Consider the following 72,089-nt stretch of genomic DNA (forward strand, 5'->3'; position numbering starts at 1 on the left):
TCCTGCCCGTGCTCCTGCCTGTGCTCCTGACTGTGCTCCTGCCCGTGCTCCTGCCTGTGCTCCTGACTGTGCTCCTGCCCGTGTTCCTGCCTGTGCTCCTGACTGTGCTCCTGCCCGTGCTCCTGCCTGTGCTCCTGCCTGTGCTCCTGCCCGTGCTCCTGACTGTGCTCCTGCCCGTGCTCCTGACTGTGCTCCTGCATGTGCTCCTGCCTGTGTGTGTGCTGTAATTGTCTCTGAGTAGTGAGGTATGTAAAGATTCTAGGTTTTAGTTTTGTATTGACTGGGAGGTTGTATAAAACTAACCAGCGTGCCATGAGCCTGAGCCTCTCCAGTCCTCTCTATGCAAGCGTGACAAGACCTTGCCATAACCAACACACAAAGCGTTGTGTTGTGTGTTGTGTGTGTTGTGTGTGTTGTGTGTGGTGTGTGGTGTGTGTGTGTTATGTGTGGTTGGGAAGGGAATCTCCTCACGAAAGGCATCTCATCGGTACGAATGGTTTTCATTAACTTAAAAGGGAGTTTGAAAAGACCTGTTAAGACATTCTGATATTTTTACAGGTCTAGTTAATTGAGCAGTAAAAAAGAAAAAGTTATTGTTTGTATTTTTCCAGAATCGGTCGTGTGTTTTGTTCTGTTTTTTCAGTTTTAATAGATTTCCACTGCTAACAAGCGACTCCCTCTTTTCTCGTAAGTCAGTAATTAGTTATTATTATTTATAGCTTCGTTATAGACAACACACAACCAAATAACACAGGATCCTGCTATCGTTGATCACTCACAGTTCACAGTGTTTTGTCCACATTAACATTTGTAAAAATCCCTCTTCATGTTCAAATTAGCCCCTCTAGTTTATAAGAATTCCTGCTTCAGGTCGACAAGCACTTTGGTACCAAATTAGCTATGACGCAATTTATTTACAAGGGTTTTTGGATTAAAAGGCTATTTGTAAGGTGACCCAATACATGCTAATGATCTATAAATGCATCTTATAACGTATAACAACACTGAACAACATGAGAAAGACTGGAATGAGGAGTTGTCATTTACTGGGAGAAGGACCATGTTCCCTTGTGTCGAATAGTAGAACTGCATCCTGGACTGTTGGGTTAGAGCATACAGTAAGGGGATCCTGTCTGTCTGCCTGCCTGCCTGCCTGCCTGCCTGCCTGTCTGTCTGCCAGCCAGCCAGTCGACCAGCCAGCCAGCCAGTCAGCCAGCCAGCCAGCCAGCCAATTGAAGGGGCTTTATTGGCATTGGAAACATATGTTAACGTTGCCAAAGCAAGATAAATAGATAATAAACAAAAGTGAAATAAACAATAAAATGTAGAGTAAATATTACACCAAAAGAATAAAGACATTTCAAATGTCATATTGCTATATACAGTGTTGTAATGATGTGCAAATAGAGTACAAAAGGGCAAAATAAACATAAATATAGGTTGTATTTACAATTGTGTTTGTTCTTCACTGGGTGCCATTTTCTTGTGGTAACAGGTCACAAATCTCTCTCTCTCTCTCTCTCTCTCCCTCCCTCCCCCTCTCTCTCTCACTCTGCATTTCTTCTCCTCTCCTCTCTCCCCTCCTGTCTTCTCTCTCCTCCTCTTCTCTCCCCTCCTCTCCTCTCTCCTCCCCTCCTCTCCTCTCTCCTCTCCTCCTCCCCTCTTCTCTCTCCTCCTCTCCTTTCCTCTCTCCTCTCCTCTCTCCTCTCCTTTCTCCCCTCCTCTCTTCTCTCTCCTCCTCTCTCCTCTCTCCTCCTCTCCTCTCTCCTCTCCTCTCTCCTCTCCTCCTCTCTCTCCTCTCCTCCTCTCTCTCCTCTTCTCTCTCCTCCTCTCTTCTCTCTCCTCCTCTCCTCTCTCCTCTCCTTTCCTCTCTTCTCTTCTCTTCTCCTCTACCCTCGTCTCTTCTTCCGTTCAGGTTCCTGTCAACCACAATAGAACATGTTTAATAAAACATTTATCCACTTGGCAGTCCTGGATTTTCACAGGCAGCTTATTGAGGTACACAGCTCAGAGGGACACAGTTCAGAGTGATGCCAGATTTCACAAACCAATAATATTGTTGGAAAGAAAGAAAGGGTTGGTTCAGAGCCAGGGTCAGGCTGAGAGGCTGGTGGGAGTTGGGAAGGATCCTGTAACAAGGCATTCATATATAACAATTTCTAAGCTATTTCTGGTGGTGAAGTGAAATGCATTTACATCACATGCTATTTATATATACTGTACATGCTACTGCATATTATACATTAAGAGGATTTTGAGAAACATTGTGATCAGTGTGATTGGTACTGGGTTGTGTACAGTCAGGTGAGGCTGTTCCTGTGAGACTGTTTCTGTGAGACTGTTTCTCTGAGGCTGTTCCTGTGAGGCTGTTTCTGTGAGACTGTTCCTGTGAGACTGTTCCTGTGAGGCTGTTTCTGTGAGGCTGTTTCTGTGAGGCTGTTCCTGTGAGACTGTTCCTGTGAGGCTGTTCCATCTAACTTTATAATAAGGTATCCTTGGTAAAGGGTCTATAAAGTGCTTGTAATGATTTTATTCATGGTTGTTTAAGCATTTGCAAATCCATTATAAACCATTTATAAACTGTTATAACACATTGGTCAAGATAATGTGAAAGCTGGTCAGTTCTTGTCAAATAGTGAGCCAGTTTTGTTGCCTTTCAACCTGGAATTAAAATAGATGTTTAGGGGGTTTGTATAATTCTGATTTACACAACATGCCTACCACTTTGAAGATGTTAAATATTTTTGGGGGGTGAAATAAACAAGAAATATTTTTCGCCGAAGTCGGTCCCTCTCTGTTCGGGTGGCGTTTTGGCGGTCGACGTCACCAGCCTTCTAGCCATCGCCGATCTACTTTTCATTTTCCATTTGTTTTGTCTTTGTCTTACACACCTGGTTTCAATTCCCCAATTACTTGTTCATTATTTAACCCTCTGTTCCCCCATGTTTGTTTGTGAGTGAGTGTTTTTATGTAATACAGTCTGTTTATGTGGGCTCGCTTATTTTGTATTGTCTTTGTCTGTTTTGAGTAAAATATGTTTATTTACTCATATCTACTGTCCTGCGCCAGACTCCTCTACACCAGCTACACACAGACTACATTACAAAATAAGACAACAAACAAAAGAAAAACTCGAGCTTGCATAACTATTCACCTCAAATCTTTAAAGACCCACCTTTTGCAGCAATTACAGCTGCAAGTCTCTTGGGGTATGTCTCTATAAGCTTGGCACATCTAGCCACTGGGATTTTTGCCCATTCTTCAAGGCAAAACTGCTCCAGCTCCTTCAAGTTGGATGGGTTCTGCTGGTGTACAGCAATCTTTAACTCATACCACAGATTTTCAATTGGATTGAGGTCTGGGCTTTGACTAGGCCATTCCAAGACATTTAAATGTTTCCCCTAAACCACTCGAGTGTTGCTTTAGTAGTATGCTTAAGGTCATTGTCCTGCTGGAAGGTGAACCTCTGTCCCAGTCTCAAATCTCTGGAAGACTGAAAGAGGTTTCCCTCAACAATTTTCCTTGTATTTAGCGCCATCCATCATTGGTTCAATTCTGACCAGTTTCCCAGTCCCTGCTGATGAAAAACATCCCCACAGCATGATGCTGCCACCACCATGCTTCACTGTGGATGCTGTGGGAATGTTCTCGGGGTGATGAGAGGTGTTAGCAATCACCAAATATTTTTGAATATTTTTGTCTTTAAGCAATGGCTTTTTTTCTGGCCACTCTCCCATAAAGCCCAGCTCTGTGGAGTGTACAGCTTAAAGTGGTCCTATGGACACATACTCCAATCTCCGCTGTGGAGCTTTGCAGCTCCTTCAGGGTGATCTTTCGTCTCTTTGTTGCCTCTCTGATTAATGCCCTACTTGCCTGGTCCGTGAGTTTTGGTGCGAGGTCGGTTTGTTTTAGGTGCCATATTCTTTCCATTTTTTAATAATGTATTTAAAACCTGTTATGGCAAGGTGATCCCCATTCAGCTGAAAAGGTGGCGCAGGGAATTCAAAAATATTCTTTTGAAATATTTAACTTTCACACATTAACAAGTCCAATACAGCAAACGAAAGATACACATCTTGTTCATCTACCCATCGTGTCCAATTTTTAAAATGTTTTACAGCGAAAACACAACATATATTTATGTTAGACCACCACCAAATAAAAAATAAAAAACAGCCATTTTTTCCCAGCCAAAGATGGAGTCACAAAAGCAGGATTAGAGATAAAATGAATCACTAACCTTTTGAAAATCTTCATCAGATGACACTCATATGACATGTTACACAATACATTTATGTTTTGTTCGATAATATGCATATTTAAATCCACAAATCTCGGTTTACATTGACGCCATGTTCAGAAATGCCTCCAAAATATCCAGAGGAATTATAGAAAGCTACGCCAGATAACAGAAATACTCATCATAAACTTTGACTAAAGATACATGTTCTACATATAATTAAAGATACACTGGTTCTTAATGCAACCCCTGTGTCAGATTTTTTTTTTAAACGTTACAAAAAAAGCCTACCATGCAATAATCTGAGAAGGCGCTCAGACGTAAATATATTTCTCCGCCATGTTGGAGTCAACAGAAATACGATATTACATAATTAATATTCCCTTACCTTTGATGATCTTTCATCAGAACGCAGTGCAAGGAGTCCTAGTTCCACAATAAATTGTTGTTTTGTTCCATAATGTCCAATACTAGTGTCCAATTAGCTCCATTTGCCAGCACTTTCAGCTCACGTGCCCAAAAGCTGACGCTGGTCCAGGACAACTCGGACGAAAACTTCAAAAATATATATTCCAGGTCGAATAAACTGGTCAAACTAAGTAGAGAATCAATCTTCAGGATGTTATTTTCATAAATATCCAATAACGTTCCAACCGGATCATACGTTTTCATCTGCAGCCAAATGGAACGACGGTGACACCCACAGACAAATGCGCCACAGGGAAATGGCATTCTGTCGGGACAGTGACTATTTCCCCTCCCAGGCAGGCAGACAGACAGACAGACAGACAGACAGTTTTAGAAACTTCAGAGTGTTTTCTAACAAGTTTTAATGGGATGTTCAAAGTTTGGTATATTTTTTTTATAACCAAGCCGTTATCTGTACTTCTACACAACTTTGTCCCTGACCTGTTTGGAGAGCTCCTTGGTCTTCGTGGTGCCACTTGCTTAGTGATGTTGCAGACTCAGGGGCCTTTCTCAGGCGCCTTTCAGAATATACTGAGATCATGTGACTTAGGTTCCACACAGGTGGACTTTATTTAACTAATTATGTGACTTCTGAAGGTAATTGGTTGCACCAGATCTTATTTAGGGGCTTCATAGCAAAGGGGGTGAATACATATGCACACACTGTCACGCCCTGGCCTTAGTTAGCTTTGTTTTCTTTATTATTTTGGTTAGGTCAGGGTGTGACATGGGGGATTTATGTGTTTAGTCTGGTCTAGGGGCTTTGTATGTTTATGGGGCTGTTTCCTTTCTAGGTAGTTTTGTATGTCTATGTTTGCCTAGATTGGTTCTCAATTAGAGGCAGCTGTCTATCGTTGTCTCTGATTGGGAACCATATTTAGGCAGCCATATTCTGTGGGTACTTTGTGGGTGGTTGTCTTCTGTCTTTGTGTCATTGCACCAGATAGGACTGTTTCGGTTTTCACTTTTGTTGTTTTGTATTTTGTAATGTTCTCGTTTATCGTCGATATTAAAGATGTGGAACACTAACCACGCTGCATTTTGGTCCTCCTCTCCTTCAGCGGAAGAAAACCGTTACATGCACCACTTTTCCGTTTTAAATAATACAATTTTGTTTTTTATTTCACTTAAAAAATTTGGACTATTTTATGTATGTTCATTACTTGAAATCCAAATAAAAAATCTATTTAAATTACAGGTTGTAATTCAACAAAATAGGAAAAATGCCAAGGGGGAGGAATACTTTCGCAAGGCACTGTACATCACAAGGAAGAGAAGAAAGATTTTACTTTATTTTGATGGATATAAAGTTTTTCTCAAAAATAATGTTTACGACAACAAGCAACCCTGTGTTTACACACTTGGATATCGACTTTGCCACAGCATTCTATTGTGGCACAAACAATGCCAGAAGGTTGGGATTTCGTTGACCACCACAGAGGAGCTCACTCTCCCTGCCTGTCTCATTACAATACGATCAGCTGCCAACTATGATCAGCTAGGGGGAATGCCATTTTTATAATTATATAAAATATGTGCAACTAATTTCCCACCAACATGTTTCTGTGCCAGTGCACCACACAATCAATAAACAAATCATATCGACTTCGGGAACATCAATATCATGGTTTGCATTTTTCAACACCAGAATAAATAGACTATGTCAATCTCAACAAACAGAAAATCCCTCCCTACGTTGTATGTCTATTGAAGGCTTGGCTTGACAATCTCCGAGTGTTATTAAACTGTTTGGTGTTTTGTAAGAGATGAATATTATTCAAACATCTTCATGAGAACAATATGCCATTTCAGTTTCCTTTAGGAACATTTGGCGCCAGACAACATGACAGGGAAGATTTTAATTTACCGTAACACCTGCATTCATACACAACCTGGCGCAGACAGCGGCATCAAGAAATGAGGGATAATGGCCAAATGAGCCACATTTACATGTCCTTAAAAACAGCCTAGAACAAATGACAAAAACACTATTCCTTGTGTTTCAATGTGTAGCACATTTTATTGCCTATTTTTCTATTGGTTTTTAGGCTATCCTCTCTGTCTGAAGATGAGAAATAGGAATCATCGGACCAACACACAGCGTGGTAAGTGTTCATTGTAAATTTAATGAAATAAACTGAACACTGAATGAGAAAAACCAACAAAGAGAGTGAACGACACGAAACAGTCCTGTAAGGTGAAAAACAACTACCCACCAACACAGGTGGGAACAGGCTACCTAAGTATGGTTCTCAATCAGAGACAACGATTGACAGCTGCCTCTGATTGGGAACCATACAAGGCCAAACATATAGAAGTACAAAACCTAGAAAAAAACATAGAATGCCCACCCCGACTCACGCCCTGACCAAACCAAAAAGGAGACATAAAAAAGGAACTAAGGTCAGGACGTGATAGTACCCCCTCCCAAAGGTGCGGACTCCGGCTGCAAAACCTGAACCTATAGGGGAGGGTCTGGGTGGGTATTTCACCGTGGTGGTGGCTCTGGTGCGGGACGTAGACCCCACTCCAACTTAATCTTGGCCACTGAGGCAGCACCTCTGGAGTGGCGACCCTCGCCGCCGACCCCGAACTGGGGATCCTTACCGCTGGCCTCGAATAGGAAGGAGACTCAGTGAAGGGCGACTCTGGCGGCTCCGGAGTGATGGGCGGATCTGGCGGCTCCGGACTGACGGGCGGCTCTGGCGGCTCCAGACAGACGGGCGGCTCTGGCGGCTCTGGACAGACGGGCGGCTCTGGCGGCTCCGGACAGACGGGCGGCTCTGGCGGCTCCGGACAGACGGCGGCTCTGGCGGCTCGGAGGGAGACTTGGTTCTAGGAGCAGGCACAGGACTCACCAGGCTGGGGGGACATACAGGCAGCCTCCTCCTTGGCCGAGGCACCGGATGCACTGGGCCGAGGAGACGCACTGGGGACCAGATGCGCCGAGCCGGCTTCATCCCTCCTCGCTCGATGCCCACTCTAGCCTGGCCGATTCAAGGAGCTGTGATTTAGTGCACTGGGCTATGTGTGTGCACTGGGGACACTATGCTTCGCGCCCTGACCAAACCAAAAAGAGACATAGAAAAGGAACTAAGGTCAGGACATGACAACTTGCCTAAAACGATAATTGTCCATCTCACGGTTCAGCTGTCAGGGATTTTAGCACTAAACGTATCAGGGCATTGCATGCATAGGCCTATAGACGTAGATGTCCACAGTATGATATTATAATTTTAATAAACACACACACACACACACACACATACAGTTGAAGTCGGAAGTTTACATACACCTTAGCCAAATACATTTAAAACTCAGTTTTTCACAATTCCTGACATTTAATCCAAGTAAAGATTTCCTGTCTTAGGTCAGTTAGGAACACCACTTTATTTTAAGAATGTGAAATGTCAGAATAATAGTAGGGAAAATGATTTTTATCACATTTATCACATTTATCACATTCCCAGTGGGTCAGAAGTTTACATACACTCAATGAGTATTTGATAGCATTGCCATTAAATTGTTTAACTTGGGTCAAACGTTTTGGGTAGCTTTCCACAAGCTTCCCACAATAAGTTGTGTGAATTTTGGCCCATTCCTCCTGACAGAGCTGGTGTAACTGAGTATTTGAAATGTACAAATGTATTTGTTTTCAATAAAACATTAGAGACAAATTATAGTTTACATGTTGTAAAACATTCTAGGCCAACCACGTCTGTTTTGCTCCGTAATTGTGCACGTTGCAGTTTTGTTGCTAAACAACCAACCTGTCTATAGCCTCGGTATTTAAGGGACGAGGGGCTCTATGCGTTCTCTGGAAAATAATGTAACTCTGTGGAAGTTTTGTTCCACGTCAATCATTATTTTCCCAAAAACGCATAGCCCCTCGTTGATTATCCCTTACTTATTAATGATTTATAATGCATTTATAAATGCTTAAATAATCACTTAAACCTTTACAGACTCTTTACAAATGGTACCTTACTGTAAAGTGTTAACCTTACTGCTTAGGTGAAGCTGCTCAGAGGCAAATAGTTGTGAGGAATGCTTCTGTCCAATGGAAGAGAACCACGCCACAAGAAGTTCAATGTTTCATCAGGTACAGGGGCTTCAGACTCTTATAAACTCTTATGTACGGGAGCTTCAGACTCTGATAAACTCTTATGTACGGGAGCTTCAGACTCTGATAAACTCTTATGTACGGGAGCTTCAGACTCTGATAAACTCTTATGTACGGGAGCTTCAGACTCTTATAAACTCTTATGTACGGGAGATTCAGACTCTTATAAACTCTTATGTACGGGAGCTTCAGACTCTTATAAACTCTTATGTACGGGAGATTCAGACTCTTATAAAGTCTTATGTACGGGAGATTCAGACTCTTATAAACTCTTATGTACGGGAGATTCAGACTCTTATCAAGTCTTATGTACGGGAGATTCAGACTCTTATAAACTCTTATGTACGGGAGATTCAGACTCTTATAAAGTCTTATGTACGGGAGCTTCAGACTCTTATAAACTCTTATGTACAGGAGATTCAGACTCTTATAAAGTCTTATGTACGGGAGATTCAGGATCTTATATACGGGAGATTCAGACTCTTATAAAGTCTTATGTACGGGAGCTTCAGACTCTTATAAACTCTTATGTACAGGAGATTCAGACTCTTATAAAGTCTTATGTACGGGAGATTCAGACTCTTATAAAGTCTTATGTACGGGAGCTTCAGACTCTTATAAACTCTTATGTACGGGAGCTTCAGACTCTTATATACGGGAGCTTCAGACTCTTATAAACTCTTATAGATAAGAGTCTGGATCTCCTATAATCTCTTATATACAGGAGCTTCACTTTTAATATTCAATGATATGGATCTGAAAAAAAGTTATCGTAATGCCTCAATCCAACAATACAGATAATAATATTGATCCATTTTATGATACATATGCGTGACTACTACAGTAACAGAGGAAATCGTATTTTTCATGTTTATAAATGTACACGTCTTCAGAAAACAGACAACACTGTGGGAGGCCACAACCTGAAGTCCTGTATCAGTCCCACCATGTCTCCCTTGTGTTAGAGGTCGTGTTCTGACTACCTGGTTAAGCAAAAGGTTAAAAAAAATAAAACATTTGTCCCAAGCGAAGGTTGAACACAAGAAGACCTCGGTGACCCCCAGTACAACCTCCGACCTCTGGGTAGGGGGAGGGGTAAGGTGAGAGGGGGGCCAGGGCAGTCAGGTCAGGGGAAGGTGTTGAAACCAGTCTTAATGTGCAGGGGGATGCCCTCGGCCTCTCGGAACTCGGCTGCGATGTCATCGAACGTGCGTCCCTTGGTCTCAGGTAGGCGTCTCCAAGTGAAGCTGAAGGCTGCCAGAGCCATGGTCATAAAGAGGAGGTACACATAAGGACCACACAGTTTCTACAGAGAGAGAGAGAGAGACACACACACACACACACACACACACACACACACACACACACACACACACACACACACACACACACACACACACACAGGAGCAGAGAGTTAATTAACACAACTGGAAATTGCAGTACATTTCATTGATTCATTTTAGAAGATAGTCCTATCTATGATATCAAACCAGCCATACTGTCATGTACTATTGGTGCCATTATGTAATGTACTATTGGTGCCATAACGTTACGTCTCATTGGTGCCATTATGTCATGTACCCTTGGTGCCATTATGTCATGTACTATTGGTGCCATAACGTTAAGTCCCATTGGTGCCATTATGTCATGTACTACTGGTGCCATTATGTCATGTACTATTGGTGCCATTATGTCATGTACTATTGGTGCCATTATGTCATGTACTATTGGTGCCATAATGTTAAGTCCCATTGGTGCCATAACGTTACGTCTCATTGGTGCCATTATGTCATGTACTATTGGTGCCATTATGTCATGTACCCTTGGTGCCATTATGTCATGTACCATTGGTGCCATTATGTCATGTACTATTGGTGCCATTATGTCATGTACCATTGGTGCCATAATGTTAAGTCCCATTGGTGCCATTATGTCATGTACCATTGGTGCCATAATGTTAAGTCCCATTGGTGCCATTATGTTATGTACCATTGGTGCCATAATGTTAAGTCCCATTGGTGCCATAATGTTAAGTCCCATTGGTGCCATTTTGTCATGTACCATTGGTGCCATAATGTTAAGTCCCATTGGTGCCATAATGTTAAGTCCCATTGGTGCCATAATGTTGTGTACCATTGGTGTTGTATTACAGCTATCCTATGACACAGACTTACCAGTAGTGGAGGGAAGAGCAGGGCCAGCATGAACTTCCCTCCCCAGTTGAGCATGCTGGTGAAGGCCATGGCGATTGGTCTGGCTGGCTGGTCAAACAGCTCTGCAGCGATGAACCAGGAAATAGGACCAGGTCCCACCTCATAGGCTGAGATCAGGAAGAACACGACCAACACCTGCAGGCTACGCAGCTCTGGGACAAGGAACTACAGGGCAGATCAATCAATCAGTCAATCAATCTTATATTGGTCAGGGAGGATGGGTGAGCGTAATCCCAGACAGTCTAGCACTCCAAAGGTTGCCTGTTCAAGTGAGAACGGGACAAGTGTAGCATTTTAGCTAACCCTTATTCTAAACTTAAGCCAATTCTCTTAACCTTTGTTGATAGTTCCCCTAACTGACAATATAAATGCTTCCTGTAATTCTTCTTTGTTGTTACTGCCTAACAAGCAACCTGGTCTCAGATTAAGATGTGCAATACTATTCACGGGTTGCATGTCTCATCACAATATTGTTTTGAACTGAGCATTCTACTCAATGCATCGTCAATGAGCGCTGATGAAAATGTTATCCAACATCCATTGCAATGGCTTGGAAGTATAATGACATTAAAAAAAGGAGGCAAATGATTAGTAGGAAAACCTTTTGTCATCATTTGGATGTCACCAGATTGACTTTACATATAGTATAACGTTAGCGAGCAAGCTAAGATTGAGGGGAGGTCACAAGATTGACTTTACATGTAGTATAACGTTAGCTAGCAAGCTAAGATTGAGGGGAGGTCACAAGATTGACTTTACATGTAATATAACGTTAGCTAGCAAGCTAAGATTGAGGGGAGGTCACAAGATTGACTTTACATGTAATATAACGTTAGCTAGCAAGCTAAGATTGAGGGGAGGTCACCAGATTGACTTTACATATAGTATAACGTTAGCTAGAAAGTACAAAAAATCTTGTATTTCCAGGCACTATAGTTGTTATTTTGACTGAACAGTAGTTATCCTCCGTCCAGAATGACTGGGCTCATCCACCCCCTTTAAGGCACCACTATGGCTGCGCTAACATAGGGCGGCTTGAGAACCTTAAAAACAATGGCATGACGCGACTGAGTGACGGAGCTGCAACATATATTACACCCTCCAAGACGTATGGTAAATTATATCCTCCAAGACGTATGGTAAATTATATCCTCCAAGACGTATGGTAAATTACATCCTCCAAGACGTATGGTAAATTATATCCTCCAAGACGTATGGTAAATTACATCCTCCAAGACGTATGGTAAATTATATCCTCCAAGACGTATGGTAAATTACATCATCCAAGACGTATGGTAAATTACATCCTCCAAGACGTATGGTAAATTACATCATCCAAGACGTATGGTAAATTACATCCTCCAAGACGTATGGTAAATTACATCATCCAAGACGTATGGTAAATTACATCATCCAAGACGTATGGTAAATTACATCCTCCAAGACGTATGGTAAATTACATCATCCAAGACGTATGGTAGATTACATCATCCAAGACGTATGGTAAATTACACCCTCCAATTTGTACGATAAAATGATATCCTCTGACTGTAACGTTCGTCGTCGGTGGAAGAAGGTGAGGACCAAAGCGCCAAAGGTAAGGGTTCATATTTTTATGAACACTGAAACAAAACAATAAACAACCAACGAACAGTCCTGTAAGGTGCAACACAACACTAAACAGAAAACAAACACCCACATCCAAAATGGGGAAAACAGGCTACCTAAGTATGATTCTCGATCATAGACAACTAACGACACCTGCCTCTGATTGAGAACCATACCAAGCCAAACGCAAACACAACATAGAAAACGTAACATAGACAACCCACTCAACTCACGCCCTGACCATACTAAAACAAAGACATAACAAAAGAACTAAGGTCAGAACGTGACACCGAGAAGTATGATAAATGACATCACCCAAGACGTATGATATTGTACAACCAGGTAAAACGCACAGTATGATACTATACCGCCTCTAATTCATATGTTATTGAATGACAGCTGTTCCATTCATAATGTAACTTAACGTAACATATCATACTAAATGGAATGTCATATATTTACATACAGAATAATACGAATTGTCCTTAGACCATGTTGAATAACAGCATCGTAGTGTATTACACCTACAGGTAGACAGAGAGTCACCAACAAGGTACGCTGAGATAGACAATACTCACATGGTAAATACTCAGATGGACAACACTCAGGTGGACAATTGTATAATATAATTGACTGATCATTTAGGGTTAGTGTCGGTGTGGTTATAGGTACCAGGACTGAGTCTATGACGGTCATGGAGAGGTTGCACACAGCTAGACACAGGAAGCCAGTCAGCAGTAGTTTCCTACGCCCCGCCCTCTCCATCAGGAAGAACTGAAGAGGAAAAACAGACACAAAATCACAGGTGAGTCTCCATACTTCATACCAGGTGAGATTACAGGTGAGTCTCCATACCTCATAATAGGTGAGATTACAGGTGAGTCTCCATACCTCATACCAGGTGAGATTACAGGTGAGTCTCCATACCTCATACCAGGTGAGATTACAGGTGAGTCTCCATACCTCATACCAGGTGATATTACAGGTGAGTCTCCATACCTCATACCAGGTGAGATTACAGGTGAGTCTCCATACCTCATACCAGGTGATATTACAGGTGAGTCTCCATACCTCATACCAGGTGAGATTACAGGTGAGTCTCCATACCTCATACCAGGTGAGATTACAGGTGAGTCTCCATACCTCATACCAGGTGATATTACAGGTGAGTCTCCATACCTCATACCAGGTGAGATTACAGGTGAGTCTCCATACCTCATAATAGGTGAGATTACAGGTGAGTCTCCATACCTCATACCAGGTGAGATTACAGGTGTCTCCATACCTCATACCAGGTGAGATTACAGGTGAGTCTCCATACCTCATACCAGGTGAGATTACAGGTGAGTCTCCATACCTCATAACAGGTGAGATTGCAGGTGAGTCTCCATACCTCATAACAGGTGAGATTACAGGTGAGTCTCCATACCTCATACCAGGTGAGATTACAGGTGAGTCTCCATACCTCATAACAGGTGAGATTACAGGTGAGCCTCCATACCTCATACCAGGTGAGATTACAGGTGAGTCTCCATACCTCATAACAGGTGAGATTACAGGTGAGCCTCCATACCTCATACCAGGTGAGATTACAGGTGAGTCTCCATACCTCATACCAGGTGAGATTACAGGTGAGCCTCCATACCTCATACCAGGTGAGATTACAGCTGAGCCTCCATACCTCATACCAGGTGAGATTACAGGTGAGCCTCCATACCTCATACCAGGTGAGATTACAGGTGAGTCTCCATACCTCATACCAGGTGAGATTACAGGTGAGTCTCCAAACTTCATAATAGGTGAGATTACAGGCAAGTCTCCAAACTTTATAACAGATGATATTACAGGTGAGTCTCCATACTTCATAATAGGTGATATTACAGGTGAGTCTCCATACTTTATACCAGGTGAGATTACAGGTGAGTCTCCATACCTTATACCAGGTGAGATTACAGGTGAGTCTCCATACTCCCTAACAGGTGAGATTACAGGTGAGTCTCCATACCTCATACCAGGTGAGATTACAGGTGAGTCTCCATACCTCATAAGAGGTGAGATTATAGGTGAGTCTCCATACCTCATACCAGGTGAGATTACAGGTGAGTCTCCATACCTCATACCAGGTGAGATTACAGGTGAGTCTCCATACCTCATAACAGGTGAGATTACAGGTGAGTCTCCATACCTCATACCAGGTGAGATTACAGGTGTCTCCATACCTCATAACAGGTGAGATTACAGGTGAGCCTCCATTACCTCATAACAGGTGAGATTACAGGTGAGTCTCCATACCTCATACCAGGTGAGATTACAGATGAGCCTCCATACCTCATACCAGGTGAGATTACAGGTGAGTCTCCATACCTCATACCAGGTGAGATTACAGGTGAGCCTCCATACCTCATACCAGGTGAGATTACAGGTGAGTCTCCATACCTCATAACAGGTGAGATTACAGGTGAGTCTCCATACCTCATAACAGGTGAGATTGCAGGTGAGTCTCCATACCTCATAACAGGTGAGATTACAGGTGAGTCTCCATACCTCATACCAGGTGAGATTACAGGTGAGTCTCCATACCTCATACCAGGTGAGATTACAGGTGAGTCTCCATACCTCATAACAGGTGAGATTACAGGTGAGCCTCCATACCTCATACCAGGTGAGATTACAGGTGAGTCTCCATACCTCATAACAGGTGAGATTACAGGTGAGCCTCCATACCTCATACCAGGTGAGATTACAGGTGAGTCTCCATACCTCATACCAGGTGAGATTACAGGTGAGCCTCCATACCTCATACCAGGTGAGATTACAGCTGAGCCTCCATACCTCATACCAGGTGAGATTACAGGTGAGCCTCCATACCTCATACCAGGTGAGATTACAGGTGAGTCTCCATACCTCATACCAGGTGAGATTACAGGTGAGTCTCCAAACTTCATAATAGGTGAGATTACAGGCAAGTCTCCAAACTTTATAACAGATGATATTACAGGTGAGTCTCCATACTTCATAATAGGTGATATTACAGGTGAGTCTCCATACTTTATACCAGGTGAGATTACAGGTGAGTCTCCATACCTTATACCAGGTGAGATTACAGGTGAGTCTCCATACTCCCTAACAGGTGAGATTACAGGTGAGTCTCCATACCTCATACCAGGTGAGATTACAGGTGAGTCTCCATACCTCATAAGAGGTGAGATTATAGTTGAGTCTCCATACCTCATACCAGGTGAGATTACAGGTGAGTCTCCATACCTCATACCAGGTGAGATTACAGGTGAGTCTCCATACCTCATAACAGGTGAGATTACAGGTGAGTCTCCATACCTCATACCAGGTGAGATTACAGGTGAGTCTCCATACCTCATAACAGGTGAGATTACAGGTGAGTCTCCATACCTCATACCAGGTGAGATTACAGGTGAGCCTCCATTCTTCATAACAGGTGAGATTACAGGTGAGTCTCCATACTTCATAACAGGTGAGATTACAGGTGAGTCTCCATACCTCATACCAGGTGAGATTACAGGTGAGCCTCCATTACCTCATAACAGGTGAGATTACAGGTGAGTCTCCATACCTCATAACAGGTGAGATTACAGGTGAGTCTCCATACCTCATACCAGGTGAGATTACAGGTGAGCCTCCATTACCTCATACCAGGTGAGATTACAGGTGAGTCTCCATACCTCATACCAGGTGAGATTACAGGTGAGTCTCCATACCTCATAACAGGTGAGATTACAGGTGAGTCTCCATACCTCATACCAGGTGAGATTACAGGTGAGCCTCCATACTTCATAACAGGTGAGATTATAGGTGAGATTACTCTAGTGTACTCTACTCACCGCCACCAGAGTGAAGGCCACGTTCACGGCCCCCACCCCCAGTGTCAGATACTTGGCTTCGTCAAAGTTAGCCTTGTCAAACATCTTGGTGGAATAATTGATGATCTGGAAAATGAGAAGTGGGGTATATGTTTAACCTCAGTGTGTTGCCTGTCTTTCATTTAGCCTCAGGTTCCCTACTGAGCTGCAGAATAGCCTGAAGAACCATACTGACACAATGCCGCAGAATCAAATCTGGAAAGAGGGGAGGGTTTAGCAAATAACTGCAAGTCTGCTAGTCTGGTAGTCTGCTGCTAGTCTGCTATTCTGGTAGTCGGCTACTAGTCCGCGGTCATCTGCTGCCAGTCTGGTAACATGCTACTAGTATGGTAGTCTGGTACTAGGCTGCTAGTCTGCAGCTAGTCTGCTAGTCTGGTAGTTTGGTAGTCCAGTAGTTTGCTTGTCTGCTAGTCCAGTAGTCTGGTAGTCTAGTAGTCAGCTAGTCTGCTAGTCTGCTGCTAGTCTGGTAGTCTGCTGCTAGTCTGGTAGTCTGCTGCTAGTCTGCTAGTCTGCTGCTAGTCTGGTAGCCTGCTGCTAGTCTGCTAGTCTGCTGCTAGTCTGGTAGCCTGCTGCTTGTCTGGTACTCTGCTGCTAGTCTGGTAGTCTGTTGCTAGTCTGGTAGTCTGGTAGTCTGCTGCTAGTCTGGTAGTCTGGTAGTCTGCTGCTAGTCTGGATCTGTTAGACTGCTGCTAGTCTGGTAGTCTGGTAGCCTGCTGCTAGTCTGCTGGTGTGGTAGTCTGCTGCTAGTCTGCTAGTCTACTAGTCTAGTAGTCTGCTGCTAGTCTGGTAGCCTGCTGCTAGTCTGGTAGCCTGCTGCTTGTCTGGTAGTCTGCTGCTAGTCTGGTAGTCTGGAAGTCTGGTAGTCTGCTGCTAGTCTGGTAGTCTGCTGCTAGTCTGGTAGTCTGCTGCTAGTCTAGTAGTCTGGTAGTCTGGTACTCTGCTGCTAGTCTAGTTGTCTGGTAGTCTGTTGCTAGTATGGTAGTCTGGTAGTCTGCTGCTAGTCTGGTAGTCTGCTGCTAGTCTGGTAGTCTGCTAATCTGGTAGTCTAGTAGCCTGCTAGTCTATTAGTCTGCTGCTAGTCTGGTAGTCTGCAGCTAGTCTGGTAGTCTGGTAGTCTACTGCTAGACTGGTAGTCTGGTAGTCTGCTGCTAGTATGGTAGTCTGGTAGTCTGCTGCTAGTATGGTAGTCTGGTAGTCTGGTAGTCTGCTGCTAGTCTGCTAGTCTGGTAGTCTGGTAGTCTGGTAGTCTGCTCCTAGTCTGGTAGTTTGGTAGTCTGGTAGTCTGCTGCTAGTCTGGTAGTTTGGTAGTCTGGTAGTCTGCTGCTTGTCTGGTATTCTGCTGCTAGTCTGGTAGTCTGGTAGTCTGGTAGTCTGCTGCTAGTCTGGTAGTCTGGTAGTCTGCTGCTAGTATGGTAGTCTGGTAGTCTGCTGCTAGTATGGTAGTCTGGTAGTCTGGTAGTCTGCTCCTAGTCTGGTAGTTTGGTAGTCTGGTAGTCTGCTGCTAGTCTGGTAGTTTGGTAGTCTGGTAGTCTGCTGCTTGTCTGGTAGTCTGCTGCTAGTCTGGTAGTTTGGTAGTCTGGTAGTCTGCTGCTAGTCTGGTAGTTTGGTAGTCTGGTAGTCTGCTGCTTGTCTGGTATTCTGCTGCTAGTCTGGTAGTCTGGTAGTCTGGTAGTCTGTTGCTAGTCTGTTACTAGTCTGCTAGGAGTCTGGTAGAATCATTTGTGTCTGCTAATCTGCTGTTAGTCTTCTAGTCTGCTAGTCCAGTAGACTGGTAGCCTGCTGCTAGTCGGCTAGTCTGCTGCTAGTCTGGTAGTCTGCTGCTAGTCTGGTAGTCTGCTAATCTGGTAGTCTAGTAGCCTGATAGTCTATTAGTCTGCTAGTCTGCTAGTCTGTTAGACCATAGAGAACACATTACTCACTACAAAATGTTCAGGTCTCAATAAATACCCCATAGAGAACACATTACTCACTACTGGATGTTCAGGTCTCAATAAATACCCCATAGAGAACACATTACTCACTACTGGATGTTCAGGTCTCAATAAATACCCCATAGAGAACACATTACTCACTACTGGATGTTCAGGTCTCAATAAATACCCCATAGAGAACACATTACTCACTACTGGATGTTCAGGTCTCTTTTGCAAATGAGACAGAAGTGGAAAAATGCATTTTCAATAAAACTACTAAAATATTTGATTTAAAACAACATACCGCGTTGAAGCCTGAGAGCTGGGAGCCCAGGTTAACGATGAGGACGATGATGATTGGCTGTCGGTAGGAGCGTTTGGTGAAGAACTCCTTGACGGTGAGGGCTGATTGGGTGTGAGCCGCCTCCTGCTTCATCTCCTCCAGCTCCGTGAACACCTCGTCTGACGGGCCTCTCAGACGCCACAGGGCTGGGGTAAACAACAACAAGAATATCATCATCAACATCGTGGATCTACAGTACTGCTGACCTGATTGAATCCTGGCATAAGATTATTGTGTACTACCCACCCACCTCTTTCTAGGTCTCCAAGGCCCTTGTTATTTTTTTATAATATATATTTTAAAGATTATATTTGTTTGTACAATAGACAATAGACATTGACAATAGACAACTTAACAAGTCACAGACATTGATCCAGTAAACCAGACACGACATTGTCTGGGACTTAATGCCAAACCTTCAGCATAAAGAAACAAGATGAATAAAAACAAACACCTGGTTCTCATACAGTGGATATTTCTAGTGCTTGTAAAACCATTGGGTGTTGATTTGATACAATTTGAATGTGTAATGTGATAGTGTGTAATGTGGAATGTGTGTAATGTGTGTAATGTGTGTAATGTGATAGTGTGTAATGTGATGGTGTGTAATGTGATAGTGTGTGTAATGTGATAGTGTATAATGTGATGGTGTGTAATGTGTGTAATGTGATAGTGTGTAATGTGTGTAATGTGATGGTGTGTAATGTGATAGTGTGTGTAATGTGATAGTGTGTAATGTGTGTAATGTGTGTAATGTGATAGTGTATAATGTGATGGTGTGTAATGTGTGTAATGTGATAGTGTGTAATGTGTGTAATGTGATGGTGTGTAATGTGATAGTGTGTGTAATGTGATAGTGTGTAATGTGTGTAATGTGTGTAATGTGATAGTGTATAATGTGATGGTGTGTAATGTGTGTAATGTGATAGTGTGTAATGTGTGTAATGTGATAGTGTGTAATGTGTGTAATGTGATAGTGTGTAATGTGTGTAATGTGATAGTGTGTAATGTGTGTAATGTGATGGTGTGTAATGTGTGTAATGTGATAGTGTGTGTAATGTGTGTAATGTGATAGTGTGTAATGTGATAGTGTGTAATGTGTGTAATGTGATGGTGTGTAATGTGTGTAATGTGATGGTGTGTAATGTGATAGTGTGTAATGTGTGTAATGTGTGTAATGTGATAGTGTGTGTAATGTGATAGTGTGTAATGTGATAGTGTGTAATGTGATAGTGTGTGTAATGTGATAGTGTATAATGTGATGGTGTGTAATGTGTGTAATGTGATAGTGTGTAATGTGATAGTGTGTGTAATGTGATAGTGTGTAATGTGTGTAATGTGATAGTGTGTGTAATGTGATAGTGTGTAATGTGATAGTGTATAATGTGATGGTGTGTAATGTGTGTAATGTGATAGTGTGTAATGTGTGTAATGTGATGGTGTGTAATGTGTGTAATGTGATAGTGTGTAATGTGTGTAATGTGATGGTGTGTAATGTGTGTAATGTGATAGTGTGTGTAATGTGTGTAATGTGATAGTGTGTAATGTGATAGTGTGTAATGTGTGTAATGTGATGGTGTGTAATGTGTGTAATGTGATGGTGTGTAATGTGATAGTGTGTAATGTGTGTAATGTGTGTAATGTGATAGTGTGTGTAATGTGATAGTGTGTAATGTGATAGTGTGTAATGTGATAGTGTGTAATGTGTGTAATGTGATAGTGTGTAATGTGATAGTGTGTAATGTGATAGTGTGTAATGTGTGTAATGTGATAGTGTGTAATGTGTGTAATGTGATGGTGTGTAATGTGTGTAATGTGATAGTGTGTAATGTGTGTAATGTGATGGTGTGTAATGTGTGTAATGTGATAGTGTGTGTAATGTGTGTAATGTAATGTGTGTAATGTGATAGTGTGTGTAATGTGTGTAATGTGATAGTGTGTAATGTGATAGTGTGTAATGTGTGTAATGTGATAGTGTGTAATGTGTGTAATGTGATAGTGTGTAATGTGTGTAATGTGATGGTGTGTAATGTGTGTAATGTGATAGTGTGTGTAATGTGATAGTGTGTAATGTGATGGTGTGTAATGTGTGTAATGTAATGTGTGTAATGTGATAGTGTGTAATGTGTGTAATGTGTGTAATGTGGTAGTGTGTAATGTGATAGTGTGTAATGTGTGTGAGTGTGTGTAATGTGATTGTGTGTAATGTGTATGAGTGTGTGTAATGTGTGCGATAGTATGTAATGTGATGGTGTGTAATGTGATAGTGTGTCATGTGTGTGAGTGTGTGTAATGTGTGCGATAGTATGTAATGTGATGGTGTGTAATGTGTAATGTGATTGTCTCTCTTTCTCTCTCTCTCTCTCTTCCTCTGGCTGTGGGCCATGCTTTCCTTCTCTCTCCCTCTCTCTCTCTCTCTCTCGCTATGGGCCATGCTTTCTTTGTCTCTCTCTCCCTCTCTCTCTCTCTTTTTCTCTCCCTCAGGCTATGGGCCATGGTTGTGGGCCATGCTTTCTTTGTCTCTCTCTCCCTCTCTCTCTCTCCCTCTCTCTCTCTCTCTCTCTCTCTCTGGCTATGGGCCATACTTTCCCTCTCTCTCTCTCTCTCTCTCTCTCTCTCTCTCTCTCTCTCTCTCTCTCTGGCTACGGGCCATGGCTATGGGCCATGCTTTCTCTCTCTCTCTCTCTCTCTCTCTCTGGCTATGGGCCATGGCTATGGGCCATGCTTTCTTTGTCTCTCTCTCTCTCTCTCTCTTTGACCATGTTTGGAATAATGCCTCGAAATTCTTGTAACTGAAGCTTTATGCCCTGTATGGCAATCTGTTTATTTTACAAAGTAATTAAATACACTGAGCTTTTCAAAGGAGAAGTCATCTCAGGAGGTCTAGTGAAATCAGGATTACCCATAAACGTCTCGGACAGATAGACCATGGTGGGATCGATGACATCCTCCTCAACATTAAACTTTCTTTCTTTGACATAGCACGTGTAACGAAACATGCTGGGAACACTTTAGGGTACTTTTCTGATAACCCATCAGGTTCCTCTACTCTGGATTCCTTACAAACGACAGGATTTGTTACGACCTTCCCTCCAGCCAAATCGTTTCCCAAAATGAATGAGACCCCTTTTCACCAGTAGGCTAGGCCTCACTCCAAAGACAACAGAACCAGAAATAAGATCAGACTCGAGATCCACAATATACAAAAGGAGCTTCCATGCAACCCATCTCCACGCCTTTTACTAACACACTGTAATCAGTTGCTGAAGTGTCAGACAAAGGTAAAAAACCTTCCTAAATGAAGGACTCCCCCAGTGTCTCGCAGTATCTCCAACGGCTACTTATCAGTACCGGCACTCTGCAGAGACACGAACCTTAGAGTGAAGGAAAAAGCAGCCAACAAGTGCTCGGCATATGTGGGAACGCCTTCAAGAATGTTTGGTAAAAAAATTCCGGGTGAAACTGGTTGAGAGAATGCCAAGAGTGTGTAAAGCTGTCATCAAGGCAAAGGGTGGCTACTTTGAAGAATCTAAAATCTTTTTTTGTTACTGTATGTATAACAAATACACTGTTTACATGATGGTGATGATGCTTTTGGATTTATGGCAATTAACTCGTATGAATGATTTGATCAAAACGGATAAGGTCTTACATTTGAATCGACTAGGGGGTTAAAGTCTTCATGACTGGCTGTATATTGGCTGGCAAAATAAAACATCTAAGAACATGTTAATCCCAGAGCTTGTTGTGTTTTTACTTGGGAAGAAAGAAATGCGACACAGCAAACTAGGGTCAAACATGTTTGGTACGACTGTGAAGTCCTAGAGGACATCAGAGGGCAAAATAGAGCAGTTCAAATCAGAACTTCAAGCATGCGAAAAATAGCATAATTTGACTAGGTCATTTCTATATGATTTGACTAGGTCATTTCTACATAATTTGACTAGGTCATTTTTACATGATTTGACTAGGTCATTTCTACATGATTTGTCCAGGTCATTTCTACATGATTTGACCAGGTCATTTTTACATGATTTGGACCAGGCCATTTCTACATGATTTGTCCAGGTTATTTCTAGGTGACGTGCAGAGATTCGCTGGAACAGAGCACAAATCATCTCAAAGGTAGCTTGTCTGTCTCATAATGAAATATACTTGTATTTAGAATTTGATTCCCAGACATTTCTTCCTAGTATTGTAACTCTATGGTGTTCTTAAGGCTAGGGGGTTTCGACAACATCAGCTGAAATGGCAGAGCGCGAAATTCAAAAATATTTTTTAGAAATATTTAACTTTCATCCATTCACAAGTGCAATACACCAAATTAAAGCTTAACTTCTTGTTAATCTAGCCATCATGTCCGATCTCAAAAAGGCTTTACAGCGAAAGCACACCATACGATTATGTTAGGTCAGCGCCTAGTCACAGAAAAACATACAGCCATTTTCCAGCCAAAGAGAGGAGTCACAAAAAGCAGAAATAGAGATAAAATTAATCACTAACCTTTGATGATCTTCATCAGATTGCACTCATAGGACTTCATGTTACACAATACATGTATGTTTTGTTCGATAAAGTTCATATTTACATCCAAAAATCTCAGTTTACATTGGCGCATTATGTTCAGTAATGTTGTGACTCGAAAACATCCGGCGAATTTACAGAGAGCCACATCAATTTACAGAAATACCCATCATAAACTTTGATAAAAGATACAAGTGTTATACATAGAATTAAAGATATACTTCTCCTTAACCTGTTTAGGATAGGGGGCAGTATTTTCACGTTCGGATGAAAAATATGCCCAGAGTAAACTGCCTGCTACTCAGGCCGGAAGCTAATATATGCATATTATTAGTAGATTTGGATAGAAAACACTCTGATGTTTTTGAAATGGTTTGAATGATGTCTGTGAGTATAACAGAACTCATATGGCAGGCGAAAACCTGAGAAAAATCCAACCAGGAAGTGGGAAATCTGAGGTTTGTAGTTTTTCAAGTCATTGCCTTTCGAATATACAGATGTTAATGGGGTCATATTGCACTTCCTCTGGCTTCCACTAGATGTCAACAGTCTTTAGAACCTTGTTCCAGGCTTCTACTATGAAGGGGGAGCGAATAAGAGCTGTTTCAACCAGGGGTCTGACAGAAAGCCTTGAACTAAGTCATGCGCGTGGCCGTGAAAGCGAGCTGCGTTCCCTTTCCTTTCTAAAGACAAAGGATTTGTCCTTTTGGAACATTATTGAAGATTTATGCTAAAAACATCCTAAAGATTGATTCTATACTTCGTTTGACATGTTTCTACGAACTGTAATAGAACTGTTTTGACTTTTCCTCTGGACCTTTGCCTGGACTTGCCCGCGCCTTGTGAATTTCGATTGGTGAACTAAACGTGCTAACAAAAAGGAGGTATTTGGACATAAAGATGAACTTTATCGAACAAAACGAACATGTATTGTGGAACTGGGATTCCTGGGAGTGCATTCTGATGAAGATCATCAAATGGAAGTGAATATTTATAACTCTATTTCTGACTTTTACTGACTCCACAACATGGCGGGTATCTGTATGGCTTGTTTTTGTGGCTTAGCGCTGTACTCAGATTATTGCATGGTGTGCTTTTTCCGTAAAGCTTTTTTGAAACCTGACACAGCTGTTGCATTAAATATTGCTAAATAATTTTTATGCAGTCAGATAACTCATTAAATGGGCTTATTGCCTAGTCTTGTTACAGGTCGCATGTGATGTATATATCATGAACTGTATATAAAATATTATTACATTACAACAGTGTGTACTGTGTGACAGTGCTACCCACCAGTCTCTGCCTGGCTCTCCTGACCGCGGTTGATGAGCAGGTATCTGGGGCTCTCAGGGCAGAAGGGGAGGGCCAGGTACTGTAGCAGGGCAGGTATCAGAGACAGGGATAACATCATAGCCCACAGCTCTTTCGTCCCCAGCACTGTTTCAAGACCAGCTACCTAGAAATAACAACAACAGAGAAAAAACATAATCTCAAAGCCACCTACAGTCTAGCAACACCACTGTTAACCCTGCCACCTACAGTCTAACAACACTACTGTTAACCCTACAGTCTAACAACACTACTGTTAACCCTACAGTCTAACAACACTACTGTTAACTCTGCCACCTACATTCTAACAACACTACTGTTAACCCTGCAGTCTAACAACACTACTGTTAACCCTGCCACCTACAGTCTAACAACACTACTGTTAACCCTACAGTCTAGCAACACCACTGTTAACCCTGCCACCTACAGTCTAGCAACACCACTGTTAACCCTGCCACCTACAGTCTAACAACACTACTGTTAACCCTACAGTCTAACAACACTACTGTTAAATTAACCCTACAGTCTAACAACACTACTGTTAACTCTGCCACCTACAGTCTAACAACACTACTGTTAAAACTCTGCCACCTACAGTCTAACAACACTACTGTTAACCCTACAGTCTAACAACACTACTGTTAACCCTACAGTCTAACAACACTACTGTTAACCCTACAGTCTAACAACACTACTGTTAACCCTACAGTCTAACAACACTACTGTTAACCCTGCCACCTACAGTCTAACAACACTACTGTTAACCCTACAGTGTAACAACACTACTGTTAACCCTACAGTCTAACAACACTACTGTTAACCCTACAGTCTAACAACACTACTGTTAACCCTACAGTCTAACAACACTACTGTTAACTCTGCCACCTACAGTCTAGCAACACCACTGTTAACCCTGCCACCTACAGTCTAACAACACTACTGTTAACCCTACAGTCTAACAACACTACTGTTAACCCTACAGTCTAACAACACTACTGTTAACCCTGCAGTCTAACAACACTACTGTTAACCCTGCCACCTACAGTCTAACAACATTACTGTTAACCCTGCCACCTACAGTCTAACAACACTACTGTTAACCCTGCCACCTACAGTCTAGCAACACCACTGTTAACCCTGCCACCTACAGTCTAACAACACTACTGTTAACCCTACAGTCTAACAACACTACTGTTAACCCTACAGTCTAACAACACTCTAACAACACTACTGTTAACCCTACAGTCTAACAACACTACTGTTAACTCTGCCACCTACAGTCTAACAACACTACTGTTAACCCTACAGTCTAACAACACTACTGTTAACCCTACAGTCTAACAACACTACTGTTAACCCTACAGTCTAACAACACTACTGTTAACTCTGCCACCTACAGTCTAGCAACACCACTGTTAACCCTGCCACCTACAGTCTAACAACACTACTGTTAACCCTACAGTCTAACAACACTACTGTTAAATTAACCCTACAGTCTAACAACACTACTGTTAACCCTACAGTCTACCAACACTACTGTTAACCCTACAGTCTACCAACACTACTGTTAACTCTGCCACCTACAGTCTAACAACACTACTGTTAACTCTGCCACCTACAGTCTAACAACACTACTGTTAACCCTACAGTCTAACAACACTACTGTTAACCCTACAGTCTAACAACACTACTGTTAACCCTGCAGTCTAACAACACTACTGTTAACCCTGCCACCTACAGTCTAACAACATTACTGTTAACCCTGCCACCTACAGTCTAACAACACTACTGTTAACCCTGCCACCTACAGTCTAGCAACACCACTGTTAACCCTGCCACCTACAGTCTAACAACACTACTGTTAACCCTACAGTCTAACAACACTACTGTTAACCCTACAGTCTAACAACACTACTGTTAACCCTGCAGTCTAACAACACTACTGTTAACCCTGCCACCTACAGTCTAACAACACTACTGTTAACCCTACAGTGTAACAACACTACTGTTAACCCTGCCACCTACAGTCTAACAACACTACTGTTAACCCTACAGTGTAACAACACTACTGTTAACCCTGTTTGTACTCTTTGCCACTCATTGTTACACCACATCAGCTCATTGTTACATCTGTCCCCCTCTGAAAGTTGTATCATTGCTGCAGCTTCATTTCAATGAAAGTCATGTTGGTAATCATATCGTGTGAAACAATTTACACGATCTCTGTCAGGGTGGACAGCGTCTATTCTCACCATGCCCAGGAGTATGCCCGTAGCGAAGGAGACCTGGTTGAGGGTAGCGAAGGCCCCTCTGAGGTTGGTGGGGGAGACTTCCTGGATGTAGAGAGGGTTGAGACTCATCACAAGGCCACAGAACAGACCGAACACCAGCCGGCCAACGATCAGCATCTCAAAGGACTCATTGGCCTTCGAGGCAAACATCAAACAGGCTCCCACCACCGACAGGGCATTCACTATCAGGATGGAGTTACGCCTGAGGAGAGGGAAGAGGGATTCAAAAGTAGGTAGAACCCACCTGCCAAAGCAACACCAGGTAGAACCCACCTGCCGAAGCAACACTAGGTAGAACCCACCTGCCGAAGCAACACTAGGTAGAACCCACCTGCCGAAGAAACAGTAGGTAAAACCTACCTGCCGAAGCAACACTAGGTAGAACCCACCTGCCGAAGCAACATTAGGTAGAACCCACCTGCCGAAGCAACACTAGGTAGAACCCACCTGCCAAAGAAACAGTAGGTAGAACCTACCTGCTGAAGCAACACTAGGTAGAACCCACCTGCCGAAGCAACACTAGGTAGAATCCACCTTCCGAATCAACACTAGATAGAACTCTACCTGCCGAAGCAACACTAGGTAGAACCCACCTGCCGAAGCAACACCAGGTAGAACCCACCTGCCGAAGCAACACTAGGTAGAACCCACCTGCCGAAGCAACACCAGGTAGAACCCACCTGCCGAAGCAACACTAGGTAGAACCCACCTGCCAAAGCAACACCAGGTAGAACCCACCTGCCGAAGCAACACTAGCTAGAACCCACCTGCCGAAGCAACACTAGGTAGAACCCACCTGCCGAAGCAACACTAGGTAGAACCCACCTGCCGAAGCAACACCAGGTAGAACCCACCTGCCAAAGCAACACTAGGTAGAACCCACCTGCCGAAGCAACATTAGGTAGAACCCACCTGCAGAAGAAACAGTAGGTAGAACCCACCCATCGAAGCAACACTAGGTAGAACCCACCTGCCGAAGCAACACTCGGTAGAACCCACCTGCCGAAGCAACACTAGGTAGAATCCACCTTCCGAATCAACACTAGATAGAACTCTACCTGCCGAAGCAACACCAGGTAGAACCCACCTGCCGAAGCAACACTAGGTAGAACCCACCTGCCGAAGCAACACCAGGTAGAACCCACCTGCCGAAGCAACACTAGGTAGAACCCACCTGCCGAAGCAACACCAGGTAGAACCCACCTGCCGAAGCAACACTAGGTAGAACCCACCTGCCGAAGCAACTGTAGGTAGTACCCACCTGTCGAAGCAACACCAGGTAGAACCCACCTGCCGATGCAACACTAGGTAGAACCCACCTGCCGATGCAACACTAGGTAGAACCCACCTGCCGAAGCAACATTAGGTAGAACCCACCTGCCGAAGAAACAGTAGGTAGAACCCACCTGCCGAAGCAACACTAGGTAGAACCCACCTGCCGAAACAACACTAGGTAGAACCCACCCGCCGAAGCAACACTAGGTAGAACCATACCTGCCGAAGCAACACCAGGTAGAACCCACCTGCCGAAGCAACACCAGGTAGAACCCACCTGCCGAGGCAACAGTAGGTAGAACCCACCTGCCGAAGCAACACTAGGTAGAACCCTACCTGCTGAAGCAACACTAGGTAGAACCCTACCTGCCGAAGCAACACTAGGTAGAACCCACCTGCCGAAGCAACACTAGGTAGAACCCACCCGCCGAAGCAACACCAGGTTGAACCCACCTGCCGAAGCAACACTAGGTAGAACCCACCTGCCGAAACAACACTAGGTAGAACCCACCTGTTGATGCAACACTAGGTAGAACCCACCTGCCGAAGCAACACTATGTAGAACCCATCTGCCAAAGCAACACTAGGTAGACCCCACCTGCCGAAGCAACACTAGGTAGAACCCACCTGCCGAAGCAACACTAGGTAGAACCCACCTGCCGAAGCAACACCAGGTAGAACCCACCTGCCGAAGCAACACCAGGTAGAACCCACCTGCCGAAGCAACACTAGGTAGAACCCACCTGCTGAAGAAACAGTAGGTAGAACCTACCTGCCGAAGCAACACTAGGTAGAACCCACCTGCCGAAGCAACACCAGGTAGAACCCACCTGCCAAAGCAACACTAGGTAGAACCCACCTGCAGAAGAAACAGTAGGTAGAACCCACCCACCGAAGCAACACTAGGTAGAACCCACCTGCCGAAGCAACACTCGGTAGAACCCACCTGCCGAAGCAACACCAGGTTGAACCCACCTGCCGAAGCAACACTAGGTAGAACCCACCTCTCGAAGCAACACTAGGTAGAACCCACCTGTTGATGCAACACTAGGTAGAAACCACCTGCCGAAGCAACACTATGTAGAACCCATCTGCCAAAGCAACACTAGGTAGACCCCACCTGCCGAAGCAACACTAGGTAGAACCCACCTGCCGATGCAACACTAGGTAGAACCTACTTGCAGAAGCAACACTAGGTAGAACTCTACCTGCCGAAGCAACACTAGGTTGAACCCACCTGCCGAAGCAACACCAGGTAGAACCCACCTGCCGAAGCAACACTAGGTAGAACCCTACCTGCCGAAGCAACACTAGGTAGAACCCTACCCTCCGAAGCAACACTAGGTAGAACCCACCCTCCGAAGCAACACCAGGTAGAACCCACCTGCCGAAGCAGCACTAGGTAGAACCCACCTGCCGAAGCAACACTAGGTAGAACCCACCTGCCGAAGCAACATTAGGTAGAACCCACCTGCAGAAGAAACAGTAGGTAGAACCCACCCGCCGAAGCAACACTAGGTAGAACCCACCTGCCGAAGCAACACCAGGTAGAACCCACCTGCCAAGGCAACAGTAGGTAGAACCCACCTGCCGAAGCAACACTAGGTAGAACCCACCTGCCGATCAACACCAGGTAGAACCCTACCTGCCGAAGTAACACTAGGTACAACCCACCTGCCGAAGCAACACCAGGTAGAACCCACCCACCGAAGCAACACTAGCTAGAACCCTACCTGCCGAAGCAACACTAGGTAGAACCCACCCGCCGAAGCAACACCAGGTTGAACCCACCTGCCGAAGCAACACTAGGTAGAACCCACCTGCCGAAGCAACACTAGGTAGAACCCACCTGTTGATGCAACACTAGGTAGAACCCACCTGCCGAAGCAACACTACGTAGAACCCACCTGCCGAAGCAACACTAGGTAGAACCCACCTGCCGAAGCAACACTAGGTAGAACCCACCTGCCGAAGCAACACTAGGTAGAACCCACCCGCCGAAGCAACACTAGGTAGAACCATACATGCCGAAGCAACACTAGGTAGAACCCACCTGCCGAAGCAACACCAGGTAGAACCCACCTGCCAAGGCAACAGTAGGTAGAACCCACCTGCCGATCAACACCAGGTAGAACCCTACCTGCCGAAGTAACACTAGGTACAACCCACCTGCCGAAGCAACACCAGGTAGAACCCACCCACCGAAGCAACACTAGGTAGAACCCTACCTGCCGAAGCAACACTAGGTAGAACCCACCCGCCGAAGCAACACCAGGTTGAACCCACCTGCCGAAGCAACACTAGGTAGAACCCACCTGTTGATGCAACACTAGGTAGAACCCACCTGCCGAAGCAACACTACGTAGAACCCACCTGCCAAAGCAACACTAGGTAGAACCCACCTGCCGAAGCAACACTAGGTAGAACCCACCTGCCGAAGCAACATTAGGTAGAACCCACCTGCCGAAGCAACACTAGGTAGAACCCACCTGCCAAAGAAACAGTAGGTAGAACCTACCTGCCGAAGCAACACTAGGTAGAACCCACCTGCCGAAGCAACACTAGGTAGAATCCACCTTCCGAATCAACACTAGATAGAACTCTACCTGCCGAAGCAACACTAGGTAGAACCCACCTGCCGAAGCAACACCAGGTAGAACCCACCTGCCGAAGCAACACTAGGTAGAACCCACCTGCCGAAGCAACACCAGGTAGAACCCACCTGCCGAAGCAACACTAGGTAGAACCCACCTGCCGAAGCAACACCAGGTAGAACCCACCTGCCGAAGCAACACTAGGTAGAACCCACCTGCCGAAGCAACACTAGGTAGAACCCACCTGCTGAAGAAACAGTAGGTAGAACCTACCTGCCGAAGCAACACTAGGTAGAACCCACCTGCCGAAGCAACACTAGGTAGAACCCACCTGCAGAAGAAACAGTAGGTAGAACCCACCCACCGAAGCAACACTAGGTAGAACCCACCTGCCGAAGCAACACTAGGTAGAACCCACCTGCTGAAGAAACAGTAGGTAGAACCTACCTGCCGAAGCAACACTAGGCAGAACCCACCTGCCGAAGCAACATTAGGTAGAACCCACCTGCAGAAGAAACAGTAGGTAGAACCCACCCATCGAAGCAACACTAGGTAGAACCCACCTGCCGAAGCAACACTCGGTAGAACCCACCTGCCGAAGCAACACTAGGTAGAATCCACCTTCCGAATCAACACTAGATAGAACTCTACCTGCCGAAGCAACACTAGGTAGAACCCACCTGCCGAAGCAACACCAGGTAGAACCCACCTGCCGAAGCAACACTAGGTAGAACCCACCTGCCGAAGCAACACTAGGTAGAACCCACCTGCCGAAGCAACACTAGGTAGAACCCACCTGCCGAAGCAACTGTAGGTAGTACCCACCTGCCGAAGCAACACCAGGTAGAACCCACCTGCCGATGCAACACTAGGTAGAACCCACCTGCCGATGCAACACTAGGTAGAACCCACCTGTCGAAGCAACATTAGGTAGAACCCACCTGCCGAAGAAACAGTAGGTAGAACCCACCTGCCGAAGCAACACTAGGTAGAACCCACCTGCCGAAACAACACTAGGTAGAACCCACCCGCCGAAGCAACACTAGGTAGAACCATACCTGCCGAAGCAACACTAGGTAGAACCCACCTGCTGAAGCAACACCAGGTAGAACCCACCTGCCGAGGCAACAGTAGGTAGAACCCACCTGCCGAAGAAACAGTAGGTAGAACCCACCTGCCGATCAACACCAGGTAGAACCCACCTGCCGAAGCAACACTAGGTAGAACCCACCTGCCGAAGCAACACTAGGTAGAACCCACCCGCCGAAGCAACACCAGGTTGAACCCACCTGCCGAAGCAACACTAGGTAGAACCCACCTGCCGAAGCAACACTAGGTAGAACCCACCTGTTGATGCAACACTAGGTAGAACCCACCTGCCGAAGCAACACTATGTAGAACCCATCTGCCAAAGCAACACTAGGTAGACTCCACCTGCCGAAGCAACACTAGGTAGAACCCACCTGCCGATGCAACACTAGGTAGAACCTACTTGCAGAAGCAACACTAGGTAGAACTCTACCTGCCGAAGCAACACTAGGTTGAACCCACCTGCCGAAGCAACACCAGGTAGAACCCACCTGCCAAAGCAACACTAGGTAGAACCCTACCTGCCGAAGCAACACTAGGTAGAACCCTACCTGACGAAGCAACACTAGGTAGAACCCACCTGCCGAAGCAACACCAGGTAGAACCCACCTGCCGAAGCAACACTATGTAGAACCCACCTGCCGAAGCAGCACTAGGTAGAACCCACCTGCCGAAGCAACACTAGGTAGAACCCACCTGCCGAAGCAACATTAGGTAGAACCCACCTGCAGAAGAAACAGTAGGTAGAACCCACCCGCCGAAGCAACACTAGGTAGAACCCACCTGCCGAAGCAACACTCGGTAGAACCCACCTGCCGAAGCAACACTAGGTAGAATCCACCTTCCGAATCAACACTAGATAGAACTCTACCTGCCGAAGCAACACTAGGTAGAACCCACCTGCCGAAGCAACACCAGGTAGAACCCACCTTCCGAAGCAACGCTAGGTAGAACCCACCTGCCGAAGCAACTGTAGGTAGTACCCACCTGCCGAAGCAACACCAGGTAGAACCCACCTGCCGATGCAACACTAGGTAGAACCCACCTGCCGATGCAACACTAGGTAGAACCCACCTGCCGAAGCAACATTAGGTAGAACCCACCTGCCGAAGAAACAGTAGGTAGAACCCACCTGCCGAAGCAACACTAGGTAGAACCCACCTGCCGAAACAACACTAGGTAGAACCCACCCGCCGAAGCAACACTAGGTAGAACCATACCTGCCGAAGCAACACTAGGTAGAACCCACCTGCCAAAGCAACACCAGGTAGAACCCACCTGCCGAGGCAACAGTAGGTAGAACCCACCTGCCGAAGAAACAGTAGGTAGAACCCACCTGCCGATCAACACCAGGTAGAACCCACCTGCCGAAGCAACACTAGGTAGAACCCACCTGCCGAAGCAACACTAGGTAGAACCCACCCGCCGAAACAACACCAGGTTGAACCCACCTGCCGAAGCAACACTAGGTAGAACCCACCTGCCGAAGCAACACTAGGTAGAACCCACCTGTTGATGCAACACTAGGTAGAACCCACCTGCCGAAGCAACACTATGTAGAACCCATCTGCCAAAGCAACACTAGGTAGACCCCACCTGCCGAAGCAACACTAGGTAGAACCCACCTGCCGATGCAACACTAGGTAGAACCTACTTGCAGAAGCAACACTAGGTAGAACTCTACCTGCCGAAGCAACACTAGGTTGAACCCACCTGCCGAAGCAACACCAGGTAGAACCCACCTGCCGAAGCAACACTAGGTAGAACCCTACCTGCCGAAGCAACACTAGGTAGAACCCTACCTGACGAAGCAACACTAGGTAGAACCCACCTGCCGAAGCAACACCAGGTAGAACCCACCTGCCGAAGCAACACTATGTAGAACCCACCTGCCGAAGCAGCACTAGGTAGAACCCACCTGCCGAAGCAACACTAGGTAGAACCCACCTTCCGAAGCAACATTAGGTAGAACCCACCTGCAGAAGAAACAGTAGGTAGAACCCACCCGCCGAAGCAACACTAGGTAGAACCCACCTGCCGAAGCAACACTCGGTAGAACCCACCTGCCGAAGCAACACTAGGTAGAATCCACCTTCCGAATCAACACTAGATAGAACTCTACCTGCCGAAGCAACACTAGGTAGAACCCACCTGCCGAAGCAACACCAGGTAGAACCCACCTGCCGAAGCAACACTAGGTAGAACCCACCTGCCGAAGCAACACTAGGTAGAACCCACCCGCCGAAGCAACACTAGGTAGAACCATACCTGCCGAAGCAACACTAGGTAGAACCCACCTGCCAAAGCAACACCAGGTAGAACCCACCTGCCAAGGCAACAGTAGGTAGAACCCACCTGCCGAAGCAACACTAGGTAGAACCCACCTGCCGATCAACACCAGGTAGAACCCACCTGCCGAAGCAACACTAGGTAGAACCCTACCTGCTGAAGCAACACTAGGTAGAACCCACCTGCCGATGCAACACTAGGTAGAACCTACTTGCAGAAGCAACACTAGGTAGAACTCTACCTGCCGAAGCAACACTAGGTTGAACCCACCTGCCGAAGCAACACCAGGTAGAACCCACCTGCCGAAGCAACACTAGGTAGAACCCACCTGCCGATGCAACACTAGGTAGAACCCACCTGCCGAAGCAACATTAGGTAGAACCCACCTGCCGAAGAAACAGTAGGTAGAACCCACCTGCCGAAGCAACACTAGGTAGAACCCACCTGCCGAAACAACACTAGGTAGAACCCACCCGCCGAAGCAACACTAGGTAGAACCATACCTGCCGAAGCAACACTAGGTAGAACCCACCTGCCGAAGCAACACCAGGTAGAACCCACCTGCCGAGGCAACAGTAGGTAGAACCCACCTGCCGAAGAAACAGTAGGTAGAACCCACCTGCCGATCAACACCAGGTAGAACCCACCTGCCGAAGCAACACTAGGTAGAACCCACCTGCCGAAGCAACACTAGGTAGAACCCACCCGCCGAAGCAACACCAGGTTGAACCCACCTGCCGAAGCAACACTAGGTAGAACCCACCTGCCGAAGCAACACTAGGTAGAACCCACCTGTTGATGCAACACTAGGTAGAACCCACCTGCCGAAGCAACACTATGTAGAACCCATCTGCCAAAGCAACACTAGGTAGACCCCACCTGCCGAAGCAACACTAGGTAGAACCCACCTGCCGATGCAACACTAGGTAGAACCTACTTGCAGAAGCAACACTAGGTAGAACTCTACCTGCCGAAGCAACACTAGGTTGAACCCACCTGCCGAAGCAACACCAGGTAGAACCCACCTGCCGAAGCAACACTAGGTAGAACCCTACCTGCCGAAGCAACACTAGGTAGAACCCTACCTGACGAAGCAACACTAGGTAGAACCCACCTGCCGAAGCAACACCAGGTAGAACCCACCTGCCGAAGCAACACTATGTAGAACCCACCTGCCGAAGCAGCACTAGGTAGAACCCACCTGCCGAAGCAACACTAGGTAGAACCCACCTGCCGAAGCAACATTAGGTAGAACCCACCTGCAGAAGAAACAGTAGGTAGAACCCACCCGCCGAAGCAACACTAGGTAGAACCCACCTGCCGAAGCAACACTCGGTAGAACCCACCTGCCGAAGCAACACTAGGTAGAATCCACCTTCCGAATCAACACTAGATAGAACTCTACCTGCCGAAGCAACACTAGGTAGAACCCACCTGCCGAAGCAACACCAGGTAGAACCCACCTGCCGAAGCAACACTAGGTAGAACCCACCTGCCGAAGCAACACTAGGTAGAACCCACCCGCCGAAGCAACACTAGGTAGAACCATACCTGCCGAAGCAACACTAGGTAGAACCCACCTGCCAAAGCAACACCAGGTAGAACCCACCTGCCAAGGCAACAGTAGGTAGAACCCACCTGCCGAAGCAACACTAGGTAGAACCCACCTGCCGATCAACACCAGGTAGAACCCACCTGCCGAAGCAACACTAGGTAGAACCCTACCTGCTGAAGCAACACTAGGTAGAACCCACCTGCCGATGCAACACTAGGTAGAACCTACTTGCAGAAGCAACACTAGGTAGAACTCTACCTGCCGAAGCAACACTAGGTTGAACCCACCTGCCGAAGCAACACCAGGTAGAACCCACCTGCCGAAGCAACACTAGGTAGAACCCTACCTGCCGAAGCAACACTAGGTAGAACCCTACCTGACGAAGCAACACTAGGTAGAACCCACCTGCCGAAGCAACACTAGGTAGAACCCACCTGCCGAAACAACACTAGGTAGAACCCACCTGCCGAAGCAACAGTAGGTAAAACCCACCTGCCGAAGCAACACCAGGTAGAACCCACCTGCCGAAGCAACACTAGGTAGAACCCACCTGCCGATCAACACCAGGTAGAACCCACCTGCAGAAGCAACACTAGGTAGAACCCTACCTGCCGAAGCAACACTAGGTAGAACCCACCTGCCGAAGCAACACTAGGTAGAACCCACCTGCCGAAGCAACACTAGGTAGAACCCACCTGTTGATGCAACACTAGGTAGAACCCACCTGCCGAAGCAACACTATGTAGAACCCATCTGCCAAAGCAACACTAGGTAGACCCCACCTGCCGAAGCAACACTAGGTAGAACCCACCTGCCGATGCAACACTAGGTAGAACCTACTTGCAGAAGCAACACTAGGTAGAACTCTACCTGCCGAAGCAACACTAGGTTGAACCCACCTGCCGAAGCAACACCAGGTAGAACCCACCTGCCGAAGCAACACTAGGTAGAACCCTACCTGCCGAAGCAACACTAGGTAGAACCCTACCTGACGAAGCAACACTAGGTAGAACCCACCTGCCGAAGCAACACCAGGTAGAACCCACCTGCCGAAGCAGCACTATGTAGAACCCACCTGCCGAAGCAGCACTAGGTAGAACCCACCTGCCGAAGCAACACTAGGTAGAACCCACCTGCCGAAGCAACATTAGGTAGAACCCACCTGCAGAAGAAACAGTAGGTAGAACCCACCCGCCGAAGCAACACTAGGTAGAACCCACCTGCCGAAGCAACACTCGGTAGAACCCACCTGCCGAAGCAACACTAGGTAGAATCCACCTTCCGAATCAACACTAGATAGAACTCTACCTTCCGAAGCAACACTAGGTAGAACCCACCTGCCGAAGCAACACCAGGTAGAACCCACCTTCCGAAGCAACACTAGGTAGAACCCACCTGCCGAAGCAACACTAGGTAGAACCCACCTGCCGAAGCAACACTAGGTAGAACCCACCTGCCGAAGCAACACTAGGTAGAACCCACCCGCCGAAGCAACACTAGGTAGAACCATACCTGCCGAAGCAACACTAGGTAGAACCCACCTGCCAAAGCAACACCAGGTAGAACCCACCTGCCAAGGCAACAGTAGGTAGAACCCACCTGCCGAAGCAACACTAGGTAGAACCCACCTGCCGATCAACACCAGGTAGAACCCACCTGCCGAAGCAACACTAGGTAGAACCCTACCTGCTGAAGCAACACTAGGTAGAACCCACCTGCCGATGCAACACTAGGTAGAACCTACTTGCAGAAGCAACACTAGGTAGAACTCTACCTGCCGAAGCAACACTAGGTTGAACCCACCTGCCGAAGCAACACCACGTAGAACCCTACCTGCCGAAGCAACACTAGGTAGAACCCTACCTGACGAAGCAACACTAGGTAGAACCCACCTGCCGAAGCAACACTAGGTAGAACCCACCTGCCGAAACAACACTAGGTAGAACCCACCTGCCGAAGCAACAGTAGGTAAAACCCACCTGCCGAAGCAACACCAGTTAGAACCCACCTGCCGAAGCAACACTAGGTAGAACCCACCTGCCGATGCAACACTAGGTAGAACCCACCTGCCGAAGCAACATTAGGTAGAACCCACCTGCCGAAGAAACAGTAGGTAGAACCCACCTGCCGAAGCAACACTAGGTAGAACCCACCTGCCGAAGCAACACTAGGTAGAACCCACCTGCCGAAGCAACACCAGGTAGAACCCACCTGCCGAAGCAACACTAGGTAGAACCCACCTGCCGATCAACACCAGGTAGAACCCACCTGCAGAAGCAACACTAGGTAGAACCCTACCTGCCGAAGCAACACTAGGTAGAACCCACCTGCCGAAGCAACACTAGGTAGAACCCACCTGCCGAAGCAACACTAGGTAGAACCCACTTGTTGATGCAACACTAGGTAGAACCCACCTGCCGAAGCAACACTACGTAGAACCCACCTGCCAAAGCAACACTAGGTAGACCCCACCTGCCGAAGCAACACTAGGTAGAACCCACCTGCCGATGCAACACTAGGTAGAACCTACTTGCAGAAGCAACACTAGGTAGAACTCTACCTGCCGAAGCAACACTAGGTTGAACCCACCTGCCGAAGCAACACCAGGTAGAACCCACCTGCCGAAGCAACACTAGGTAGAACCCTACCTTCCGAAGCAACACTAGGTAGAACCCTACCTGACGAAGCAACACTAGGTAGAACCCACCTGCCGAAGCAACACTAGGTAGAACCCACCTGCCGAAGCAACATTGGGTAGAACCCACCTGCCGAAGCAACACCAGGTAGAACCCACCCGCCGAAGCAACACTAGGTAGAACCCTACCTGCCGAAGCAACACTAGGTAGAACCCACCTGCCGAAGCAACACCAGGTTGAACCCACCTGCCGAAGCAACACTAGGTAGAACCCACCTGCCGAAGCAACACTAGGTAGAACCCACTTGTTGATGCAACACTAGGTAGAACCCACCTGCCGAAGCAACACTACGTAGAACACACCTGCCAAAGCAACACTAGGTAGACCCCACCTGCCGAAGCAACACTAGGTAGAACCCACCTGCCGGTGCAACACTAGGTAGAACCTACTTGCAGAAGCAACACTAGGTAGAACTCTACCTGCCGAAGCAACACTAGGTTGAACCCACCTGCCGAAGCAACACCAGGTAGAACCCACCTGCAGAAGCAACACTAGGTAGAACCCTACCTGCCGAAGCAACACTAGGTAGAACCCTACCTGACGACGCAACACTAGGTAGAACCCACCTGCCGAAGCAACACCAGGTAGAACCCACCTGCCGAAGCAACACTATGTAGAACCCACCTGCCGAAGCAGCACTACGTAGAACCCACCTGCCGAAGCAACATTAGGTAGAACCCACCTGCCGAAGAAACAGTAGGTAGAACCCACCCCCGAAGCAACACTAGGTAGAACCCACCCGCCGAAGCAACACTAGGTAGAACCCACCTGCCAAAGCAACACTAGGTAGAACCCACCTGCCGAAGCAACACTAGGTAGAACCCACCTGCCAAAGCAACACTAGGTAGAACCCACCTGCCGAAGCAACACTAGGTAGAACCCACCTGCCGAAGCAACACTAGGTAGAACCCACCTGCCGAAACAACACTAGGTAGAACCCACCTGCCGAAGCCACAGTAGGTAAAACCCACCTGCCGAAGCAACACCCGTTAGAACCCACCTGCCGAAGCAACACTAGGTAGAACCCACCTGCCGATGCAACACTAGGTAGAACCCACCTGCCGAAGCAACATTAGGTAGAACCCACCTGCCGAAGAAACAGTAGGTAGAACCCACCTGCCGAAACAACACTAGGTAGAACCCACCTGCCGAAGCAACAGTAGGTAAAACCCACCTGCCGAAGCAACACCAGTTAGAACCCACCTGCCGAAGCAACACTAGGTAGAACCCACCTGCCGTAGGTGTCAGCCAGACACTTGACCCCTAGTGACCCTAGCAGGGCTCCAAAGTCCTTGATGCTGACGGAGAGGGACCACAGGAAGGTCAGGCTGTGATCTGGCATCGACTGATTATGTCTGGACCACCAGGTGTGGTTGAAGAACTCCTCGATGATCTGAGCAAGAGATGTCATAAGTAAAAATGGAAACAAATTGATTTGTCACATGCTTTGTAAACAACCGATGTAGACTAATAGTGAAATTCTTAACTACGGGCCCTTCCCAACCATGCAGAGAGAAAAATATTTAAATTTACAACGTGGGTGCACACAGGTCGAAATAAACATTTGAGGTGACAACGGCGGGTCTCGTTGGCTATAAATTAGTTAAAAAAATTGTGAAACCAAAGCTTACCCTGAGTTCCAGTGTTGTGTTGGATATTCATAGCCAGCTAGCTAACATAGCATCCCTCTGTTTGAGAAAAAAAATAACGAAATGTCTCTCTCTCTCTCTGTGTGTATAGTAAGTATATGGAAGGGGGTGAGCCTACTAGGTTTTGTATTGAAGTCAATGTACCCAGAGGAGGATGGAAACTAGCTGTCCTCCGGCTACACCATGGTGCTACCCTACAGAGCCCTGTTGACGCTACTGTAGACCTTCATTGCAAAACAGTATGTTTTAAACTGTGAATATATTTAGTCTAGTTTTATCTAAAAAGGACAACTTTTTAAGTGTATCCCTTCCTCCTCTGAGGAGCCACCAATGCTATATCCAGGGGTACCAGTACCGAGTCGATATCCAGGGGTACCAGTACCGAGTTGATATCCAGGGGTACCAGTACCGAATCGATGTCCAGGGGTACCAGTACCGAGTCGATATCCAGGGGTACCAGTACCGAGTCGATATCCAGGGGTACCAGTACCGAGTCGATGTCCAGGGGTACCAGTACCGAGTCGATATCCAGGGGTACCAGTACCGAGTCGATATCCAGGGGTACCAGTACCGAGTCGATATCCAGGGGTATCAGTACCGAGTCGATATCCAGGGGTACCAGTACCGAGTCGATGTCCAGGGGTATCAGTACCGAGTCGATATCCAGGGGTACCAGTACCGAGTCGATGTCCAGGGGTACCAGTACCAAGTCAATATCCAGGGGTACCAGTACCGAGTCGATATCCAGGGGTACCAGTACCGAGTCAATGTCCAGGGGTACCAGTACCGAGTCAATATCCAGGGGTACCAGTACCGAGTCGATGTCCAGGGGTACCAGTACCGAGTCGATGTCCAGGGGTACCAGTACCGAGTCGATGTACGAGATAACTAAGGTAGATGCGTACATATAGGTAGTGACTAGGAAACAGGAAAGATGATAAACAGTAGCAGCCGCAGCTATTGGTCCAGGTAGCTATTGGTCTAGGTAGCTATTTGTCCAGGTAGCTATTAGTCCAGGTAGCTATTGGTTAACTCTTTATCAGTCAGTCCAGGTAGCTATTGGTCCAGGTAGCTATTGGTCCAGGTAGCTATTGGTCCAGGAAGCTATTGGTCCAGGTAGCTATTGGTCCAGGTAGCTATTGGTCCAGGTAGCTATTGGTTCAGGAAGCTATTGGTCCAGGTAGCTATTGGTCCAGGTAGCTATTGGTCCAGGTAGCTATTGGTTAACTCTTTATCAGTCAGTCCAGGTAGCTATTGGTTCAGGTAGATATTGGTCCTGGTAGCTATTGGTCCAGGTAGCTATTGGTCCAGGTAGCTATTGGTCCAGGTAGCTATTGGTCCAGGTAGCTATTGGTCCAGGTAGCTATTGGTCCAGGTAGCTATTGGTCCAGGTAGCTATTCGTCCAGGTAGTTATTGGTCCAGGTAGCTGTTGGTCCAGGTAGCTATTGGTTCAGGAAGCTATTGGTCCAGGTAGCTATTGGTCCAGTTAGCTATTGGTCCAGGTAGCTATTGGTCCAGATACCTATTGGCCCAGGTAGCTATTGGTCCAGGTAGCTATTGGTCAAGGTAGCTATTAGTCCAGGTAGCTCTTGGTCCAGGTAGCTATTGGTCCAGGTAGCTATTGGTCCAGCTAGCTATTGGTCCAGGAAGCTATTGGTCCAGGTAGCTATTGGTCCAGGTAGCTATTGGTCCAGGTAGCTATTGGTTAACTCTTTATCAGTCAGTACAGGTAGCTATTTGTCCAGGTAGCTTTTGGTCCAGGTAGCTATTGGTCCAGGTAGCTATTGGTCCAGGTAGCTATTGGTCCAGGTAGCTATTGGTTAACTCTTTATCAGTCAGTCCAGGTAGCTATTGGTCCAGGTAGATATTGGTCCAGGTAGCTATTGGTCCAGGTAGCTATTGGTCCAGGTAGCTATTGGTCCAGGTAGCTATTGGTCCCGGGAGCTATTGGTTAACTCTTTATCAGTCAGTCCAGGTAGCTATTGGCCCAGGTGGCTATTGGTCCAGGTAGCTATTGGTTAACTCTTTATCAGTCAGTCCAGGTAGCTATTTGTCCAGGTAGCTTTTGGTCCAGGTAGCTATTGGTCCAGGTAGCTATTGGTCCAGGTAGCTATTGGTCCAGGTAGCTATTGGTCCAGGAAGCTATTGGTCCAGGTAGCTATAGGTCCAGGTAGATATTGGTCCAGGTAGCTATTGGTCCAGGTAGCTATTGGTCCAGGAAGCTATTGGTCCAGGTAGCTATTGGTCCAGGTAGCTATTGGTCCAGGTAGCTATTCGTCCAGGTAGCTATTGGTCCAGGTAGCTATTCGTCCAGGTAGCAATTGGTTAACTCTTTATCAGTCAGTCCAGGTAGCTATTGGTCCAGGTAGCTTTTGGTCCAGGTAGCTATTGGTCCAGGTAGCTATTGGTCCAGGTAGCTATTGGTCCAGGTAGTTATTGGTTAACTCTTTATCAGTCAGTCCAGGTAGCTATTGGTTAACTCTTTATCAGTCAGTCCAGGTAGCTATTTGTCCAGGTAGCTTTTAGTCCAGGTAGCTATTGGTCCAGGTAGCTATTGGTCCAGGTAGCTATTGGTCCAGGTAGCTATTGGTTAACTCTTTATCAGTCAGTCCAGGTAGCTATTGGTTAACTCTTTATCAGTCAGTCCAGGTAGTTATTGGTCCAGGTAGCTATTGGTTAACTCTTTATCAGTCAGTCCAGGTAGCTATTGGTTCAGGTAGATATTGGTCCAGGTAGCTATTGGTCCAGGTAGCTATTGGTCCAGGTAGCTATTGGTCCAGGTAGCTATTGGTCCAGGTAGCTATTGGTCCAGGTAGCTATTCGTCCAGGTAGTTATTGGTCCAGGTAGCTGTTGGTCCAGGTAGCTATTGGTTCAGGAAGCTATTGTTCCAGGTAGCTATTGGTCCAGGTAGCTATTGGTCCAGATACCTATTGGTCCAGGTAGCTATTGGTCCAGGTAGCTATTGGTCAAGGTAGCTATTAGTCCAGGTAGCTCTTGGTCCAGGTAGCTATTGGTCCAGTTGGCTATTGGTCCAGCTACCTATTGGTCCAGGAAGCTATTGGTCCAGGTAGCTATTGGTCGAGGTAGCTATTGGTCCAGGTAGCTATTGGTTAACTCTTTATCAGTCAGTCCAGGTAGCTATTTGTCCAGGTAGCTATTGGTCCAGGTAGCTATTGGTCCAGGTAGCTATTGGTCCAGGTAGCTATTGGTTAACTCTTTATCAGTCAGTCCAGGTAGCTATTGGTCCAGGTAGATATTGGTCCAGGTAGCTATTGGTCCAGGTAGCTATTGGTCCAGGTAGCTATTGGTCCAGGAAGCTATTGGTCCAGGTAGCTATTGGTCCAGGTAGATATTGGTCCAGGTAGCTATTGGTCCAGGTAGCTATTGGTCCAGGTAGCTATTGGTTAACTCTTTATCAGTCAGTCCAGGTAGCTATTTGTCCAGGTAGCTTTTGGTCCAGGTAGCTATTGGTCCATGTAGCTATTGGTCCAGGTAGCTATTGGTCCAGGTAGCTATTGGTCCAGGAAGCTATTGGTCCAGGTAGCTATAGGTCCAGGTAGATATTGGTCCAGGAAGCTATTGGTCCAGGTAGCTATTGGTCCAGGTAGCTATTGGTCCAGGTAGCTATTGGTTAACTCTTTATCAGTCAGTCCAGGTAGCTATTGGTCCAGGTAGCTTATGGTCCAGGTAGCTATTGGTCCAGGTAGCTATTGGTCCAGGTAGCTATTGGTCCAGGTAGCTATTGGTCCAGGAAGCTATTGGTCCAGGTAGCTATTGGTCCAGGTAGCTATTGGTCCAGGTAACTATTGGTCCAGGTAGCTATTGGTCCAGGAAGCTATTGGTCCAGGTAGCTATAGGTCCAGGTAGATATTGGTCCAGGTAGATATTGGTCCAGGTAGCTATTGGTCCAGGTAGCTATTGGTCCAGGTAGCTATTGGTCCAGGAAGCTATTGGTCCAGGTAGCTATTGGTCCAGGTAGATATTGGTCCAGGTAGCTATTGGTCCAGGTAGCTATTGGTCCAGGTAGCTATTGGTTAACTCTTTATCAGTCAGTCCAGGTAGCTATTTGTCCAGGTAGCTTTTGGTCCAGGTAGCTATTGGTCCATGTAGCTATTGGTCCAGGTAGCTATTGGTCCAGGTAGCTATTGGTCCAGGAAGCTATTGGTCCAGGTAGCTATAGGTCCAGGTAGATATTGGTCCAGGAAGCTATTGGTCCAGGTAGCTATTGGTCCAGGTAGCTATTGGTCCAGGTAGCTATTGGTTAACTCTTTATCAGTCAGTCCAGGTAGCTATTGGTCCAGGTAGCTTTTGGTCCAGGTAGCTATTGGTCCAGGTAGCTATTGGTCCAGGTAGCTATTGGTCCAGGTAGCTATTGGTCCAGGAAGCTATTGGTCCAGGTAGCTATTGGTCCAGGTAGCTATTGGTCCAGGTAACTATTGGTCCAGGTAGCTATTGGTCCAGGAAGCTATTGGTCCAGGTAGCTATAGGTCCAGGTAGATATTGGTCCAGGTAGCTATTGGTCCAGGTAGCTATTGGTCCAGGAAGCTATTGGTCCAGGTAGCTATTGGTCCAGGTAGCTATTGGTCCAGGTAGCTATTCGTCCAGGTAGCTATTGGTCCAGGTAGCTATTCGTCCAGGTAGCTATTGGTTAACTCTTTATCAGTCAGTCCAGGTAGCTATTGGTTAACTCTTTATCAGTCAGTCCAGGTAGCTATTTGTCCAGGTAGCTTTTAGTCCAGGTAGCTATTGGTCCAGGTAGCTATTGGTCCAGGTAGCTATTGGTCCAGGTAGCTATTGGTTAACTCTTTATCAGTCAGTCCAGGTAGCTATTGGTTAACTCTTTATCAGTCAGTCCAGGTAGTTATTGGTCCAGGTAGCTATTGGTTAACTCTTTATCAGTCAGTCCAGGTAGCTATTGGTTCAGGTAGATATTGGTCCAGGTAGCTATTGGTCCAGGTAGCTATTGGTCCAGGTAGCTATTGGTCCAGGTAGCTATTGGTCCAGGTAGCTATTGGTCCAGGTAGCTATTCGTCCAGGTAGTTATTGGTCCAGGTAGCTGTTGGTCCAGGTAGCTATTGGTTCAGGAAGCTATTGGTCCAGGTAGCTATTGGTCCAGGTAGCTATTGGTCCAGGTAGCTATTGGTCCAGATACCTATTGGTCCAGGTAGCTATTGGTCCAGGTAGCTATTGGTCAAGGTAGCTATTAGTCCAGGTAGCTCTTGGTCCAGGTAGCTATTGGTCCAGGTAGCTATTGGTCCAGGAAGCTATTGGTCCAGGTAGCTATTGGTCGAGGTAGCTATTGGTCCAGGTAGCTATTGGTTAACTCTTTATCAGTCAGTCCAGATAGCTATTTGTCCAGGTAGCTTTTGTTCCAGGTAGCTATTGGTCCAGGTAGCTATTGGTCCAGGTAGCTATTGGTCCAGGTAGCTATTGGTTAACTCTTTATCAGTCAGTCCAGGTAGCTATTGGTCCAGGTAGATATTGGTCCAGGTAGCTATTGGTCCAGGTAGCTATTGGTTAACTCTTTATCAGTCAGTCCAGGTAGCTATTTGTCCAGGTAGCTTTTGGTCCAGGTAGCTATTGGTCCAGGTAGCTATTGGTCCAGGTAGCTATTGGTCCAGGTAGCTATTGGTCCAGGAAGCTATTGGTCCAGGTAGCTATAGGTCCAGGTAGATATTGGTCCAGGTAGCTATTGGTCCAGGTAGCTATTGATCCAGGAAGCTATTGGTCCAGGTAGCTATTGGTCCAGGTAGGTATTGGTCCAGGTAGCTATTGGTTAACTCTTTATCAGTCAGTCCAGGTAGCTATTGGTCCAGGTAGCTTTTGGTCCAGGTAGCTATTGGTCCAGGTAGCTATTGGTCCAGGTAGCTATTGGTCCAGGTAGTTATTGGTTAACTCTTTATCAGTCAGTCCAGGTAGCTATTGTTTAACTCTTTATCAGTCAGTCCAGGTAGCTATTTGTCCAGGTAGCTTTTAGTCCAGGTAGCTATTGGTCCAGGTAGCTATTGGTCCAGGTAGCTATTGGTCCAGGTAGCTATTGGTCCAGGTAGCTATTGGTTAACTCTTTATCAGTCAGTCCAGGTAGCTATTGGTTAACTCTTTATCAGTCAGTCCAGGTAGTTATTGGTCCAGGTAGCTATTGGTCCCGGTAGCTATTGGTTAACTCTTTATCAGTCAGTCCAGGTAGCTATTGGCCCAGGTGGCTATTGGTCCAGGTAGCTATTGGTTAACTCTTTATCAGTCAGTCCAGGTAGCTATTTGTCCAGGTAGCTTTTGGTCCAGGTATTTATTGGTCCAGGTAGCTATTGTTCCAGGTAGCTATTGGTCCAGGTAGCTATTGGTCCAGATACCTATTGGTCCAGGTAGCTATTGGTCCAGGTAGCTATTGGTCAAGGTAGCTATTAGTCCAGGTAGCTCTTGGTCCAGGTAGCTATTGGTCCAGTTGGCTATTGGTCCAGCTACCTATTGGTCCAGGAAGCTATTGGTCCAGGTAGCTATTGGTCGAGGTAGCTATTGGTCCAGGTAGCTATTGGTTAACTCTTTATCAGTCAGTCCAGGTAGCTATTTGTCCAGGTAGCTATTGGTCCAGGTAGCTATTGGTCCAGGTAGCTATTGGTCCAGGTAGCTATTGGTTAACTCTTTATCAGTCAGTCCAGGTAGCTATTGGTCCAGGTAGATATTGGTCCAGGTAGCTATTGGTCCAGGTAGCTATTGGTCCAGGTAGCTATTGGTCCAGGAAGCTATTGGTCCAGGTAGCTATTGGTCCAGGTAGATATTGGTCCAGGTAGCTATTGGTCCAGGTAGCTATTGGTCCAGGTAGCTATTGGTTAACTCTTTATCAGTCAGTCCAGGTAGCTATTTGTCCAGGTAGCTTTTGGTCCAGGTAGCTATTGGTCCATGTAGCTATTGGTCCAGGTAGCTATTGGTCCAGGTAGCTATTGGTCCAGGAAGCTATTGGTCCAGGTAGCTATAGGTCCAGGTAGATATTGGTCCAGGAAGCTATTGGTCCAGGTAGCTATTGGTCCAGGTAGCTATTGGTCCAGGTAGCTATTGGTTAACTCTTTATCAGTCAGTCCAGGTAGCTATTGGTCCAGGTAGCTTTTGGTCCAGGTAGCTATTGGTCCAGGTAGCTATTGGTCCAGGTAGCTATTGGTCCAGGTAGCTATTGGTCCAGGAAGCTATTGGTCCAGGTAGCTATTGGTCCAGGTAGCTATTGGTCCAGGTAACTATTGGTCCAGGTAGCTATTGGTCCAGGAAGCTATTGGTCCAGGTAGCTATAGGTCCAGGTAGATATTGGTCCAGGTAGATATTGGTCCAGGTAGCTATTGGTCCAGGTAGCTATTGGTCCAGGTAGCTATTGGTCCAGGAAGCTATTGGTCCAGGTAGCTATTGGTCCAGGTAGATATTGGTCCAGGTAGCTATTGGTCCAGGTAGCTATTGGTCCAGGTAGCTATTGGTTAACTCTTTATCAGTCAGTCCAGGTAGCTATTTGTCCAGGTAGCTTTTGGTCCAGGTAGCTATTGGTCCATGTAGCTATTGGTCCAGGTAGCTATTGGTCCAGGTAGCTATTGGTCCAGGAAGCTATTGGTCCAGGTAGCTATAGGTCCAGGTAGATATTGGTCCAGGAAGCTATTGGTCCAGGTAGCTATTGGTCCAGGTAGCTATTGGTCCAGGTAGCTATTGGTTAACTCTTTATCAGTCAGTCCAGGTAGCTATTGGTCCAGGTAGCTTTTGGTCCAGGTAGCTATTGGTCCAGGTAGCTATTGGTCCAGGTAGCTATTGGTCCAGGTAGCTATTGGTCCAGGAAGCTATTGGTCCAGGTAGCTATTGGTCCAGGTAGCTATTGGTCCAGGTAACTATTGGTCCAGGTAGCTATTGGTCCAGGAAGCTATTGGTCCAGGTAGCTATAGGTCCAGGTAGATATTGGTCCAGGTAGCTATTGGTCCAGGTAGCTATTGGTCCAGGAAGCTATTGGTCCAGGTAGCTATTGGTCCAGGTAGCTATTGGTCCAGGTAGCTATTCGTCCAGGTAGCTATTGGTCCAGGTAGCTATTCGTCCAGGTAGCTATTGGTTAACTCTTTATCAGTCAGTCCAGGTAGCTATTGGTTAACTCTTTATCAGTCAGTCCAGGTAGCTATTTGTCCAGGTAGCTTTTAGTCCAGGTAGCTATTGGTCCAGGTAGCTATTGGTCCAGGTAGCTATTGGTCCAGGTAGCTATTGGTTAACTCTTTATCAGTCAGTCCAGGTAGCTATTGGTTAACTCTTTATCAGTCAGTCCAGGTAGTTATTGGTCCAGGTAGCTATTGGTTAACTCTTTATCAGTCAGTCCAGGTAGCTATTGGTTCAGGTAGATATTGGTCCAGGTAGCTATTGGTCCAGGTAGCTATTGGTCCAGGTAGCTATTGGTCCAGGTAGCTATTGGTCCAGGTAGCTATTGGTCCAGGTAGCTATTCGTCCAGGTAGTTATTGGTCCAGGTAGCTGTTGGTCCAGGTAGCTATTGGTTCAGGAAGCTATTGGTCCAGGTAGCTATTGGTCCAGGTAGCTATTGGTCCAGGTAGCTATTGGTCCAGATACCTATTGGTCCAGGTAGCTATTGGTCCAGGTAGCTATTGGTCAAGGTAGCTATTAGTCCAGGTAGCTCTTGGTCCAGGTAGCTATTGGTCCAGGTAGCTATTGGTCCAGGAAGCTATTGGTCCAGGTAGCTATTGGTCGAGGTAGCTATTGGTCCAGGTAGCTATTGGTTAACTCTTTATCAGTCAGTCCAGATAGCTATTTGTCCAGGTAGCTTTTGTTCCAGGTAGCTATTGGTCCAGGTAGCTATTGGTCCAGGTAGCTATTGGTCCAGGTAGCTATTGGTTAACTCTTTATCAGTCAGTCCAGGTAGCTATTGGTCCAGGTAGATATTGGTCCAGGTAGCTATTGGTCCAGGTAGCTATTGGTTAACTCTTTATCAGTCAGTCCAGGTAGCTATTTGTCCAGGTAGCTTTTGGTCCAGGTAGCTATTGGTCCAGGTAGCTATTGGTCCAGGTAGCTATTGGTCCAGGTAGCTATTGGTCCAGGAAGCTATTGGTCCAGGTAGCTATAGGTCCAGGTAGATATTGGTCCAGGTAGCTATTGGTCCAGGTAGCTATTGATCCAGGAAGCTATTGGTCCAGGTAGCTATTGGTCCAGGTAGCTATTGGTCCAGGTAGCTATTGGTTAACTCTTTATCAGTCAGTCCAGGTAGCTATTGGTCCAGGTAGCTTTTGGTCCAGGTAGCTATTGGTCCAGGTAGCTATTGGTCCAGGTAGCTATTGGTCCAGGTAGTTATTGGTTAACTCTTTATCAGTCAGTCCAGGTAGCTATTGTTTAACTCTTTATCAGTCAATCCAGGTAGCTATTTGTCCAGGTAGCTTTTAGTCCAGGTAGCTATTGGTCCAGGTAGCTATTGGTCCAGGTAGCTATTGGTCCAGGTAGCTATTGGTCCAGGTAGCTATTGGTTAACTCTTTATCAGTCAGTCCAGGTAGCTATTGGTTAACTCTTTATCAGTCAGTCCAGGTAGTTATTGGTCCAGGTAGCTATTGGTCCCGGTAGCTATTGGTTAACTCTTTATCAGTCAGTCCAGGTAGCTATTGGCCCAGGTGGCTATTGGTCCAGGTAGCTATTGGTTAACTCTTTATCAGTCAGTCCAGGTAGCTATTTGTCCAGGTAGCTTTTGGTCCAGGTAGCTATTGGTCCAGGTAGCTATTGGTCCAGGTAGCTATTGGTCCAGGTAGCTATTGGTCCAGGAAGCTATTGGTCCAGGTAGCTATAGGTCCAGGTAGATATTGGTCCAGGTAGCTATTGGTCCAGGTAGCTATTGGTCCAGGAAGCTATTGGTCCAGGTAGCTATTGGTCCAGGTAGCTATTGGTCCAGGTAGCTATTCGTCCAGGTAGCTATTGGTCCAGGTCGCTATTCGTCCAGGTAGCTATTGGTTAACTCTTTGTCAGTCAGCCCAGGTAGCTATTGGTCCAGGTAGCTTTTGGTCCAGGTAGCTTTTGGTCCAGGTAACTATTGGTCCAGGTAGCTATTGGTCCAGGTAGTTATTGGTTAACTCTTTATCAGTCAGTCCAGGTAGCTATTGGTTAACTCTTTATCAGTCAGTCCAGGTAGCTATTTGTCCAGGTAGCTTTTAGTCCAGGTAGCTATTGGTCCAGGTAGCTATTGGTTAACTCTTTATCAGTCAGTCCAGGTAGCTATTGGTTAACTCTTTATCAGTCAGTCCAGGTAGTTATTGGTCCAGGTAGCCATTGGTCCCGGTAGCTATTGGTTAACTCTTTATCAGTCAGTCCAGGTAGCTATTGGCCCAGGTAGCTATTGGTTAACTCTTTAGCAGTCAGTCCAGGTAGCTATTGGTGCAGGTAGCTATTGGTCCCGGTAGCTATTGGTTAACTCTTTATCAGTCAGTCCAGGTAGCTATTGGTCCAGGTAGCTATTGGTTAACTCTTTAGCAGTCAGTCCAGGTAGCTATTGGTGCAGGTAGCTATTGGTCCAGGTAGCTATTGGTCCAGGTAGCTATTGGTCCAGGTAGCTATTGGTCCAGGTAGCTAGCGGTCTTATGGATTGGTGGTGGAAGTTGTCAGGGTCCTGCTGGTTCTAGACTCGGTGCATCGATACCGCTTGCCGTGCGGTAGCATAGAGAACAGTCCATGACTTGAGTGGCTGGAGTCTTTGACAATTTTTAAGGCCTTCCTCTGACACCGCCTGGTATAGAAGTCCTGGAAGGCAGCTCAGCAGTGATGTACTAGGCTGTACGCACTACCCTCTGTAGCGCCTTTCTGTCAGATGCCGAGCAGTTACCATACCAAGCAGTGATGTACTGGGCTGTACGCACTACCCTCTGTAGAGCCTTTCTGTCAGATGCCGAGCAGTTACCATACCAAGCAGTGATGTACTGGGCTGTACGCACTACCCTCTGTAGAGCCTTTCTGTCAGATGCCGAGCAGTTACCATACCAAGCAGTGATGTACTGGGCTGTACGCACTACCCTCTGTAGAGCCTTTCTGTTAGATGCCGAGCAGTTACCATACCAAGCAGTGATGTACTAGGCTGTACGCACTACCCTCTGTCGCGCCTTTCTGTCAGATGCCGAGCAGTTACCATAACAAGCAGTGATGTACTGGGCTGTACGCACTACCCTCTGTAGCGCCTTTCTGTCAGATGCCGAGCAGTTACCATACCAAGCAGTGATGTACTGGGCTGTACGCACTACCCTCTGTAGAGCCTTTCTGTCAGATGCCCGAGCAGTTACCATACCAAGCAGTGATGTACTGGGCTGTACGCACTACCCTCTGTAGAGCCTTTCTGTCAGATGCCCGAGCAGCTACCATACCAAGCGGTGATGTACTGGGCTGTACGCACTACCCTCTGTAGAGCCTTTCTGTCAGATGCCCGAGCAGCTACCATACCAAGCGGTGATGTACTGGGCTGTACGCACTACCCTCTGTAGAGCCTTTCTGTCAGATGCCCGAGCAGCTACCATACCAAGCGGTGATGCAGCCAGTCATTATGCTCTCGATGGTGCAGCTGTTGAACGTTTTGAGTTTCCGAGGGCCCCAAGCCAAGTCTTTTTTCAGCCTTCCGGAAGAGGAAGTGCTGTTGTCGTGCCTTCTTCACAACTTTCTTGGTGTGAGAGGACCATGTCACTTCCTTAGTGTTGTGGACACTGAGGAACTTGAAGCTCTTGACCCGCTTCACTACAGCCCCCATCAATGTGGATCGGGGAACTCTCGGCCCTCCGTTTCCTGTAGTCTTACAATCAGCTCCTTTGTCTTGCTGATGTTGAGGAAGAGGTCGTTGTCCTGGCACCACACTGCCAGGTCTCTGACTTCCTCCCTATAAGCTGTCTCATCGTCATCGGTGATCAGGCCTACCACCAATGTGTCGTCAGCAAACCTAATGATGGTGTCGGAGTCGTGCGTAGCCACGTAACCGTAAACAATTAAGAAAGCCTTGTCTGAGCCAGAACGGCCCAGAGGGCAGGAGCCTCTCCTGATTCAGTAGTGTGAGGCAACCAGAACAGCCCAGAGGGCAGGAGCCTCTCCTGATTCAGTAGTGTGAGGCAGCCAGAACGGCCCAGAGGACAGGAGCCTCTCCTGATTCAGTAGTGTGAGGCAGCCAGAACGGCCCAGAGGGCAGGAGCCTCTCCTGATTCAGTAGTGTGAGGCAGCCAGAACGGCCCAGAGGACAGGAGCCTCTCCTGATTCAGTAGTGTGAGGCAGTCAGAACAGCCCAGAGGGCAGGAGCCTCTCCTGATTCAGTAGTGTGAGGCAACCAGAACAGCCCAGAGGGCAGGAGCCTCTCATGATTCAGTAGTGTGAGGCAACCAGAACGGCCCAGAGGGCAGGAGCCTCTCCTGATCCTGTAGTGTGAGGCAGCCAGAACGGCGCAGAGGACAGGAGCCTCTCCTGATTCAGTAGTGTGAGGCAGTCAGAACAGCCCAGGGGGCAGGAGCCTCTCATGATTCAGTAGTGTAGGCAACCAGAACGGCCCAGAGGGAAGGAGCCTCTCCTGATTCAGTAGTGTGAGGCAGTCAGAACAGCCCAGAGGGAAGGAGCCTCTCCTGATTCAGTAGTGTGAGGCAGCCAGAACGGCCCAGAGGGCAGGAGCCTCTCCTGATTCAGTAGTGTGAGGCAACCAGAACGGCCCAGAGGACAGGAGTCTCTCCTGACTCAGTAGTGTGAGGCAACCAGAACGGCCCAGAGAGCAGGAGCCTCTCCTGACTCAGTAGTGTGAGGCAACCAGAACGGCCCAGAGGACAGGAGCCTCTCCTGACTCAGTAGTGTGAGGCAGTCAGAACGGCCCAGAGGACAGGAGCCTCTCCTGATTCAGTAGTGTGAGGCAGCCAGAACGGCCCAGAGGGCAGGAGCCTCTCCTGATTCAGTAGTGTGAGGCAGCCAGAACGGCCCAGAGGGCAGGAGCCTCTCCTGATTCAGTAGTGCGAGGCATCTTGATGTATAAGTACACCATAGAGATCCTATTAAACTGAAGTTCTAATATGTAATTCTTGGAAGTGGACAGGACACTAGTCAGAGAAAATAACATATTATAAACCTTATTATTAGACAATATAAAGGCTCATATATGCTTATAACAAGTTATGAGGCATTATACCATTAAAGCATTATAGAAGAGAGCTCTCCAGGTCTCCCTTATAATAATAATAATAACAACAATAACAATAATAACAATAATAATAATAACAACAATAATAACAACAATAATAATAATAATAATAATAATAACAACAATAATAACAGCAACAATAATAATAACAATAATAATAACAACAATAATAACAACAATAATAATAATAATAATAACAACAATAATAATAATAATAACAACAATAATAATAATAATAACAACAATAATACCAAAGATAACAACAATAACAATAATAACAATAATAACAATAATGTATAAAACTTCTGTATTAAACTTGACGACATAATCTCAAAATGCTTGTAAAGCAAAATAAATAACAAGAATTCATTGTTTAAGAAATATAGGCTACAACAGTGGCTAGATCAAGTCTGTTTGAGTGTTTGTTGAAGCGTCCAGCAGAAGAACAGCCGTGGTGATGAGAGGATCGGGAAGCTACCGTGCCTTCAGAAATTATTCACACCCCTTGATTTATTCCCCATTTTGTTGTGTTACAGCCGGAATTCAAAATGGATTGAATATATGTTTTTCTCTCACCCATCTACACACAATATCCCAATAATGTCAAAGTGAAAACATGTTTTTAGAAATGTTTGCAAATGTATTAAAAATGAAATGGAGAAATATCTCATTTAAGTATTCACACCTCTGTGTCAATACCTTATAGAAGCATCTTTGGCAGAGATTACAGCAGTGAGTCTTTCTGGGTAAGTCTCTAAGAGCTTTCCACACCTGGATTGTGCAACATCTGCCCATTATTATTTTCAAAAATTCTTCAAACTGGTTGTTGATCGTTGTTTGACAACCATTGTTGATCGTTGCTAGACAACCATTGTTGATCGTTGCTAGACATCCATTTTCAGGTCTTGCCATAGATTTTCAAGCATAATTAACTCAAAATGTGTAACTAGGCCACTCAGGAACATTCACTGTCTTCTTGTTCAGCAACTCTAGTCTAGATTTGGCCTTTCTTTTTTAGGTTACTGTCCTGCTAAAAAGTGAATTCTTCACCCAGTGTCTGGTGGAAAACAGACACTCAGCTTTTCCTCGTCCGTCTGTATCTTTGTTGTGACTGGATGTATTGATACACCATCCAAAGTGTAAGGTCTGTTTTTTATATTTTTACCCATCTACCAATAGGTGGCCTTCTTTGCGAGACTTTGGAAAACCTTCCTGGTCTTTGCGGTTGAATCTGTGTTTGAAATTCACTGCTCGACTGAGATTAGTGGGGTACAGAGACGAGGTAGTTATTCAAAAAGTCATGTTAAACCCATGTTGAACACTGTCAGCAGCTCACACAGAGTGAGTCCATGCAAATTATTATGTGACTTGTTAAGCTAAATTCTACTCCTGATCTTAATTTAGGCTTGCCATTACAAAGAGGTTGAATACTTATTGACCGAATACATTTCAGCTTTAGTTTGAATTCATTAAGAAAATCAAATCAAAATCAAAACATAATTGCACGTTGACATTATGGGGTATTATGGGTAGGACAGTGACGCAAAATCTAAATTTAATCCATTTTAAATTCAGGCTGTAAGACACAAAATGTGGAAAAAGTCAAGGGATGTGAATATTTTCTGAAGATGTGGAGGTGGGAAATGGTGGCCAGCTGTGCATGTCGGCAGGCAGGCAGGCAGGCAGGCTGGCAGCTAGCTAGCTCCACATCATCAGGGCATCTCCCCCCGTCTCTTCTCTGTATTGCGAGTCTTGTGATGAAGTTTGAGCTCCCCACAGAGTACAGCCCGTTCCTTATTTCAGAAGTATCCTCCTGAGCCAACGAAAAACTCTGAATGCATAGCCTCCTCTTGGGTCAACGTTGGTGAAAAACTCTCTATAGGTGTTATTCAAATGAAAACCCCCTTGCTAGCTACCTTTAGCTAGTCTGTTGACAGCGCTAGATTTTCATCAAGTTACGGGCAGGAAACCAGTGAATGACATCAAATCATTATCCGCACTCAGCTAGCTATTTGAACATTTAAAAGTTTATACAAAAATATTGACATAAAAACGTAGGCGCCATGGCAACTATAGGCTATTTATACAGAGAACGACGTTAAACATTCTACTCAACGCCACGCCACGTGGGGGAGGTGTATAACAGATAGTGTTGCACCTGGCCACTACCTAACAACTCTAGTGCAGACTGATTAAAATGACTTACAGATGTCCCTGAACACTTTAATCATTACACGCAGAGAGAGAGAGAGAGAGAGAGAGAGAGAGAGAGAGAGAGAGAGAGAGAGAGCTGTCTGAATTGCATCAGCCCAATCACACCATCCTCCTATAAGTCAGATGGATTTCATTATAAGTACCTGTGCGCAAACAGTAAACCATCCAACCCTGCTTGCCTAGGAGTAAGACTGCCTGGGCCTGAATAGGAAAGTTGCATGAGATTGTCAAGTTTATTCAGTGTTTTATAGAAGCTGTGAGATGTTTGCATGCGGCTGGATGGGATGCAGGTACTACCTGGCTTCCCAGTGCTCTACCCACCCTCACGTCATCCTGCTACCCACTCGGAGCTCACCCTGGTTCTGCCCTCCCCACCCTCCCTGCCTGGCTCTCACCCTGGTTCTGCCCTCCCCACCCTCCCTGCCTGGCTCTCACCCTGGTTCTGCCCTCCCCACCCTCCCTGCCTGGCTCTCACCCTGGTTCTGCCCTCCCCACCCTCCCTGCCTGGCTCTCACCCTGGTTCTGCCCTCCCCACCCTCCCTGCCTGACTCTCACCCTGGTTCTGCCCTCCCCACCCTCCCTGCCTGGCTCTCACCCTGGTTCTGCCCTCCCCACCCTCCCTGCCTGGCTCTCACCCTGGCTCTGCCCTCCCCACCCTCCCTGCCTGGCTCTCACCCTGGTTCTGCCCTCCCCACCCTCCCTGCCTGGCTCTCACCCTGGTTCTGCCCTCCCCACCCTCCCTGCCTGGCTCTCACCCTTGCTGGGGCGTTGACATTGCCTGTGTGGTAGCCGATCTGGAGGGAGCCGAACACAGCTGCCAGGATGGAAGTCAGGAGCGTGGCGGTCATCTGGCTCTGGTCAGGACCCAGTCAGTCAGGGAGAGAACACACAGGGGTTAAAGGTCAAGGGTCAGTTCACACACTGACCAATCACCTTGGGCCTAGCCATGGCACATGACCTCTAGTCCAAAGTAATTATCATTAACTGTACTGTCTCTCACATATATACTACCATATTCTGTAATCTATACCTAAATAACCAAACACACTAATCCTGTTTTCAAACACATGATTTTCAAAAGCAGTGAACTAACCTCCTTGGAAGCCATTAGGTTGTGTGAGATGTGATGTCACTCCCTGAGGAAAGAAGATTTAGCCTTTGTTTCTTATCTGGGAGTCAACACTGAGTTGGCACTTAGAAGTCAACACTGAGTTGGCACTTAGAAGTCAACACTGAGTTGGCACTTAGAAGTCAACACTGAGTTGGCACTTAGAAGTCAACACTGAGTTTGCACTTAGAAGTCAACACTGAGTTGGTACTTAGAAGTCAACACTGAGTTGGTACTTAGAAGTCAACACTGAGTTGGCACTTAGGGTGAAGTTGCCCCAAGATGTTGATCGGTCAGTTTAGTATTTTCTACTAATAGTTAAGGTTAGGATTGTAGGAGAGGAAACTTCACCCTGGAGCACGAATTTACATGTACACTGAGTGTACAAAACATTAAGAACACCTTCCTAATATTGAGTTGCTCCCCCTTTTGCCCTCAGGACAGCCTCAATTTGTCAGGAAATGGACTCTACAAGGTGTCGAAAGTGTTCCACAGGGATGCTGGCCCATGTTGACTACAATGCTTCCCACAGGTGTGTCAAGTTGTTTGGATGTGTTTTGGGTGGCGAACCATTCTTGATAAACACCGGAAACTGTTGAGTGTGAAAAACCCAGCAGCGTTGCAGTTCTTTGCAGAACCAGTGTGCCTGGCACCTACTACCAGACCCTGTTCAAAGACACTTCAATCTTTTATCTTGTCCGTTCACCCTCTGAATGACACACATACTCAATCCATGTCTCAATTGTCTTCCCACTGATGAACGTGAATTTAACAAGTGACATCAGTAAGGAATCATAGCTTTCACCCGAATTCACCTGGTCAGTCTATGTCATGGAAAGAGCAGGTGTTCCTAATGTTTTTGTCCAGTCAGTGTACGTTATAAGAAGTTCCAACAAGGAAATCACACTGGACAACCTTGTGTTAAGTCCCAGGGTTGGCAGAAGAATGTTAAATAACACTGGCTGGTCTGACAGAGGAACCCTTATCATGACGGGCGGGCCGTTCATCAGGTGGTAATATGGATCAAGCAAATCACATTGATAGTTCGTATCATTTACACTACCAGATCAGTGGAAATTGGCTGGTAGATTTGACATCCGGTACTATAGCCAGACAGCCTACAATAAAACACAATACACATAATATCAGAAACTGATTATACTATACTAAGTTTTCTTCTATTCTTGGTGCCAAAGTAATTTCATGATCACAAAAATCTGATTATTTTTGTTGTTGTTGGTGTTTCTACAATCAGATATTTAAGTAATGCGAAGGCTGCAGTCTACAGTGTATCGTCTTCTGTCGCAGGCTTCACGAAGTGAGCGAATGCTGCAGTCTACATGGAATAAGTATTGTCAAAGCTCTCCAGCTGGATCTTTGTGACACAGAACCTTAACTAACGTCCCGTAACCTCCCAAAAAGAGTCTTACCTGAGCCGTGCGGTGACCTGGGCTTCTTTCCCTTCCTAGAAGCCTATAATTGATGATACGATCAGTAATATTCAGTTATTAGTCCTTGCTGTTCTCACTTCTCCTGTGAATGTCCTGTGTTTGTCTGCTCTTCATCCCTCTCCTCCTCCTTCATCCCTCTCCTCCTCCTTCATCCCCCCCCCGTTACCCACAACCCCCTGCTACCCCACCAACGGTGTAGGATGAACTTGTCCCTGAACAATGATCTTGGGTCAGTTTTGCATACTCCCCACTAATGGTTAAGGTTAGGATTGATCGAAGGGAAGCTGATCCTAGATCTGTACTTAGGGAAAACATAGCCCATGAGAACAGTGATGAAGTCACATCCAGCTGGTGAATTTGGGGAAGGCCTGAGAGAATGGTACAATGGCAGAGCTGGGCCTCCAGTGGTCAGAGGGAACAAGCAGAGACTCTTCCCCCCCCCCTCCCACCCCGGCCACCCTGGCTGGGACACTGGGTATACAGTATGTAGAGGAAATGTACCACATTGTACTTGTTTCACCCTGGCTGATCTGTCCATTGCTAAACGAACAACACAACAATAAGAGTATCTACAAAAGGAAATCAGACAAGGTTAGGAGAAACAATAATTTTGTAATGTCGAGTGCCACTACACATAGCTTAATAAAGTAAGAACACATTGAAGGTTTAACATGGGATTATTGGTGTTCAATGCACTGATCAGCTTCATCCCGGAGGACTAAGAGCCCCACCCAGCCATCACACATAGGTGGAACTATTTCCAGGCACGAGGGTTTTAATTGACTACCATGAGCTGGATTGGCGGGAACATCCTTTAGGGATTGTCAGAATGTGATTTAGCTACACACACCTGTCCAGAGCCATATCATTGAGAGATTTACCTACACACACCTGTCCAGAGCCATATCAGTGAGAGATTTACCTACACACACCTGTCCAGAGCCATATCAGTGAGAGATTTACCTACACACACCTGTCCAGAGCCATATCAGTGAGAGATTTACCTACACACACCTGTCCAGAGCCATATCAGTGAGAGATTTACCTACACACTCATGTCCAGAGCCATATCAGGGAGAGAAGAGGGCACTGTGGTTCGCTGGTCACGTTTACAGACAAAATGACTCCCCTGCCGGTGAACTGATCCTATGGTAACCCTCATGAAGACAGATTAGCTCTCGAAACATTCTCCAACCCTGTTCTTGGAGCGCTACTGTCCTGTAAGTTTACACCAGAGCTGCCCAAACTATTTCCTGGAGAGAACCCGTCCTATAGGTTTACACCAGAGCTGCCCAAACCAGTTCCTGGAAAGCAGGCAAAAAGTGCTAAGCTTATGTGGGAACTCCTTCAAGACTGTTGGAAAAGCATTCCAGGTGAAGCTGGTTGAGAGAATGCCAAGAGTGTGCAAAGCTGTCATCAAGGCAAAGGGTGGCTATTTGAAGAATCTCAAATATAAAATATATTTAGATTTGTTTAAAAATTTTGGGGGTTTCTACATCATTCCATATGTGTTATTTCATAGTTTTGATGTCTTCACTATTATTCTACAATGTAGAAAATAGTACAAATAAAGACAAACCCTTGAATGACTAGGTGTTCTAAAACTTTTGACCGATAGTGTATGTAGTTGCCCTGAATGAGGTGATCGTTCAGATGATCAGCCACCCATCTTTCAGATACTTTTCATACCACTGGAGGAATGCTTATAGGTCGGTTCTTTTTCCACCAGTGTCGGGTCACCAGATTGTAAAACAGGTACCACTGCAGCAAGACTTCCAAGCATTGAGGAAGAACACATATTTGATGGACAGATTAACTAGATGTACAAGCAATCATAGAATATGGAATACAGTGTCTAGACCAAATACATATTTTGTTCTAGAGTTCCTGAAGATGCTAATAATACTGGCCACTGCTGACGCTGAGATTTCAGGAATTCTGAATATTATTATTATCTATGGGGGTGAGAACTCTGGTCTTGGTTGAAAATCCTTGACAAAAATGTGTTAAAGGTGATGGAGATGAAATCAGAGTCTTCAATTAGAATCCCATTAACCTTTAATTCAGGTTGTTTTGGGGACTTTTCAGCTCCTCTCCCTGTTAGTTTGTTGAGATTTTCCCAAATCACTTTGCCATTTCCTTTTGCTTCATTGATCTAAGAAAGAACTCTGCTTTTGCTTCATTGATCTAAGAAAGAACTCTGCTTTTGCTTTTTTAAGTATTTTTAACCACCTTTTTTTCCCAGCGATACAAATATTAATTTGTCATCATTCTGACTTCATGGTTTTTTTCCCAAGGAAAGATCCCGTTCTCACATCTGCCTCCAGAGGTCGCTGTTGAGCCATGGTAGAGAGGTTTTTCCAAGGAAAGATCCCGTTTTCACATCTGCCTCCAGAGGCCGTTGTTGAGCCATGGTAGAGAGGTTTTTCCAAGGTAAGATCCCGTTTTCACATCTGCCTCCAGAGGTCGCTGTTGAGCCATGGTAGAGAGGTTTTTCCAAGGAAAGATCCCGTTTTCACATCTGCCTCCAGAGGTCGCTGTTGAGCCATGGTAGAGAGGTTTTCCGTCTTGGCTTGACGTTTGAAATTACCTTGTAAAAAAAATAGGTATCCACTTTGTCAAATAGCTGACAGAAATGTTCTGTATCCAGACTCTGGGTCTTAATTGTTTAATAAATCAGACCAGTCAATTTGACTTATATCTCCATCGTAGTTACTCGGCTCACTTTTCTGGATATTTTTTATTGTACTGTTGCACATTAATATAGTTCTTAAATTATATTTTTTTTTGTGAGTTTTCTAACCACCAATGTAACAATGTGGTGAGATATACCAGTTAGTAAGTTAGTGGACTTATTTATTCGATCAGGTCTGTTAGTAAACACCAGATCAATTTGAGTCTGGGACGTCTGTGTTACTCTGGTTGGTCCTTGCATTATTCGAGTCAGGTTGAAATAGTCTGTGATTTCTTGGAGTTTTTTCCTGCAAGTTTTGTTTTCACAGTTTATATTGAAATCGCCCATGAAGATGATCTCCTTCTCATGACCACATTCTTTAAGCATGGCATTTAGATGGTCATAAAACGAGATATCAGATGTTGGTGGTCGATATAATCAAATAATAGTGAGAGATATATGCGGGGAAAGGAAAACATTCAGCCCCATACATTCAAGGTCATTGGCATGTTACCATTTATCACTCCAGTGTTAATCTGCAAAATTGTAATTATTCACCTACCTCCTCATGCCTTTTGCACACAATGTATATAGACTCCCTTTTTTCCTACTGTGTTATTGACTTGTTAATTGTTTACTCCATGTGTAACTCTGTGTTGTCTGTTCACACTGCTATGCTTTATCTTGGCCAGGTCACAGTTGCAAATGAGAACTTGTTCTCAACTAGCCTACCTGGTTAAATAAAGGTGAAATAAAAAAATAAAATAAAAATATGATACGATACGATTGCATTTAAAGTTATCTTTCATGTACATAAGCAATCCACCCTCTCTGCCCTCTCCCCTGTCCCTCCTGAATATAGAATATCCAGGAACATTAATAAAGGCAGAAAAAGGAGAAGATTTCTTCAGCCATGTCTCAGAGAAACAGAAAACAAATCAAGATTACTCACTCTTACAAATAATGCTACAAATATTCAGACGACCTTCCAATATTCTAGGCTTGGAACGATGGTCCCAGAACATTTTAGCCTGATTAGCGGTTTGAAAAAGTTTCATGGTACAAGGTTTTCTAATACCTGGGTTAAGAGGAAATGAGTTTCTGTCTCAATGGTAGGTTTTATTTGAGACATGTATCAAGAGTTGGCATTAAAATTTAATTATCTGCACATTACTCTTTTCTCTTGAAAAGTCATGTTAGAATAGTTAGTTATTTCAATAAATCATGTTCCACCATTCATCAATGATTTAGGTCTGGGTAGCTAATTAGGGGGACTTTTCTACACTTCTCCCAGAATTACATTCTCCATATCAGCATTATGATATGCATGTGACCTAACTCCAGACGGGGATCTTGTTACAGGACGGTAGCTCTCCAGGAACAGAGTTTGAGCCCTGGTGTAAATCTAAAGGAGGGTAGATCTCCAGGAACAGGGTTTGAGCCCTGGTGTAAACCTAAAGGAGTGTAGATCTCCAGGAACAGGGTTTGAGCCCTGGTGTAAATCTAAAGGAGGGTAGATCTCCAGGAACAGGGTTTGAGCCCTGGTGTAAATCTAAAGGAGGGTAGATCTCCAGGAACAGGGTTTGAGCCCTGGTGTAAACCTAAAGGAGTGTAGATCTCCAGGAACAGGGTTTGAGCCCTGGTGTAAACCTAAAGGAGTGTAGATCTCCAGGAACAGGGTTTGAGCCCTGGTGTAAACCTAAAGGAGTGTAGATCTCCAGGAACAGGGTTTGAGCCCTGGTGTAAATCTAAAGGAGGGTAGATCTCCAGGAACAGGGTTTGAGCCCTGGTGTAAATCTAAAGGAGTGTAGATCTCCAGGAACAGGGTTTGAGCCCTGGTGTAAATCTAAAGGAGGGTAGATCTCCAGGAACAGGGTTTGAGCCCTGGTGTAAACCTAAAGGAGTGTAGATCTCCAGGAACAGAGTTTGAGCCCTGGTGTAAATCTAAAGGAGGGTAGATCTCCAGGAACAGGGTTTGAGCCCTGGTGTAAACCTAAAGGAGTGTAGATCTCCAGGAACAGGGTTTGAGCCCTGGTGTAAACCTAAAGGAGTGTAGACTAGGAACAGGGTTGGGTAGCTCTGGTGTAAACCTACAGGACAGGAGCTCTCCAGGAACAGGGTTGGGTAGCTCTGGTGTAAACCTACAGGACAGGAGCTCTCCAGGAACAGGGTTGGGTAGCTCTGGTATAAACCTACAGGACAGGAGCTCTCCAGGAACAGGGTTGGGTAGCTCTGGTGTAAACCTACAGGACAGGAGCTCTCCAGGAACAGGGTTGGGTAGCTCTGGTGTAAACCTACAGGACAGGAGCTCTCCAGGAACAGGGTTGGGTAGCTCTGGTGTAAACCTACAGGACAGGAGCTCTCCAGGAACAGGGTTGGGTAGCTCTGGTGTAAACCTACAGGACAGGAGCTCTCCAGGAACAGGGTTGGGTAGCTCTGGTGTAAACCTACAGGACAGGAGCTCTCCAGGAACAGGGTTGGGTAGCTCTGGTGTAAACCTACAGGACAGGAGCTCTCCAGGAACAGGGTTGGGTAGCTCTGGTGTAAACCTACAGGACAGGAGCTCTCCAGGAACAGGGTTGGGTAGCTCTGGTGTAAACCTACAGGACAGGAGCTCTCCAGGAACAGGGTTGGGTAGCTCTGGTGTAAACCTACAGGACAGGAGCTCTCCAGGAACAGGGTTGGGTAGCTCTGGTGTAAACCTACAGGACAGGAGCTCTCCAGGAACAGGGTTGGGTAGCTCTGGTGTAAACCTACAGGACAGGAGCTCTCCAGGAACAGGGTTGGGTAGCTCTGGTGTAAACCTACAGGACAGGAGCTCTCCAGGAACAGGGTTGGGTAGCTCTGGTATAAACCTACAGGACAGGAGCTCTCCAGGAACAGGGTTGGGTAGCTCTGGTGTAAACCTACAGGACAGGAGCTCTCCAGGAACAGGGTTGGGTAGCTCTGGTGTAAACCTACAGGACAGGAGCTCTCCAGGAACAGGGTTGGGTAGCTCTGGTATAAACCTACAGGACAGGAGCTCTCCAGGAACAGGGTTGGGTAGCTCTGGTGTAAACCTACAGGACAGGAGCTCTCCAGGAACAGGGTTGGGTAGCTCTGGTATAAACCTACAGGACAGGAGCTCTCCAGGAATAGGGTTGGAGCCCTGCACTAGAGTGTGTGGCTTTTCCTCTTCATTTTATACCACAGCATGGTACCAGCAGAGCATCAGGCCAGTGATTACGTACCTGGACCATCTGAAATGTGACACCGGACTGGAGGAGGAGGTTGCTTCTACAGTGAAGGATAGACAGGCAGTTCTGGTAGTCCCAAGACCAGATGATGATGATAATGTTCTGCCTCTGTCCATCTAGCAGCACCTGTCCATCAACCGGGGACGAATATCATGAGTCAAGGGGCCTGCGTTGTTCCTTAACATAAAGCATTGAAAATTTGAATCTCGTAAAAGATTTCAACTCCACTCATAGATTGGGATCAACCTGGCCTTTCTTGGAGTAAGGTATACTTGGTGGTGGTGGTGGTGGTGATGGTGGTGGTGGTGGTGGTGGTGGTGGGGGTGGTGGTGGTGGTGGTGGTGGTGGTGGGGGTGGGGGTGGTGGTGGTGGTGGTGGTGGTATGGTGGTGGTATGGTGGTGGTGGGGTGGTGGTGGTGGTGGTGGTGGTGGTGGGGGTGGTGGTGGTGATGGTGGTGGTGGTATGGTGGTGGTATGGTGGTGGTGGGGTGGTGGTGGTGGTGGTGGTATGGTGGTGGTGGTGGTGGTATGGTGGTGGTATGGTGGTGGTGGTATGGTGGTGGTATGGTGGTGGTGGGGTGGTGGTGGTGGTGGTGGTGGTGGTGGTGGGGGTGGGGGTGGTGGTGGTGGTATGGTGGTGGTGGTATGGTGGTGGTATGGTGGTGGTATGGTGGTGGTGGTGGTGGTATGGTGGTGGTGGTGGTGGTGGGGGTGGTGGTGGTGGTGGTGGTGGTGGGGGTGGTGGTGGTGGTATGGTGGTGGTGGTATGGTGGTGGTGGTGGTGGTTGTGGTGGTATGGTGGTGGTTGTGGTGGTATGGTGATGGTTGGGGTGGTGGGGGTGGTATGGTGGTATGGTGGTGGTGGTGGTGGTATGGTGGTGGTGGTGGGGGTGGTATGGTGGTATGGTGGTGGTGGTGGTGGTATGGTGGTGGTGGTGGGGGTGGTATGGTGGTATGGTGGTGGTGGTGGTATGGTGGTGGTGGTGATGGTGGTGGTAGTGGTATGGTGGTGGTGGTATGGTGGTGGTGGTGGTGGTATGGTGGTGGTATGGTGGTGGTGGTGGTGGTATGGTGGTGGTATGGTGGTGGTGGTATGGTGGTGGTATGGTGGTGGTGGGGTGGTGGTGGTGGTAGTGGTATGGTGGTGGTATGGTGGTGGTGGTATGGTGGTGGTATGGTGGTGGTGGGGTGGTGGTGGTGGTGGTGGTGGTGGGGGTGGGGGTGGTGGTGGTGGTATGGTGGTGGTGGTATGGTGGTGGTATGGTGGTGGTGGTGGTGGTATGGTGGTGGTGGTGGGGGTGGGGGTGGTGGTGGTGGTGGTGGTGGTGGTGATGGTGGGGGTGGAGGTGGTGGTGGTGGTATGGTGGTGGTATGGTGGTGGTATGGTGGTGGTGGTGGTGGTGGGGGTGGGGGTGGTGGTGGTGGTGGTGGGGGTGGTGGTGGTGGTATGGTGGTGGTGGTATGGTGGTGGTGGTGGTGGTTGTGGTGGTATGGTGGTGGTTGTGGTGGTATGGTGATGGTTGGGGTGGTGGGGGTGGTATGGTGGTATGGTGGTGGTGGTGGTGGTATGGTGGTGGTGGTGTGGGTGGTATGGTGGTATGGTGGTGGTGGTGGTGGTATGGTGGTGGTGGTGTGGGTGGTATGGTGGTATGGTGGTGGTGGTGGTGGTATGGTGGTGGTGGTGGGGGTGGTATGGTGGTATGGTGGTGGTGGTGGTATGGTGGTGGTGGTGATGGTGGTGGTGGTGGTATGGTGGTGGTGGTATGGTGGTATGGTGGTATGGTGGTGGGGGTGGTGGTATGGTGGTGGTGCTATGGTGGTGGTGGTGGTGGTATGGTGGTGGTATGGTGGTGGTGGTGATGGTGGTGGTGGTGGTATGGTGGTGGTGGTGGTATGGTGGTGGTGGTGATGGTGGTGGTATGGTGGTGGTGGTGATGGTGGTGGTGGTGATGGTGGTGGTGGTGGTATGGTGGTGGTGGTGGTGGTATGGTGGTGGTGGTATGGTGGTGGTGGTATGGTGGTGGTGGTATGGTGGTATGGTGGTATGGTGGTGGGGGTGGTGGTATGGTGGTGGTATGGTGGTGGTGGTATGGTGGGGGTGGTGATGGTGGGGGTGGTGGTGGTATGGTGGTGGTATGGTGGTGGTGGTATGGTGGTGGTGGTATGGTGGTATGGTGGTATGGTGGTATGGTGGTATGGTGGTGGGGGTGGTGGTATGGTGGTGGTATTGTGGTGGTGGTATGGTGGGGGTGGTGGTGGTATGGTGGTGGTGGTATGGTGGTGGTGGTATGGTGGTATGGTGGTATGGTGGTATGGTGGTATGGTGGTGGGGGTGGTGGTATGGTGGTGGTATTGTGGTGGTGGTATGGTGGGGGTGGTGATGGTGGGGGTGGTGGTGGGGGTGGGGGTGGTGGTGGTATGGTGGTGGTGGTGATGGTGGGGTGATGGTGGTATGGTGGTGGTATGGTGGTGGTTGTATGGTGGGGGTGGTGATGGTGGGGTGGTGGTGGTATGGTGGTGGTATGGTGGTGGTGGTATGGTGGGGGTGGTGGTGGTATGGTGGTGGTGGTGGTGGTGGTGATGGTGGGGGTGGTGGTGGTATGGTCGTGGTGGTGGTGGTGATGGTGGGGGTTGTGGTGGTATGGTGGTGGTGGTGGTGGTGGTGGTATGGTGGTGGTGGTGATGGTGATGGTGGGGGTTGTGGTGGTATGGTGGTGGTGGTGGTGGTGGTGATGGTGGGGGTGGTGGTGGTATGGTGGTGGTGGTGGTGGTGATGTGGGGGTTGTGGTGGTATGGTGGTGGTGGTGGTGGTGGTGATGGTGGGGGTGGTGGTGGTATGGTGGTGGTGGTGATGGTGGGGGTGGTGGTGGTATGGTGGTGGTGGTGGTGGTGATGGTGGTGGTGGTGGGGGTGGGGGTGGTGATGGTGGTGGTGGTGATGGGGGTGGTGGGGGTGGTGGTGGTGGTGGTGGTGGTATGGTGGTGGTGGTGGTGGTGGTATGGTGGTGGTATGGTGGTGGTATGGTGGTGGGGGTGGTGGTGGTGGTTGTGGTGGTATGGTGGTGGTGGTGGTGGTGGTATGGTGGTGGTATGGTGGTGGTGGTGGTGGTGGTATGGTGGTGGTGGTATGGTGGTGGTATGGTGGTGGTGGTGGTATGTGGTGGTATGGTGGTGGTGGTGGTATGGTGGTGGTATGGTGGTGGTATGGTGGTGGGGTGATGGTGGTGGGGTGATGGTGGTGGTGGTATGGTGGTGGTGGGGTGATGGTGGTATGGTGGTGGTATGGTGGTGGTGGTATGGTGGGGGTGGTGATGGTGGGGGTGGTGGTGGTATGGTGGTGGTATGGTGGTGGTGGTATGGTGGGGGTGGTGATGGTGGGGGTGGTGGTGGTATGGTGGTGGTATGGTGGTGGTGGTATGGTGGGGGTGGTGGTGGTATGGTGGTGGTGGTGGTGGTGGTGATGGTGGGGGTGGTGGTGGTATGGTGGTGGTGGTGGTGGTGATGGTGGGGGTTGTGGTGGTATGGTGGTGGTGATGGTGGGGGTGGTGGTGGTGGTGGTGGTGGTGGTGGTGATGGTGGTATGGTGGTGATATGGTGGTGGTGGTGGTGGTTGTGGTGGTATGGTGGTGGTGGTGGTGGTTGTGGTGGTATGGTGGTGGTTGTGGTGGTATGGTGGTGGTATGGTGGTGGTGGTGGTGGTTGTGGTGGTATGGTGGTGGTGGTGGTGGTTGTGGTGGTATGGTGGTGGTTGTGGTGGTATGGTGGTGGTGATGGTGGTATGGTGGTGGTATGGTGGTGGTGGTGGTGGTATGGTGGTGGTATGGTGGTGGTGGTGGTGGTTGTGGTGGTATGGTGGTGGTGGTGGTGGTTGTGGTGGTATGGTGGTGGTTGTGGTGGTATGGTGGTGGTGATGGTGGTATGGTGGTGGTGGTGGTGGTGGTGGTGGTATGGTGGTGGTGGTGGTGGTTGTGGTGGTATGGTGGTGGTTGTGGTGGTATGGTGGTGGTATGGTGATGGTTGGGGTGGTGGGGGTGGTATGGTGGTATGGTGGTGGTGGTGGTGGTATGGTGGTGGTGGTGGGGGTGGTATGGTGGTATGGTGGTGGTGGTGGTGGTATGGTGGTGGTGGTGGGGGTGGTATGGTGGTATGGTGGTGGTGGTGGTATGGTGGTGGTGGTGATGGTGGTGGTGGTGGTATGGTGGTATGGTGGTATGGTGGTGGGGGTGGTGGTATGGTGGTGGTATGGTGGTGGTGGTGGTGGTATGGTGGTGGTGGTGGTGGTATGGTGGTGGTATGGTGGTGGTGGTGATGGTGGTGATGGTGGTGGTGGTGGTATGGTGGTATGGTGGTATGGTGGTGGTGGTGGTATGGTGGTGGTGGTGATGGTGGTGGTATGGTGGTGGTGGTGATGGTGGTGGTGGTGGTATGGTGGTGGTGGTGGTGGTATGGTGGTGGTGGTGGTGGTATGGTGGTGGTGGTATGGTTGTGGTGGTATGGTGGTATGGTGGTATGGTGGTATGGTGGTGGGGGTGGTGGTATGGTGGTGGTATGGTGGTGGTGGTATGGTGGGGGTATGGTGGTGGTGGTATGGTGGGGGTGGTGATGGTGGGGGTGGTGGTGGTATGGTGGTGGTATGGTGGTGGTGGTATGGTGGGGGTGGTGATGGTGGGGGTGGTGGTGGTATGGTGGTGGTATGGTGGTGGTGGTATGGTGGTGGTGATGGTGGTATGGTGGTGGTGGTGATGGTGGTGGTGGTGGTATGGTGGTGGTGGTGGTGGTATGGTGGTGGTGGTGGTGGTATGGTGGTGGTGGTATGGTGGTGGTGATGGTGGTATGGTGGTGGTATGGTGGTGGTGGTGGTGGTGGTGGTATGGTGGTGGTGGTGGTGGTTGTGGTGGTATGGTGGTGGTTGTGGTGGTATGGTGGTGGTATGGTGATGGTTGGGGTGGTGGGGGTGGTGGTGGTATGGTGGTGGTGGTGGTGGTGATGGTGGGGGTTGTGGTGGTATGGTGGTGGTGATGGTGGGGGTGGTGGTGGTGGTGGTGGTGCTGGTGGTGATGGTGGTATGGTGGTGATATGGTGGTGGTGGTGGTGGTTGTGGTGGTATGGTGGTGGTGGTGGTGGTTGTGGTGGTATGGTGGTGGTTGTGGTGGTATGGTGGTGGTATGGTGGTGGTGGTGGTGGTTGTGGTGGTATGGTGGTGGTGGTGGTGGTTGTGGTGGTATGGTGGTGGTTGTGGTGGTATGGTGGTGGTGATGGTGGTATGGTGGTGGTATGGTGGTGGTGGTGGTGGTATGGTGGTGGTATGGTGGTGGTGGTGGTGGTTGTGGTGGTATGGTGGTGGTGGTGGTGGTTGTGGTGGTATGGTGGTGGTTGTGGTGGTATGGTGGTGGTGATGGTGGTATGGTGGTGGTATGGTGGTGGTGGTGGTGGTGGTGGTGGTATGGTGGTGGTGGTGGTGGTTGTGGTGGTATGGTGGTGGTTGTGGTGGTATGGTGGTGGTATGGTGATGGTTGGGGTGGTGGGGGTTGTATGGTGGTATGGTGGTGGTGGTGGTGGTATGGTGGTGGTGGTGGGGTGGTATGGTGGTATGGTGGTGGTGGTGGTGGTATGGTGGTGGTGGTGGGGGTGGTATGGTGGTATGGTGGTGGTGGTGGTATGGTGGTGGTGGTGATGGTGGTGGTGGTGGTATGGTGGTGGTGGTATGGTGGTATGGTGGTATGGTGGTATGGTGGTGGGGGTGGTGGTATGGTGGTGGTATGGTGGTGGTGGTGGTGGTATGGTGGTGGTGGTGGTGGTATGGTGGTGGTATGGTGGTGGTGGTGATGGTGGTGGTGGTGGTATGGTGGTGGTGGTGGTATGGTGGTGGTGGTGATGGTGGTGGTATGGTGGTGGTGGTGATGGTGGTGGTATGGTGGTGGTGGTGATGGTGGTGGTGGTGGTATGGTGGTGGTGGTGGTGGTATGGTGGTGGTGGTGGTGGTATGGTGGTGGTGGTATGGTTGTGGTGGTATGGTGGTATGGTGGTATGGTGGTATGGTGGTGGGGGTGGTGGTATGGTGGTGGTATGGTGGTGGTGGTATGGTGGGGGTATGGTGGTGGTGGTATGGTGGGGGTGGTGATGGTGGGGGTGGTGGTGGTATGGTGGTGGTATGGTGGTGGTGGTATGGTGGGGGTGGTGATGGTGGGGGTGGTGGTGGTATGGTGGTGGTATGGTGGTGGTGGTATGGTGGTGGTGATGGTGGTATGGTGGTGGTGGTGATGGTGGTGGTGGTGGTATGGTGGTGGTGGTGGTGGTATGGTGGTGGTGGTGGTGGTATGGTGGTGGTGGTATGGTGGTGGTGATGGTGGTATGGTGGTGGTATGGTGGTGGTGGTGGTGGTGGTGGTATGGTGGTGGTGGTGGTGGTTGTGGTGGTATGGTGGTGGTTGTGGTGGTATGGTGGTGGTATGGTGATGGTTGGGGTGGTGGGGGTGGTATGGTGGTATGGTGGTGGTGGTGGTGGTATGGTGGTGGTGGTGGGGGTGGTATGGTGGTGTGGTGGTGGTGGTGGTGGTATGGTGGTGGTGGTGGGGGGTGGTATGGTGGTATGGTGGTGGTGGTGGTATGGTGGTGGTGGTGATGGTGGTGGTGGTCGTATGGTGGTGGTGGTATGGTGGTATGGTGGTATGGTGGTGGGGGTGGTGGTATGGTGGTGGTATGGTGGTGGTGTTGGTGGTATGTTGGTGGTGGTGGTGGTATGGTGGTGGTATGGTGGTGGTGGTGATGGTGGTGGTGGTGGTATGGTGGTGGTGGTGGTATGGTGGTGGTGGTGATGGTGGTGGTATGGTGGTGGTGGTGATGGTGGTGGTATGGTGGTGGTGGTGATGGTGGTGGTGGTGGTATGGTGGTGGTGGTGGTGGTATGGTGGTGGTGGTGGTGGTATGGTGGTGGTGGTATGGTTGTGGTGGTATGGTGGTATGGTGGTATGGTGGTATGGTGGTGGGGGTGGTGGTATGGTGGTGGTATGGTGGTGGTGGTATGGTGGGGGTGGTGATGGTGGGGGTGGTGGTGGTATGGTGGTGGTATGGTGGTGGTGGTATGGTGGTGGTGATGGTGGTATGGTGGTGGTGGTGATGGTGGTGGTGGTGGTATGGTGGTGGTGGTGGTGGTATGGTGGTGGTGGTGGTATGGTGGTGGTGGTATGGTGGTGGTGGTATGGTGGTATGGTGGTGGGGGTGGTGGTATGGTGGTGGTATGGTGGTGGTGGTATGGTGGGGGTGGTGATGGTGGGGGTGGTGGTGGGGGTGGGGGTGGTGGTGGTATGGTGGTGGTGGTGATGGTGGGGTGATGGTGGTATGGTGGTGGTATGGTGGTGGTGGTATGGTGGGGGTGGTGATGGTGGGGGTGGTGGTGGTATGGTGGTGGTATGGTGGTGGTGGTATGGTGGGGGTGGTGGTGGTATGGTGGTGGTGGTGGTGGTGGTGGGGGTGGTGATGGTGGTGGTGGTGATGGGGGTGGTGGTGGTGGTGGTATGGTGGTGGGGGTGGTGGTGGTGGTGGTGGTGGTGGTATGGTGGTGGTGGTGGTGGTGGTATGGTGGTGGTGGTATGGTGGTGGTATGGTGGTGGTGGTGGTGGTGGTGGTGGTGGTGGTGGTGGTGGTATGGTGGTGGTATGGTGGTGGTGGTATGGTGGTGGTATGGTGGTGGTGGTGGTATGGTAGTGGTATGGTGGTGGTGGTGGTATGGTGGTGGTATGGTGGTGGTATGGTGGTGGGGTGATGGTGGTGGGGTGATGGTGGTGGTGGTATGGTGGTGGTGGTGGTGGTATGGTGGTGGTGGTGGTGGTATGGTGGTGGTGGTGGTGGTATGGTGGTGGTGGTGGTGGTGGTATGGTGGTGGTATGGTGGTGGTGGTGGTGGTGGTATGGTGGTGGTATGGTGGTGTATGGTGGTGGTGGTGGTGATGGTGGTGGTGGTGATGGTGGTGGTGATTGTGGTGGGGTGATGGTGGTGGGGGTGGTGGTGGTGATGGTGGGGGTTGTGGTGGTATGGTGGTGGTATGGTGATGGTTGGGGTGGTGGTGGTGATGGTGGTGGTGGTGGTGATGGTGGTGGTCGTGATGGTGGTGGTGATGGTGGTGGTATGGTGGTGGGGTGATGGTGGTGGTATGGTGGTGGTGGTGGA

The 72,089-nt window shown here is 47.6% G+C and overlaps 1 protein-coding gene across 1 annotated transcript; it reads right to left on the reverse strand.

Annotated features, from left to right (window-relative positions):
• Window positions 1-8,329: 8,329 nt before the first annotated feature.
• On the reverse strand, window positions 8,330-56,305 carry LOC112238586 (solute carrier family 2, facilitated glucose transporter member 1). The gene is made up of 9 exons (XM_042330342.1): window positions 56,213-56,305; window positions 39,679-39,839; window positions 26,910-27,150; window positions 24,622-24,784; window positions 18,766-18,950; window positions 16,510-16,614; window positions 13,325-13,426; window positions 11,006-11,209; window positions 8,330-10,137 (listed from the first exon to the last, which is right to left on the reverse strand). The coding sequence occupies exons 1-9, from the start codon at window positions 56,303-56,305 to the stop codon at window positions 9,958-9,960; spliced, it is 1,434 nt and encodes a 477-aa protein (XP_042186276.1). The 3' UTR covers window positions 8,330-9,957.
• Window positions 56,306-72,089: the final 15,784 nt, after the last annotated feature.

The sequence above is a fragment of the Oncorhynchus tshawytscha genome, linkage group LG11 (assembly GCF_018296145.1).
Source record: "Oncorhynchus tshawytscha isolate Ot180627B linkage group LG11, Otsh_v2.0, whole genome shotgun sequence".
Taxonomy (NCBI): Eukaryota; Metazoa; Chordata; class Actinopteri; order Salmoniformes; family Salmonidae; genus Oncorhynchus; species Oncorhynchus tshawytscha.

Bases quoted from the DNA above. Each gene is read 5' to 3' on its own strand.
- LOC112238586 (XM_042330342.1), bottom strand. From the start codon at position 56,305: ATGACCGCCACGCTCCTGACTTCCATCCTGGCAGCTGTGTTCGGCTCC. The intron at 39,840-56,212 runs GTGAGAGCCAGG...TCTCTTGCTCAG, and splicing joins ATGTCAACGCCCCAGCAAGG to ATCATCGAGGAGTTCTTCAA. The intron at 11,210-13,324 runs GTACCTATAACC...TCTGCCCTGTAG, and splicing joins CCGTCATAGACTCAGTCCTG to TTCCTTGTCCCAGAGCTGCG.